Source organism: Eriocheir sinensis, unplaced genomic scaffold, assembly GCF_024679095.1.
Source record: "Eriocheir sinensis breed Jianghai 21 unplaced genomic scaffold, ASM2467909v1 Scaffold962, whole genome shotgun sequence".
NCBI lineage: Eukaryota > Metazoa > Arthropoda > Malacostraca > Decapoda > Varunidae > Eriocheir > Eriocheir sinensis.
This window is the reverse complement of record NW_026112344.1, coordinates 61,681-133,769: the sequence shown is the minus strand read 5'-3', so window position 1 is coordinate 133,769 and position 72,089 is coordinate 61,681. Positions and strand designations below refer to the sequence as shown.

Genomic DNA, 72,089 nt, shown 5'->3' with positions numbered 1-72,089 from the left:
CGGTATAGCAGAAAGTAGTGTTAGCTAAGTTGTCGTGTATGATCTTCCTTCTCTCCATGTAAAATTCCGTTGTAGTTTTTTTACTACATGGTATTCTTCCTCATCGTGCCAGCCTCGGCTGGAGGGACTGGTGGGAGGGGAGGAGCCCTCGCCTTTGCTGTCCTGTGTCTCTGACTCGTAGATTAGGGTAGATGGTAGCAACAACAAACAGCCTAGTTAGGACCAAGAGGTCTGTTGCTGTTTGCTTTTCCTTTGTGTTCATTTGTACTCCATCGTACTGTCAATCCAGTGACGGGCACGTTAATCATTTGTCTTCAAACACACACACACACACACACACACACACACACACACACACACACACGGCCCGGTAGCCTGCACGGCACGGTAGCTCAGTGGGTAGAGCGTGTGCCTCAGGATCAGAAGGACCGGGGTTCGATTCCCCGACGGGTGAAGATAAGTTGGGTTTATCTTCTTTCACGTGTAGCAACTGTTCACCTAGCAGTGAGTAGGTACGCGACGTCAGGCGAGGAGTTGTGACCTCGTTGTCGCGGTGTGTTGTGTGTGAGTAGTCTCAGCCCTACCCAAAGATCGGTACTATAAGCTCTGTACTCTTCCGTAGGGGAACGGCTGGCTGTCTCGAGAGAGACCCCCAGCAGACCAAGAGGTGAATTACACACACACACACACACGGCTGGCTGTCTCGAGAGAGACCCCCAGCAGACCAAGAGGTGAATTACACACACACACACGGCTGGCTGTCTCGAGAGAGACCCCCAGCAGACCAAGAGGTGAATTACACACACACACACGGCTGGCTGTCTCGAGAGAGACCCCCAGCAGACCAAGAGGTGAATTACACACACACACACGGCTGGCTGTCTCGAGAGAGACCCCCAGCAGACCAAGAGGTGAATTACACACACACACACACACACACACGGCTGGCTGTCTCGAGAGAGACACACACACACACACACCCACACACACACACACACACACACACACACACACACGGCTGGCTGTCTCGAGAGAGACCCGCAGCAGACCAAGAGGTGAATGACATACACATAAACACAGTCCTTTTTGGGAAGATCTTGTGTGTGTGTGTGTGTGTGTGTGTGTGTGTGTGTGTGTGTGTGTGTGTGTGTGTGTGTGTGTGTGTGTGTGTGTGTGTGTGTGTGTGTGTGTGTGTGTGTGTGTGTGTGTGTGTGTTATAATAATAATAATTTACGGTTTAATGATGACAGATACGTGCAGCCAATAGCTGAAGATACACACACAAAAAAAGTAAAGATGCATAAACTTAAAAGGAGAATAAAAGCAAAATGGTGACTAAGATAGGTTCGATGTGAATAAAAGGCAAATGAATGAAAGGGGTTGATGAAAACGACAAATGAAATGAAATGAATACAAATAATGGTACAAATATATGGTTAGAGTAGGTAGGAAGACACATACCGAACGGGCGTGAGCTACTCCCGGTGAGGATATATGGGAAGCGAGGAGGGTGCTGAAGCCCTTCAAAGACCCTTCCCATGTCCTCACTAACCGTTTCCCTTTTGTCTCATCAACACCAGAGAGCAGTTCAGCATGCTCTCTAAAGACAGTTCCTCTCTCTTTCTACACAACACTACAGCCACACAACACACACCTTTTCCCAAAATTCAATTCAAAATGGCGATGAACAACAGAACCTCAGAGTCCCCGCCTTGGGGGTGGGGGGGACCATAAATTCCCCCGGGGAGGATTCCCCTTCTCGCTGCCGACTTGAGAGGTGTCCTGATAACTCCTCGAACCTCCTCCTTATCATTTTCTGCAACATTCGCGGTCTTCGTTCTAATTTTCATTCTGTGGAACACCATCTCTCCTCCTCTAAACCTCACCTTCTCTTCCTCACCGAAACACAGGTTTCTGAGGCTACTGACAGCAACCTCTACTCTGTTCCCTCCTACTATCTCTATCCTAAATTTCAATCCAAAGCTGGATGTTGCGCTTACGTGCGCAACGACATCACTTGTTCTCTTGCCCACAACCTTGACTCTTCTGAATTTTCCACCATCTGGCTAAGACTTCATTGTCATTCTATTACTAAATACATCTGTGCTGTTTATCTCTCACCTAACTCTACTAACTATGTAAAATTCTTTGACTATTTGAACTCTAAAGTGGAGCACATCTTGACTCACTCTCCCTTCGCTGAAATCTCCATCCTAGGAGATTTGAATGTTCACCACCAGCTTTGGCTTTCATCCTCTTTCACTGACCAGCCTGGTGAACAAGCCTACAACTTTGCTCTCCTCAACAATCTAGAGCAGTTGGTTCAGCACCCTACACGTATTCCCGACCGTCTTGGAGACAGGCCCAACATTCTAGACCTCTTCCTTACCTCTAATCCTTCTGCTTAGTCTGTCAAACTGTTCTCTCCGTTGGGCTCCTCCGATCATAACCTTATTTCTGTATCCTGTCCTATCGCTCCTGTACATCCTCTGGACCCACCGAAGAGGCGATGCTTCTGGCATTTTGCTTCAGCTCGGTGGGACGACCTGAGGATGTACTTTTCCGATTTCCCGTGGAATGATTATTGCTTCCAGGATAGAGACCCCTCTGTGTGTGCCCAGCGCTTCATGGAGGTGATTGTCTCTGGAATGAGGCATACATTCCACGTTCTTTCTCTACTCCTCATGCTAAAAAGCCTTGGTTTAATCACGCTTGTTCTCGTGCTATTAAAGATAGAGAGGCAGCTTACAAAAGGTTCCTGAGCCTTTGAACACCCGCTAACTTTGACCTTTACATTTCAGCCCGGAATCGTGCCAAATCTATTCTCCGATTTACCAAAACTTATTTTATCAATAGAAAATGTCAACACCTTGCTTCTTCTAATTCTTTCCGTGACTTCTGGCATCTAGCCAAAAATATCTCCTCCAATTTCACTTCTTCCTCTTTCCCTCCTCTCCTTAACCCTGACGGCAGCACTGCCGTCTCATCTGTCTCTAAAGCTGAACTCTTCGCTCAAACTTTCTGTAAGAACTCCACCCTGGACGATTCTGGGCATATTCCTCCTACTCATCCCCCCTCTGACTTTTTTATGCCTGTTATTAAGATTCTTCAAATTATGTTTTCTATGCCCTCTCTGGCCTCAACTCTCAGAAGGCTTATGAACCTGATGGAGTGCCTCCTATTGTCCTTAAAAACTGTGTTTCCGTGCTGACACCCTGCTTGGTCAAACTCTTTCGTCTCTGCCTATCAACATCAACTTTTCCTTCCTGCTGGAAATATGCCTTTGTACAGCCTGTGCCTAAGAAGGGTGACCGTTCCGATCCCTCAAACTACCGTCCTATAGCTTTACTTGCATGTCTATCTAAAGCTTTTGAATCAATCCTTAACCAGAAGATTCAAAAGCACCTTTCCACTTCTAACCTTCTATCTGATCGCCAGTATGGGTTCCGCAAGGGGCGTTCTACTGGCGATCTTCTCGCTCTCTTAACTGACTCTTGGTCATCCTCTCTTAGCCGTTTCGGTGAAACTTTCTCTGTTGCGCTAGATATATCGAAAGCCTTCGATAGAGTCTGGCACCAGTCTTTGCCTTCTAAACTGCCCTCTTTCGGATTCTATCCCTCTCTCTGTTCCTTTATCTCCAGTTTCCTTTCCAGCTTTTCTATCTCTGCGGTGGTAGACGGTCACTGTTCTTCCCCTAAACCTATCAACAGTGGTGTTCCACAGGGCTCTGTCCTATCGCCCACTCCCTACCTGTTTTTCATCAATGATCTTCTTTCCATAACAAACTGTCCTATCCACTCATACGCCGACGACTACACTCTGCATTATTCAACTTCTTTCAATAGAAGGCCATCACAAAAGGAAGTACACGACTCCAGACTGAAGGCTGCAGAACGCTTAACCTCAGACCTTGCTATCATTTCCGATTGGGGCAGAAGGAACCTTGTGTCCTTCAATGCCTCAAAAACTCGATTTCTCCACCCATCAACTCGACACAATTTTCCAAACACCTATCCTCTATTCTTCGACAACACTCAGCTGTCACCATCTTCAACACTAAACATCCTCGGTCTCAACTGGAAACTTCATATCTCCTCTCTCGCTAAATCAGCTTCCTCGAGGTTGGGCGTTCTGTATCGTCTCCGCCAGTTCTTCTCCCCCGCGCAGTTGCTATACATATACAGGGCCTTGTCTGCCCTCGTATGGAGTATGCATCTCACGTGTGGGAGGCTCCACTCACACAGCTCTTTTGGACAGAGTGAGTCTAAGGCTCTTCGTCTCATCAGCTCTCCTCCTCCTACTGATAGTCTTCTACCTCTTAAATTCCGTCGCGATGTTGCCTCTCTTTCTATCTTCTATCGATATTTCCACGTTGACTGCTCTTCTGAACTTGCTAACTGCATGCCTCCCCCCCTCCCGCGGCCCCGCTGCACACGACTTTCTACTCATGCTCATCCCTATACTGTCCAAACCCCTTATGCAAGAGTTACCCAACATCTTCACTCTTTCATCCCTCACGCTGGTAAACTCTGGAACAATCTTCCTTCATCTGTATTTCCTCCTGCCTACGACTTGAACTCTTTCAAGAGAAGGGTATCAGGATACCTCTCCTGAAATTGACCTCTCTTTCGGCCACCTCTTTGGATTCTTTTTTAGGAGCAGCAAGTAGCGGGCTTTTTTAATCATTGTTTCCTTTTTTTGTGCCCTTGAACTGTCTCCTTTGTTGTAAAAAAAAAAAAAGATGAATGAAGTGATGAGAATTTGGCAATGTTGACTAGAAAATAGGTGAATATGAATAAAAGAAAATGAATGTGATGAGTTAATGAAATACAACAGGCGTGAAATAAATTTGAATAGAAATAACAGAAAATTAGAGTACTTCATGATAAAAACATAAAAAGTCAGGTTATTATCCTTGCTAGTTATTTAAAAAGCTAACTACTGTCGGTATGGTGCTGTTCTTGTACCGGTCAGCTCAGGTTCTGATGGGGACCAGCTTCTTGGGGCGGCGTACTGTTCGACGGGGCCTCGGGGCCTCGGGGCTTCGGGAGGGAGCAGGTGTCTGTGGTGTGGGTTGTGAAGTAGCTTGGTGCCGAACCTCTGAAGCTGAAGCGTCAGGAGGTTTGGAATGGCGAGAAGGTTCAGTTGGGTGATGGCTTCATTGTAAATTGTGTAGTTCGACCCCATGATGCTTACAATTGCCCTCTTCTGTACTTTTTCCCGTTTCTTTGTTTGTGTGTTGTTGAGGGATGACGACCAGAGTGGAGAGGCGTAGCACAGCCTTGGCAGGATGAATGTGGTGTAGACATGTGTCAGGTCGGAGGTAGGGACGCCAAATTTCTTGAGAGTGCGGAGCATGTGCAGTCTGTATGAGGTGGCGGAGATCGTAGTGTTGGTGTGAGGGTCCCAGCTGAGCTTGTCGTCGAGGAGGATGCCAAGTAGTTTAGTGGTGTGCACAGCTTCCAGGATGTGATCACCGAGCTTGAGTGTTGGGGGTGGAGTAGGTGTAATGGCCAGGTCGAAGTGCATGACTATTGTTTTCTTCCTGTTAATGGTGACGGAATAGTCTTGGGCCCAGGCCAGCAGGGTGTTGAGATCATTTTGAAGGGAGGTGTAGTATGGTGAAGTGTTGTTAATTGCTGCAGCTATTGTGGAATCGTGTGTGTGTGTGTGTGTGTGTGTGTGTGTGTGTGTGTGTGTGTGTGTGTGTAGGTCAATAATAACAGTAATGTGAAAGGAATAGATAAATATATAAATCGATGCAGAGATAGGAAGAAAGATAGATGCATAAATAGATATAGACATATAGATCGATAGATTGGCTATGAATAAGTGGATAGGTGAGTTGGAATGTTTTTTATATAGATGGATAAATAAACGACTAACAGACACGCAAATACAGACAGAAAGACAGATAGATTGACTAACAAAGACACAGACAGACAGACTGACAGACAGACACAGATGCTGAGTCAGAGAAAACAACATTTGAAATAATCTTAATCGAATTCGTAATCGTATAATGGGACGGATGGAGGGAGGAAGGAGAAGCCCGCAGTGGTCCGGTATTGGCGGAGATTTTTAACGAAAGTTTGTGTAAATTTTCTTTTTTATGGAAGCTTGCATTAAGTCGTTCGTGAAGCGAGGTAGACTGAACAAAATAACATGTTTTCTACTCTGACGGAACGAGTAAGACGAGAGTTAGGAAACCAAAGTTGTGTTTTTAGTATCTACTCGGTGCAACAAGTTAAGACAAACGCTCAAGGTGCAAACTATTATAAAAATATGAAGTGCCACGATTTGTGTAATACTTCAACGCAACAAAATTAATGAAAAGTGCAGGAAGTTTTTAGCTCATCCCGCCATATTAAGAAAAAATGAAAATGACAAGGGCTTTTTTATCATCCCGCGCAGGAAAATTATTGAATATTAAAAAAAAAAAGGCACGGTTTATTTCTGCCTTGGGGGAACCAATTAAAACAAGAAACAGATATGTCAGTTTTTGTAGCGCCAGGATGTAAAAAGAAACAGTGAGTCGTGAAAACATAAATACAAACCGATTCAAGGCACAGGAAGAAAAGATGTGGACCTCAGGTGTTGGGAGGCTCAAGTAGTAACATCACTCTACCGGGCGAAGAAAAGATGTGGACCTCAGGCGTTGGGAGGCACAAGTAGTAACATCACTCCACCGGGCGAAGAAAAGATGTGGACCTCAGGTGTTGGGAGGCACAAGTAGTAACATCACTCCAGCGGGCGAAGAAAAGATGTGGACCTCAGGCGTTGGGAGGCACAAGTAGTAACATCACTCCACCGGGCGAAGAAAAGATGTGGACCTCAGGTGTTGGGAGGCTCAAGTAGTAACATCACTCCACCGGGCGAAGAAAAGATGTGGACCTCAGGCGTTGGGAGGCTCAAGTAGTAACATCACTCCACCGGGCGAAGAAAAGATGTGGACCTCAGGTGTTGGGAGGCACAATTAGTAACATCACTCCAGCGGGCGAAGAAAAGATGTGGACCTCAGGTGTTGGGAGGCACAAGTAGTAACATCACTCCACCGGGCGAAGAAAAGATGTGGACCTCAGGCGTTGGGAGGCTCAAGTAGTAACATCACTCCACCGGGCGAAGAAAAGATGTGGACCTCAGGTGTTGGGAGGCACAAGTAGTAACATCACTCCACCGGGCGAAGAAAAGATGTGGACCTCAGGTGTTGGGAGGCTCAAGTAGTAACATCACTCCACCGGGCGAAGAAAAGATGTGGACCTCAGGCGTTGGGAGGCTCAAGTAGTAACATCACTCCACCGGGCGAAGAAAAGATGTGGACCTCAGGTGTTGGGAGGCTCAAGTAGTAACATCACTCCACCGGGCGAAGAAAAGATGTGGACCTCAGGTGTTGGGAGGCACAAGTAGTAACATCACTCCACCGGGCGAAGAAAAGATGTGGACCTCAGGTGTTGGGAGGCACAAGTAGTAACATCACTCCAGCGGGCGAGAGTAACTCAGATCGAGTCTTTACTCCTTATGTCTCCTCATACAAAAGATGGGTGATGGAGACATGGTTCGGTTCAAGGCCTGGGTATCAGGTGATGGAATGCTCAAGTGGCAACATCACCTAACCGGCCTGGAGAAAATATCATTAAACCTTTACTTTCTATCCCTCTTACTCAGAAAAAAAAGGTTATAGAGATTTGGTGCGATTCAAGCCAGATATATATAAAAAAAAACGTACATTTCAAGTGATGGAAAACTCAGGAAACATCAGTGAACCAGCCAAGGGTAACTATGATTGAACCTTTACGCTTTTCTTCCTCTTCGTCAAAAAAGTAAGGGAGAGACTTGGTTCGACTCTATCTAGGAATATAAAGGTCATGGTTCTCAGGTGATGGAAGACTCAGGAAACATCACTGAACCGGCTAACTGCAGCTAGGATTGAACCTCTACTTTCAGCTTCCTTCTTAATGGAAAAATATATGAATCGTAGAGTTACGGCTCGATTCAAGCCATAGATATATAGAGCTTCGTTCTCAGGCGACGGGAGGCTCAAGTTACATCACAACTGGTGAAGAGGATCTAACCTTAAACTCGACATTAATATCATATGAATACAATGCAGCTCACTTCTCTCGATCTTGCTTTCGCCCCCAGGCATTAGGGAACCAAGACCAGAGAACGCCTCCACATTGAACCGAAAGAGAAATTATGAAGATAAGTAGTCGATTGGTTACAAATTATGAAAAAAACGGAAGCAAGGAAACAAAACAAAAAACACAATAAAAAATCGGAAAAGGGTTGGAAACAATATGACAACAGATGAACGACATACAGGAAAAGGAGAGAAAAGGGGAATTCAAAACAGGAAGATGATGTAAAAATCGTCATTTCCGCGAGGCCTCAATACACGGACGAGCAGCAGGACAGTTCCGCCTCGCGCCGCCCCTCGGAGCAGCGGTGTGGCTAATGCAAGAAGCAGTTTCGCGCGCTGGCCCCCCGAGACCACGCCGGAGGGATGGGACGGAGTACAGAAGCAGGGCGTGGTCAGGGAGGGAGCCCGGGAGGAACGGTTAACAGAGTAAGCTGAAAGGTTACACGCTGAGACCAGCAGAGTGTCTCACAGGTGTCAAGGCTCCGGGGGGATTAAGGTCGATGGCTACTAAAGGCTCGCGGTCACCGTCAGTATTTTATCGATTTGGTGGAAAAAATTGGCTGGGCGCTGGTAATCACTAGGCTCTTCTAATAGTACTGTTTTGGGGAATTTATAATGTCTGCTACGCTGTGTTACTCGAATAAATGAAGGCTTGGTTAATACTAGATATTAAGAGTCCAATCGCTTGTTGTTTTATCGTAGGTGAAAGGAAGTGCTAATCGCTAAAATCTATCAATCCTACTTTTCGGAGTTTAGGTTTGCTACGTTCTATAAGCGCTTTGGTCGACTAGGCGATAGTTTGATTTATTATGGAAGTTAATTTAGAGTTCAACAGTCTTTTATCGGCGGTAACAAGAGAAGCCGCTAGTAAATCTAGTAATATTGCTACTTATCGGAATCTAGGCTGCTTTTTGCACTTCATAAGCACTTAGTCGAATAGGCGATGATTTAGTTCAGCCCACAAGTTAGGAGTCTCATAGTTTTTAGGCCAAACCGGAGTCCGATGCGAGTAAGCCGCACAAACATACCTAATCATTGAGGCTGCGAGGCTAGGCGTTGAGGCCACTCTGTCCCCGGAGTGGCTTGGGTCCCGGAGGACTGGTCAGGGGTGCTGACGAGCGATGGCTGGCAGAGTGGACACAGACTTTAGTTCATCAGGTCAAAGGTCACTTACTCAGTCCAACATAGCGGGTAAAGAATAAGGATGCTAAAACAATTATGGCAGAGTGAGTAGTGAGTCGCCGCGCGGGTCGGAGGTGCTGCGCCTTGCTCGCGAAAACGCTGAATCGACATGGCTGGCCCAAGATCTACAGTACCAGGTCTCCTCACTTCCGACGTATTTTCGCAGATGCTGGCGCACTGACGTCACGAGGCTGTTCGAGGGTAGGTTCAACGGGGCCGATGGGGTCAGTCGCTCTTCCAACCTCCGTGCAGTAACAGCTAGCTGGCAGTCGCTCTCAGTTTCTCACTTCTGTCGAGGGGTATCTATCCACAGTGTTTTTCATAAGCGTGTCACAGACTTACGCTACTACATTATGACAATATGGCTTACTGTGCGGTTAACGGATGTTATTCAAACCAAAGAGAAAATAATCCGAATGTGATTTGTCATCGTTTCCCTGAAAATGAGAAGCTGAGAGAGAGAGAGAGAGAGAGAGAGAGAGAGAGAGAGAGAGAGAGAGAGAGAGAGAGAGAGAGAGAGAGAGAGAGAGAGAGAGAGACACACACACACACACACACACACACACACACACACACACACACACACACACACACACACACATGTAAGCTAGTAATAAGAATGGAGTAGAGGGTATCTACTCATAGCTACTGACAAGGCACATTATAAGAATCACATATATAAAAAAAAATATGACGTAGGGAGATATACAAAATATTATAGCTGTTATGCGTACATTTGAGTTTGTGAGTACGCACACACCACAAACACAATACTACTACTAATAATAATAATGACAGCATCAACATCTGGGGGCAAATATGGGGTATTCTTGAGAGAGAGAGAGAGAGAGAGAGAGAGAGAGAGAGAGAGAGAGAGAGAGAGAGAGAGAGAGAGAGAGAGAGAGAGAGAACGGCAGCGCCATGAGAGAGAACGGGGAAAATAGAATAGTTTCCCGTCTTCCTCACTGTCTCACAGCCAGCTGACGTCACAGGCTGCGCAGTGGAGGTAAAGTGAGGAGACCTGATACTATAGATCTTGGGCTGGCCGAGCCAAGAACTCGGTGGAGTTCTGTTACGTTTGTGCGGATCCCACAGGCGATAAGTGGATAGGGTGCTGTCTGTGCCCTAAGTGGTGTCATGTGAAGTGTGCTCATCTGTCTGGAATTAAGTCGGAAAATATATATAAAGTAAATTGGATTTGCAACCCATGCCTTCATAAAGCATCTCTGGCTACCAAAATTGTGGAAAAAATGGAAGAATTCAAGCTGGAATTATCTAAGGAAATATCAGAAGTGAAACAAGAAGTTGAGTCACAAGCGGTCAGCGTGAAGGAGGAGCTGGGGGAGGTGGCGCAGGATGTGGCGGACGTTTTGCAACGGGCTGAACATGTGGAGTCAGCAGATGCAACTTGGGCTGAGGTCACCAAACGTAAGAGGAAAGTTAAGAAGAATTTACTTGTTGTCAAGGCCTCGGAACAAGATAAAAAGGCTACAGAGTTGAAAAGTGAAGTTTCTGAAGCATTACTTGGCATTCAGATTACCGATTCAAGATTTTTGATTGGAGGTAATATTATAATGAACTTTGATGATGAGGATATGAGGAATGAGGCAGCCCAAAAATTGCAATCTGTGGAGAAAGTCAGGACTAAAAGTGTGGGAAAACTGAGGCCAAAGATCGTAATGTGCACAAGGAGGAGACTGGGGATAAGATAATTGAGACACTGCTTAAAAGAAATGAGTTCCTACACTCCATTCCACAAGTTGAGGAGAAAATTGAGAAATTTTTTAGTAAGCCTGCTGCCGGTGGCACAGCACATTATATCCTGAAATGTGATCCAATGGTTAGAGAGCTAATCTACAAGCACCACGATAGATCGTGTGCCAAGCGAGGACCTTCTCAGGCGTTTTAGAGAATTATTAGGCAGGATACGTGACGCTGGTGGGTCGCCAGTAGTGTGTGGCAGTTCAGTGAGTTGCGCTATATGTTAAAGACTCACTTAAATGTTTAGTTAACAATTCAGTCAATGGTAAAAGATCTGACTGGGGATGTGTTACGAGTGGGGTCCCACAAGGCTCGGTATTAGGTCCACTTTTGTTTATTATTTATATCAATGACTTAGATACAGGAATTAGTAGTGATGTTAGTAAGTTTGCAGATGATACCAAGATCGGTAGAGTAATTGAGTCAGATCAGGACGCTAGTATTCTCCAGGGTGAACTCAACAGATTGTATGACTGGGCGGATAAATGGCAGATGGAGTTCAATGTAGGGAAGTGCAGTATTCTGAGTGTAGGTAGGAAAGACCCCTCACATAACTATTGCTTAAATAACACTCTCATAAGCAGGTCTGGGTGCGAGAGGGATTTAGGGGTCTTAGTGAGCTTTGATCTCCGTCCAAGGGCACAATGCATTCAAGCTAGAAATCGAGCTAATAGGGTACTGGGATTTATTTCAAGGAGCGTAAGCAACAGAAGCCCCGAAGTCTTCCTCAAACTATATTTAGCATTAGTTAGACCTCATCTTGACTATGCGGCTCAGTTCTGGTCACCTTACTATGGAATGGATATCAAAATGTTAGAATCGGTGCTGAGGAGGATGACTAAGATGATTCAGGGGTTGAGAAACTTGCCATACGAGGAAAGACTCAAACAGTTAAACTTGCATTCTCTAGAAAGGCGAAGGGTGCGTGGAGACATGATCGAGGTTTATAAATGGATGAAGGGCTTTAATAAGGGAGACATTCATAAGGTTTTGTTGGTAAGAGAACCGGGTAGGACACGAAGTAATGGGTTTAAACTGGATAAATTTAGATTCAACAGGGACACAGGCAAAAATTGGTTTACAAACAGGGTGGTGGATGAGTGGAATAGGCTTAGCAGTCACGTGGTGAGTGCCAATACAATTGTCACATTAAAAAATAGACTAGATAAATTCATGGACAGCGATATTCGGTGGGGGTAGATACACGGGAGCTTAGGGTCAAAGGAGCTGCCTCTACAGAATGGACATCAACTTGCTAGAATCAGTTCAGAGGAGGATGACCAAGATGATTCAGGGGCTGAGGAACCTCCCATATCAAAATAGGCTGAAACTTCTAAACTTATACATTCACTAGAGAGACGAAGAGTGCGGGGAGATCTGATAGAAGTATTCAAATGGGTCAAGGGTTACAACAAAGGCGATATAAGTAAAGTACTGAGAATTAGCCAGCAGGATAGAACTCGCAGTAATGGATTTAAATTAGAAAAGTATAGATTTAGGAGAGATATAGGCAAGCATTGGTGTAGTAATAGGGTGGTGGGGGAATGGAATAGATTCAGCAATCACATAGTTAGTGCAGGGACGATAGCTTGTTTTAAGAGTAGACTGGATAGCTACATGGAAGAGGACGGCAGGTGGCAGTGAGGTGTGGGTGCAGTAAGGTGACGGGGTACTGGATGCGTGCCATCCCAGTGGGCAAAAACTCGGATAAATCTGATCAAATTCACGTGAATATGACACGTGAATATCACGAGAAAAACTGATCTAAAACGCAAAATGGAATTCACGTGTTTTTGACACGTGAAATTCACGAGAAATTTTCACGTGAGTTTTTCATGTCGTGAACACGAGTGTTTCACGTGACCAAAACACTTGAATTACTCGTGTAATTTCCAAGGTAATTTCTGTATTAATACGATAATTTCCTTGCTAATCGGCAATGCATGTCCTGTATTATTTAAAGATATAAATTCCAAGGTAGGATTTGTATATCTGGATTTTTAAAATCTTGTATTGAATAGAAATATATACATCCACGTACTGAAGGATATTTGTATGTATTCCTTATAAGTACTACAACGCATAATATAGTATGGCACTATACTATGATGGTAGTACAAGGAATACATACATGAATATCTTGAAGTGAATGTATATCTTTCTATACAAAGCACAGGATTTTAGGAATGCAAATACACACATCCTACAATGACATTTACATCTTTAAACAATATAGGGTATGCATTGCTGATTAACAAGAAAATAATCAACACAGAAAATTAACATAAAGCACTACAGCATTGCAGTATGTATTGCAATGAGACATAATATAATACTATGTAAATTTAATATCCATCAGGAGAAAGAAAAGCCACAATACAATATAATACTATGTAAATTTAATATCCATCAGGAGAAAGAAAAGCCACAATACAATATAATACTATGTAAATTTAATATCCATCAGGAGAAAGAAAAGCCACAATACAATACTGTACATCATCATTTTCACAATTTGCTGTTATTCATGGCAGGCCTGCAGTCAAGTCACAGCAATAGTGGGTGAAAGGAGGCAGGAAGGAGGCAGTAAAGTTACCATGACTTCGACTCCAGCTGAGTTCTTGGTAGCATTATAAAGCCAGTTTCATTATCAACAACCATTTTGTGGCAGATTTCAGATTTTAGTTTTACCTCCTCAGCCCTAACTCAAGGACTGTTCTACACAGTATGCCTTGATATTACAGGTGTGGCTCTTAATTACTAATACAAATTTCTGTTCATGCTTTGAGAATACACATATCTTGTTGCTACATTTTTTTGCACACCGTACCTGGAATAAAAATGTGGGTATCAACAGTTTTCCTGAGTCTAACCAAACTGTTGGACAGATCATAGAACAGTTTTCACAGTAAGGACAGGTTTCAAATAGCGTAGTTCTACAAGAATTTATAGGCCAAAACCCTAAAAAATGTCTGAAGTTACCTGATTTTATGGTATCCCCTGACCCAGCATCACTATTTGCCCACTACCCTACATGATTTAGTTTCCACTTTACTTCATTTTTGGGGCATTACACAATTGTGTTACAATCATCTTCTGTATTTCTGTTAAACTCACATCTCTGAATTTCTTCATAACAGTCTGTGATGACACTTCACAATCTTGTATTTTTAAAAGCTACTTTGCCCCGTTGTCCATACATGTTGTACTTACACATCAACTTCTTCGACATAATGCTGCACAATACCTTTGATATCATATCCTTCACTGAAATTCCACCTATGTGGACAAATTTTTCTGTCATTTCTTTGCAAAAAGAGGGTGTTCACAATTCATTTTCAAATGCCTCTGCATCCTCCATAGAGTCCAGCTGTTGAATTGATATATCATTGTCACTTGGTGTAGAGCCAGTAAGAGTATGCAAAGAGGTCCTCATATCCAGCAACAAATGAATGACTCGCCTCTGGTATTCTGGAAAAAATAGTGAGGAAAAGAAGTTTTAACATACACTTGGCATTTTAGAACAGGCAATATTTCAATCCTCCTCAGATATTGTTATCCAAATGTGGTGAATCTGAGTGAGTGAACCATATTAATTATGGTGTGGAAACTATTTAGAGCTACACTCTTACTTATTGAATCTTCCTACTTACACATACCCTCACAAATCAACAATCCACTCTCCACCAAATATTTATATGAAGTAGTACCTATATTATACAGATTAATGCTAATAATTTATTAACTTAATATCATAACTCCTTTACAAATCACAACACAAATCCAATAATAATCTATTGATAATGATTTTTGCAGTAATTACATGGAAGCTGAACAATAATATTTAGACTTTCAGTATTGTAATACTTTCCAAAGCCCTGGCATGTTACATTGTTGCTACATCTCCATTAATTTTTATACTTTTGGACAGATTAAAAAAAAGTATTTACAGTATACATTGTGAAAATCATAGCATTGTAAATTACAATCAGGCATGATGCTGTAAGTACATGGTATAGGACACTTGTGTAATATTTGGAACCTGCAGGTAGATGATGAGTGGTGCCACTAAGTGAAAGACAGCAGGACTTTGGTACACTCACTGTAATGTCAGGTTACCGAAAATTGTTATCACAATGAATGCAACCAGAAAGGATGTAAAACTGTTAGGACAACATAACTCAGTACATTTACAATATATTCATACAAGAAGAATTGGAACACCTAACTAAAAGCACTACACTGTTCATTGTTTAAAACACTTGAGCACTACTCAGTGCACAAAAACTTTTCAACTTACTTGCCCAATCCATAGGAAATCCACTCTGACGGTTTTCTTCTTGGTTCAAGGGTTGAACATCATCAAGGTCTTCACTAGACAGATTCTGAATCCAATCGCTCCCTTGTCGGTCACTGCTGTCATGTCTGCTGCGTTGGTCACTGTTGTCATGTCTGTTGTGTCGGTCACGACTGTCATGTCTGTTGTGTCGGTCACGACTGCCATGCCTGCTGCGTCGGTCACTGTTGTCATGTCTGTTGTGTCGGTCACGACTGTCATGCCTGCTGCGTCGGTCACTGTTGTCATGTCTGTTGTGTCGGTCACGACTGTCATGTCTGCTGCGTCGGTCACGACTGTCATGCCTGCTGCGTTGGTCACTGCTGTCATGTCTGCTGCGTTGGTCACTGTTGTCATGTCTGTTGTGTCGGTCACGACTGTCATGTCTGCTGCGTCGGTCACGACTGTCATGCCTGCTGCGTTGGTCACTGTTGTCATGTCTGTTGTGTCGGTCACGACTGTCATGTCTGCTGCGTCGGTCACGACTGTCATGTCTGCTGCGTTGGTCACTGTTGTCATGTCTGTTGTGTCGGTCACGACTGTCATGTCTGTTGTGTCGATCACGACTGTCATGCCTGCTGCGTTGGTCACTGTTGTCATGTCTGTTGTGTCGGTCACGACTGTCATGTCTGTTGTGTCGGTCACGACTGTCATGTCTGATGCGTTGGTCACTGTTGTCATGTCTGTTGTGTCGGTCACGACTGTCATGTCTGCTGCGTCGGTCACTGCTGTCATGTCGGTCACGACTGTCATGTCTGTTGTGTCGGTCATGACTGTCATGCCTGCTGCGTCGGTCACTGCTGTCATGTCGGTCACGACTGTCATGTCTGTTGTGTCGGTAATGACTGTCATGCCTGCTGCGTCGGTCACTGCTGTCATGTCTGTTGTGTCGGTCATGACTGTCATGTCTGTTGTGTCGGTCACTGCTGTCAAGTCTGCTGCATCGGCCACGACTGTCATGTCTTTTGTGTTGGTCACTGCTGTCACGTCTGCTGTGTTGGTCACTGCTGTCATGTCTGCTGTGTCGGTCACTGCTGTCATGTCTGCTGTGTAATCGCTGCTGTCATGTCTGTTGTGTCAATCGCTGCTGTCATGTCTGCTTTGTTGGTCACTGCTGTCATGTCTCGTCTGTCGGTCAGATCTGTTCCTTAGGCTGTGGTTGTCATGAAGGTCCAAACTGCCGTGTAGGGTATCAGGCTGACTGCCTTCATCTTGCTGTTGGTAACTACTCTTCTTTTGCCGGTTACTTTCACATCTGTGAAATATATGTAATAGGAAATATTAGTAATTATCCTGGTCGGACATTAAACTGCATCCGGTGATGGGGCCACAGTTCAGGAGATTTGTGGTTTTGGAGAGCGTGGAGTCACTCCTTTTACGGGGGAAACAGCCTCAATATATAGATAGATAGATTCACAGCTACATTTTGTCATACTATATTCATCTCAGATTGAGATCACATCATAGATGACCTCATCCTATATAAGAAATACAGTAATATGACCCTTTACTGCACATGGACTGCATTCGTTTCTCTACATCAGGTCATGATCACATAAAGCAATTAGTTGTAGAATACAGCTACATCTTACCTGTCAGAATTATGTCTTTTCAGATTTTTTTCTTGCTGCACTTGGCAAGCCTTTGTGTTGATGGTTGTATGTGACAACCTTTTGTGGTGGGGGGGGAGCAACTGTTACTTGTAAAGATGGCCCTGAGGCAAAGTCTGTGAAAAAATAATAGCTGTTAACAAAACAAAATTTACTATGGTAATATCTAATAATTCAAATATGCTTATCTACTACAAACCTATAATAAAGCAAAATTTGGCAGGAAGAGCAAAGCAATGTGTGCTGAGATGGTTTGGTCATGTTGAAAGAATGGAGGATGACAGGTTGGTGAAGAAGATAGTAAGTTCAAACGGGAAGGGTAGGAATCTGAGAGGGCGGCCGCGAAAAGGATGGATTGATAGTGTGAAGGAGGCAGTTAAGGGAAGGGGACTGACACTAGAGCATAGCAGTAGAGTGATTGTGTGTGACAGGAGCACAGGAGGCAGCTCAAGGGCACACAAAAAAGAAAACAATAATAAAAAAAAAGCCCGCTACTCGCTGCTCCTAAAATAGAAACAAAAGAGGTGTCCAAAAGCAAGGTCAAATTCGGGAGGAGAGATGTCCTGATGCCCTCCTCTTGAAAGAGTTCAAGTCGTAGGCAGGAGGAAATACAGATGAAGGAAGATTGTTCCAGAGTTTACCAGCGTGAGGGATGAAAGAGTGAAGATGCTGGTTAACTCTTGCATAAGGGGTTTGGACAGTATAGGGATGAGCATGAGTAGAAGATAGTGTATGTATGTAGGTACATATTTTTGTCTAGAAAAACCTTATACATGCTTGCAAATGTCAGTAACTGAATACAGACTTACGTGAACAATCCAAATCCTGACTACTAATAAAGTCCTTTGGCAGAGCTTTCTTCATACGTTTCTTCCTACCACGCAAGGTCAAACCATCTTCCCCATCCAGGTCACTGCTGCTTCTGTCACTGTCTACTGCTGATGTCAGCTGGTACTGTTCACATTCCTCGTAACTGTCTGAAACCCATTTAAATGCTTGTCTATTTCAGGTTTTCACTGCAAACATGACTCAATAACTTTTTAAACTTCCAAACCCTTAAAAGTGTTACTCCTCAGGTGTATTAACCCTATTGCGAAAAATGACAGATCATATAATTTACGGAGGGAAGAAATTAAGACAACTGAAAGTGACTACAATAATCCCTCCTGTATTTGGATTAATGGGGCCAGAGACTTGTTGGATTGGATATGCAGAGTTTCCAGATAAGGGAGGATCTCTTCGATCTGCCTTAACATCTTCGTTACTGATGGCGTACTGTAGTACTTCATATAAAATTTTGGCTAAGGAACCGATGAAGTACAGTTACCAATGCTTTACAGTTGTGGTCAATACAATATGTATTACTTACCAGAAGCTATTTTTACTTTTATCAATGGAAATTTTCTCCATGATTTGGGGTCTGGGTCTTCTCGACTAGTTAAGGCATTGTGAGCATCAACTTTTGATGGTCAATATAAAATCTGGCTGCCTTCAACTATCCAGGTAGATGGTACCACACACTCCTTTTCTGCCCTCCAGCCACACCGATCTTTTCCACATCCTGGAAATATTAATTTCATGCTTATTGCAATAGAATATGTTCAGTCTCCCATATAATTGACCTCCGGCAGGAACCTATAGTACCTTATGTTTTACCCATTGTTTCTTAGAGAACTTTAGCGTCATCAAGACAAAAATCAGACATGGAGACTATGAAAAAAGGTATTATTAATGGCAGTTTATAACAATACATTACCAGTGGATTTAAACATTCTGATCATTTAAATCTCATTATCAGTTGCATTTACCAGTCGGAAATAGCTTCTTGGGATCCCCCAGTTAGGTTAAGTTAGGTCAGGTTAGGGTAATTATCCCACTGAGGTCCACCCTGTCTTTTTCACTAAAGAATTTCAGAATGCAATGGTTATTAGGGTTTTACATGTGATTCCAATGTTGATTTTTGTCGGAAATCATTAGTTTTATTGCTATTACCTCCGGAGGTGAGGGAGTGGAAACCAATGATTCTCGGCAGAAATTAATATTGCAATCACATGAAAAACATTAATAACCATTGCATCCTGAATTTCTTGAATGAGAAACTAATAAACAAACACCAAACACAACCTAACCTAACTAAACCTAACTGAACCTAGACTAACGTAACGTAACCTAACTTAACGTTTTGTATCCTTACCTGGCTCACCTCATTCGTCTGAATCATAGTCCTCATCACTGGAGATACGAGGCGGAGCTAGGACATTTGGCTCACAAGGAAGCCGTATAGCGGAACTGAATTTGAAAATGAAGCGGGAGGGAATGAAGATGCTAGACACGATGTCACTGGCTGATAGAAATAAAAAGGGGCGGTGATTGGCTGAAGGAATCTAGGAATTTCTCGCAAGAGTTCGCGCAGGCCCAGTGTCATGTGAGGAAGGGACGCAGCAGCCAAGAGACTCCTAGACAGCCGTAATGGCGCATCTTCTCACACACATAACTATAAATATTTTTAAAAATTGTATCTCGCTTATTACTAGTTTATGACGGATGATTACTTAGAAGAAATTGTTCTACTCAATGAGAGGATTATAAAGATGATAAGAAAATCAATACGCAACAGGGTGGACCTCAGTGGGATAAATACCCAGGTTAGTTTCGGTTACATTAGGTTTCGTCTCGTTTTTAAGATATTCAGGCAACTTGCACAGCTAGACTAAAGCACAGCAGTTAATTTGGGATACATCCAAGAAATTATTTCCAACTGACCAATTTTGGGTCAGGTTAGGTTAGGTTAGGTTATCCTGAGGGGGTACAAGGGGGGCGCCCATGATAGCATCCACAAATAAAAAGTTAAATATTAAAAAATCGCTGGCGGCGTTGCTATAGCGACACATATATGCGGTTCAAAATGTTCAGCATAAGGAGTCTTACCCTTTGAGGTAGGTCTCCAATGTAGAAGTGAATAAGTAGTTAAACTGGAACTGTACCCTGCTATATATAGGTACTACACGTACAGTAGTACGTACGTGATGTAACTACAGTCTTGTGCATTGTCATACTGTAAAATAAAACCCAGCTGTTTCCCTAACATCACTGCATTCAAGGCGAGTCAAATGTAGGTACACCCACAATCCCACAGCCCACATTCTTACCTTGTTTGTGGTGATTTCACTGTCCTTTGGTCCACGAGCAGGGTCTTCAATATCTCTTAATGCACAACAGAGGGAGAAGAAAACCCGGTAACGAGACAAAACATAGGGAGAAATCTGTTGTTGGCCGCTCAACACGAAGTCCCGAGTGAGGCAGTTTAGGCGGGAAAATGTTGGATTTGTTTTGTTCAGACTTAGGTAATGTTGATTATAATTTACGACTTCCTGGTGGTGATAGTGATGATAGCAGGCCTTGTAGCATGGTGATAATGACGGTGTTCGTGCTAGTGTATATATATATCCACGTGGCAATATGTATTCCAAAATCATATCATCATAATTTTTTTGACGTAATACCGTTAATGAAAATCGTGTGGGGGGGCGTGAGGGGGGGGGGGAGGAAATGAAGTGTGTATTATCAGAAAAATCCATTAACGAGATGAATGTGTGGAAGCTTAATAGTGCTGATAAAAGTGTCTTAGGTTATTATCGCTTCATAATAATACGAATAATGATAGAGTGGTGGTGGTAATAGTAGTAGTAGTAGTGGTAGTGGTAGTAATAGTAGTAGTAGTAGTGGTAGTGGTAGTAATAGTAGTAGTGATGGTGATGATATTAATAACCATAATAAAAAATACCATTTTTTTGTGAATATAAAAATGGTAGGGGATTATAGCACACACACACACACACACACACACACACACACAGACACACGCACACACACTCACACTACCCCCTCCTCCCCCCACACACAACCCCCTTCCCCCATACACTTTACCCTGCCTCCCCATACACAACCCCCTTCCCCCCACACACAACCCCCTTCCCCCCACACACAACCCCCTTCCCCCATACACTTTACCCTGCCTCCCCACACACAACCCCCTTCCCCCCACACACAACCCCCTTCCCCCATACACTTTACCCTGCCTCCCCACACACAACCCCCTTCCCCCCACACACAACCCCCTTCCCCCCACACACAACCCCCTTCCCCCATACACTTTACCCTGCCTCCCCATACACAACCCCCTTCCCCCCACACAACCCCTTCCCCACACACAACCCCTTCCCCATACACTTTACCCTGCCTCCCACACACAACCCCTTCCCCCACACACAACCCCTTCCCCATACACTTTACCCTGCCTCCCACACACAACCCCTTCCCCCACACACAACCCCTTCCCCACACACACAACCCCTTCCCCATACACTTCACCCTGCCCCCTACCCCCCACCTTCCCTCCCCTCCACAAAAAGCTAAACAAACACTAACATAATTGACTTTTCCCACACCACCAGTGACGAAATAAAAAAAGTCACCCACTTAGTACTAATGAAAACGGGAAGAAAATGGAGTGTAACTTGGAGCCGACCTGTTCTGGGTTTTCTCCTCGGCGGAAATAGGGGCAGCTGGAGTCCTTTTTTTCCTTTTTTTTTTTTTCCTTTTTTGCCCGATGCGCTTGAAGGGAGATAGAAGAAAGGGGAGGAGGAGGAGGAGAAAATGAGGAGGAGGAGGAGAAGGCGAACGAGGAGGAGGTATTGACAGCTGGCTACTCACGATAGGAGGAGAAGGAGGAGGAGGAAGAAAATGAAGAGGAGGACGTGTTGATGGCGGGGGAGGAGGAGGAGGAGGAGGAGTGTGCGGCAAAAACAAGGAAAAAAGATAAAGGAAAGTAAAAGAGGAGTAAATATCATGAAATTAATTATTATTGCGATATACTAGATATTGTCAAAATTAAATGGAGAATGTCGGCAGATAAAATTTAGAAGGCGATAAAGGTGAAAAAAATAAAAGCGAAGAAATTAAAAAAAAGCAGAGAATCCTGAGAACGAAGACAAAAAGGGGTGGAGCTCAAAAAAATATTTAGGAGGAGAGAGTAATTGTGTCGAAATAAATAAAGAGGAAGAAAAATAAAACAAGTAGACAGTGAGAGAGAGAGAGAAAAGAGGAGGAGGAGGAGGGAGAGGAGGAGGAGGTAGCATGGAAGCAAGGAAAGATAGGCTACAGGAAGTCCATTGGCTCATTACGAGATTGCCCGCTCTGGTAATCTGATCTGCTCGACAGTCACTCAAAGCGCTTCGGTACGAGTATTATCAGTTTACTCCTGACGCAAAGAAGTAAAGGTTTATGTGATTTTTAAAGGAGTTGATGGTTCCTGCACGTACGAAATCTATAGGAAGGTTGTTCCAGTAGCGTATGACTCGGTTTGAGAAAAAAAATCCTGCCAATGTATGTACTGCCTCGACTCACTTGAATAGTAGACCAATATTTCTAGTTTTTGAGTTGGTTTGTAGCTAAAAAAAATACTTAGAGAGAGTGGTCGATGTTGCTGAACCTCCTCAGTTACTTGAAGACTTTAATTATATCCCATCGTAAGCTTCTCTTTTTCAGCCTAAAGAGGTTGAGTCACCTGAGTCGTTCTTCATAAGGCAGGTCTTCAAGTGTGGAATCATTTTCGTAGCGCGTCGCCGAACTCTCGCTAGTAATTTATTGGCATCCTTGTAATTTGGAGATAACTGTACTGCATACTCAAGGTGAGGTCTTACCATTGAGTTACACAAATAAGAGGAGGAGGCGGAGGAGGCAGAGATGTTGAATTGGTGGAGGAGTAAAAGGGTGTGATGGAGTGTAAATAAGTAAAGAGACGGAGAGGAATGATGAATGGAATAATATATAGTGAATAATATGAATGACATGAACCTTTACGTATGTCCCCCACACACACACACGTCTGTATATGTATTAATGTATATATGCTTTTTCTTCCTCGGTCACTCGTCCGTAAATACGTTTTGCAATTTAAATGAAACGCCAAACTAAGTCAAGAGGATTACAATGAGTTTTTACAAGTGTTTCTTTGATTTGAGCGGAGAGAGAGAGAGAGAGAGAGAGAGAGAGAGAGAGAGAGAGAGAGAGAGAGAGAGAGAGAGAGAGAGAGAGAGAGAGAGAGAGAGAGAGAGAGAGAGAGAGTCAGTCCATGGCAATTTCCTTTCCTGCTCTTTCTTGCCCTCGTGTATATGTTGTAACCCGCAATCCCGGCACACAGGGTAGACGACACACTGTTTGTATTAGTGACACTTGACTTAAAATTCTGGTACTTTAGGAGTATTTAAAGGAGTTCGTAAATGGGGTGATGAAACGGTGTCGCCTTTCTTATATGTATTTTATTCTACCTTAATACTACTTAATATTACAGAGGGTAAAAATATTGTTTAAACCAGCGACTGGCTTACTAGACTCAATGAGTCTTCAGGTTTTCTTTCACTATTGGTTACTGACGTTAACACTGGTATAATATTGAGTAAAAACTCACACAATAAAGTATCATAGAAATATAATCCTAAGTAAAACTAAGATAATAGAACACAATAGATATGTTAGATACGCTTTTCCTCTATGGTACCACATCACTCCATACTCACAGTAGCAACGATGAATGTTCTACCCATGTTGTCTAGGGAAGGACAACTGAGTGTCCAGCAACGAACAGAGTGCTGGTTGATCTGATCTCTTGGCTGCATGAATGCTTCTTATATAGGCATGACATACATACAGACATCACGAGGGTAATACGTCAGGCGTGTGAGTCATACATCAAACTCACACCGAGCTCATACAATAATCTACCTAACCGACATGTGTAATAAGGTCGATTTTAATCCTAGTGTAGCTGTCACGCGGTGACGCAGCTTTGTTTTCATAACATTTTGTTCCGCGGTTGATCGTGTTTTGGCCGCAGTTGATTGTGTTTTGGCCGCGGTTGATTGTGTTTTTGGCTTAGAGAGATAAGCGGGTGCGTTAATGGGCAATTGCAATTGTGTATAGGTTGGTAAATGAACAGTGGGGACAATCATGTGTTGGAGTCCGTGTTGTGCTTTTAGCGGTCGATACCGCTGTTGTCATCGGAAAATATTGCCGGTGAAGATGATGATGACACGAGTGGTGTCGCGGCTCGCGGGGCACCACATACCCCCCCCGTTAAAATCACGCCACGTCCTCGTGGCACGAAGCGTTCCGCCCGGCGGACGACCATGGAGGGCCAAGACGGGGATGGCGGGATCGTGGGGGAGGAGGCCTGCGAGAGACGGGACCTGAAGAGACAGAAGAAGGCCACCCCACCGGCGACGAAGACGACGCCGAGGAGGAGCAGCCACCCCCACCAAGGGAGGAAGGGGTTGAAGGCGGGGACCGGAGAGACGGATTCCTGGAGCGCGTGAAGTGCTGGAGGGAGGTCCAGCGGGGGGGCCAGAGACGACCCGGGCGACGGCGGCGGGGAGGGGAAGGGTCCAAGGGTAGTCTTGGCCAGGAGCGATGAGACCACGTCACGTCCGATGTGGAAGGGGGCGCGATGAACCGTCAACGGGGCGTCACCGTCCATAGTAGCAGAGGCAGGGAGGCTGAAGGCGTCGGAGTGGGCACTACAGCCCATACCGAGGCTGAGGAGACCCGTCCCGTTGATGGTCTGCCTGTATTTGGAGACCGGGCTGTCCGGGCAGACCATGGTGACCACCTGGGGAGTATCGGTAGCGAAGACCCAGCCCGCAGGAGACGGGATGAAGACCGGGGGGAAGACTCTGAGGAGAGACTTAGAACACAGCGAGAGGGCGTCTGGGTGATCGAGAAAGACAGCGATCTCGCAGCGCCGGACAGAAGTCGAGTAGACAGGGGCGACAGGGGGACATACATAGAGCAGGTGGTGTTTAGTACAGCGGTCCAAGGAGTCTAAGAGCATATAGTGAGTGCGGTCTTCAGAAACCGCAAGGTAAGTGGAAAGCGTGTCGGTGTGCAGAAAATATGGCGTGCCATCAAGATGAAAAGGCAACGCGTCCATTTTAAACACATCGAACACGTCAGAGGGATCCCCTTTCATGGGGATTTGTAAGTAGAAGTGAAGGGTTCCTGAGGAAAGCGTACCTTTAGAAATAACCCTAGAGACATCTCTATACAATGCTAAATATTCATGTGCTGCAGGGAAAAGTAAGCCTGGGTAATGGAGTGACGCATTGCTGAGCACACGAAATAGTACATCATTTGGAAGGAGGAGAGGGGAAACCTGCGTTTGGGACAGCTGCTGAAGGCCAAGCTTGAGATTCAGAGTATCATGATTTAGGTCACTAAGTGCCAACTGAATGAGAAGGATAGTCTCCAAAATACGCATTTCCCCTTCAATTTGCAAGGTTTTTAGTGAGAACTGACGGATAATAGCTGAGGCCAAAGCCGAGGCGGACTCTAGACGGGAGATGGCAGAATGAATATGACGGAGGTCCCGAACTGTGGCGTTGAGGACTTCCTGATGGAGGTTAAGTTGACGTCTCTCTTCTGTGGACAGAGTGTAGAGCTGGGAGAGCTTCCCGTGTATCACATCTATTTGGGCCTGAGTGGCCGTACCGAAAAGGAGGTTTGCTACCGAGCCAAGGAAATCCACGGCCCCTCGCTTCTGGCGAGTCCGAAATGGGCTTCCATCTCTACCACTCATAGCCGACAGAAAGCTGTTAAGATCTTTCAATAACTTCTCAAACTCAATGTGAAAAGAGTCTAGAGTGCGCCTGAGTAGACCAACAGTAGGGAACGATTGATTCATATGTTCAATCGACCATGAAACTTCCGCTGTTAGATTTGCCACGTTGATGAGAGGACGTTGGATGTCGTCCGTCTTGATGACGACGGGGACGTAATGTGTATATTATAATGTACATGTGTATGTATGACTGTACGTGTGGCGACAACAGATTCATACAAGCTACTTTTGTCAGCCTGCACTGCAGTCTCGGTATCCTCCCCCCCCCGGGTTGCTACCCTGGGTCGGTTTTGGGGGGGCGCTCGGCTTCCCCCGACCCCTTCACGAACTTTCCTGCTCGCTCTTTCTTTAACTGGAGCACAGAGAAACACTCCTCTGTGGTGTGTCTACCAGCACCGTGAACAAAACAGAACTTGCCAGTGTGGTAGCCCGCGGCTCGACTTTTTGAAGCGGCCGGGGTCTTCTGAGAAGCAGATTTGCCTGACATCGGCGAGCCTCCCTTCTCCCTAGTAGCCTTGCGATCCCGCTGACGTTTTAGACAATAGTCAACCGTATGACCGTCGCGCTGACAGTATGAACAGTGGCGCTTAGGCTTTTCGGTGGTGGCCGCCACCACTAATGAGGACGCGCTAACATTAGCGGCCTTCTGGTCGACAGAGGCTACAGCGGGGACTGGCGCTCCGTCTTTCTCCTCCATCTTAGTTTTTATTTTAAGCATGAAGTCGTGCAACTTGTCAGTGGGGCCGTAGGCTAGGGATAAAGAACCTTTTCGAAACTGGCCCTTGATGACAGCCATGTATACAAAAAATTCAAAAAATTTGAGAACATTGGATAGAGACATATTCTCTCCCTCAGTCCAGCCACCAGCTTTCAGATAGACGCCCATATCAGTAGACAACCGATAGGCGTCTACTTGTCCGGCTAAAAGCTCTTTACTCTCCACAGCTGAAATCAATTTGGTCACAGCTACATTAACACCTTTGACGAGGCTGTGCCTAACATCTTCCCCAAAAGACTCCAGAAAATGTGACCGAAACTGGGCATAATCCTTGGTTTGTTGCGGTTCCATGAACGCGCTGGTGAACATAACAGCTGATGCTTCTGACCCCGGCTTTAATCTAGACCTAATGAAGGAGATTTTATCACCCGGTTCTGACACAAATGAGTTGTTCATAACATCCTCGCATTGCAGGATGAAGTCTCTCGCACTGTAATCCGGTTCATTGCCTGCGAAAGCTCTGACTGATGCCGTAGTCGGCAGAAGTTTAATAGTGTTAGTAGCCATTGTTAATTCTTGGTTAGTCAAGATATTACCTTTGTTATCATGCGGGAGAGAAGAAGGAGGAGGAGGAGGAACTCTGTCATGAGTTGACCCGCTCCTTAGGACACGGGAATTGTCATCCGCGGCGGGCGCTTCCGAATCCTGCATCAACTTCTGGAACTCCTTGGCCAAAATGTCTATCTCTTTATCAGACTGACCTGCCATTTAAAAAAAAGGCATTAGAAAAATATGGCTTCATGAGGAAAAATATGGGAAAAGAAAAAGTATCACCGCTAAGTGTGTGCTCACTCGCCTCAGATGCTTCCAAAACGCATTAAAAAGAGAGAAAAGAACAATGAGTGAATACTTAGCATGATAAAAACTTCCCCACTGTGCAAGAAAACACACTTAAAAATCGCTAACAAAAATGGTGAACAGCGGTTTACGGACCTCTCCGAAGTGTTCTATAGATGTTATCTCTAATATAACATAACATAAAATGCATGGTGACTGGTGGCCGCCTCGTTGTTAACCACGTAAAAAAAAAAGTAACGCTCAAAAAGTTTTTAACATAAATGATGTGCAGCGTGGTTACGAACTACTCCGAATTGTTATATCTCTCTCTCAAACGTAGCTTCAGTGACAGTGTGTGGGGGCAGTGAACGGTATCGGACACAGCAAGCATACGCTGACATCAGCGCGCGGCTTTTCCTGCCCCAGTGAGTCAAGTCAGCACACAGCCGCACCCGAGAGCACACCTCGCCCCGCCCCGCACCCCCACACAGCCCGCGCGCCCGGCCTTGCACCTCCACACAACCAAGTTTCCTTGGAGGTGTCCAGGCACTTGTTTCTTCCTTCGACACAACTCGTCGTAGGTGCGCACTTATCTTCGCCAGGCAACTCGGACCTTTGAGGGTGACTGGTGGGCGTATATTGTCTGCCCGCCGCCACGCCCTCCCCGCTACCAGACGGGGGACGGCAGACCCTGCCACCCCTGCAGCCCTGCCCTTGTCACCGGCGAGGGAAGGACGCGAGCGTGCTGAGTAGTGGGGTATCGAGTTGCTGTCTTCGAGGTTTTTAACACATTATAGCTGACACTCATTGATACGGTTTCAGTAATTACACCACTTGCAACATTATTTCAAGTGAATTACTATTATTATGTTCACGTGTTTAGGCGTGAGGGGCCGTATCTAATCTATGAGATTTTTCAGCTGTTGATTTTTCTGGCGTGTGGATGTTTAATATTTTTCTTGAGTAACATGGTTACGCATTTTATGTATAATCATTCATTTTCTTTTCTCCTTTCTTTTGTGTGTTTTATTGCACAGTGGAGAAGTTATGTCTTGCTAAGCCTCACTCATTATTCTTTTTCCTCTTTTATTATGCATTTTAAAAGCATAGGGGAGGAGTGAGCACATACTTAGCGGTGAATGATTATTACTTTACTTATTTTTGCAGCAATATTTTTTTTCTTTTACCATTTTACTCCCCATTTTACTAGTAACTCTTTTTAATGGCAGAGAAACCTGACCTGAGGACTATGAGGGGTGGGTAGAGATAAAGAACAGTGCCGTCAAGGATAACGGTAACTGCTCTCATGTAAGGAGTGTAGCAGTCTTCAAAGGGTGCTTGCTCCTCCTACGCTGCATGTGCAACCAAGAGGTATTTACTTACCTTACTAATCCCACAATGGCTTCTGCCCCTAATCACCCGCTAACAGTAACAGCAGTTAGGCCTTTCGCAGGGTAGCAAGGGAGGCAGATTATTCGGCCAGGGACTTCTTGTTTCAAAGTGAGATTGTCATGGACATTTCATTCGTGTCAAATCCGGGAGATTAAATATCTCTCAGCCGCTCGAAGGTCAATCCCGGGAACGGGCGCAGGGCCCTCATAAACAGGAGCGCGTTCACTGGCCGGAAGGATTATGATGCGTTTCGGTCACTTTTTCTTGAAACATTTGGGGAAGATGGGCAACACAGCCTCATAAAGGGTGTATATTTTGCTGTGGACACTGTGCAAACGAGTGGCCTTTTTAATAGGCAAGTGGACGCCTATAGGCTATCTACTGATTTGATCTCGTGTTTTAAACAGGGAAACTAGACAGATGGAGAAACCATTTCTGTAGCTAATGCTAGATTATTACTAGAGTTCCTTGTGTACATGATTGTCCTTAAAGTTCCTCTTCGAAGGAGTGCAGTATCCCTTGACTACAGCCCCACTGGCAACCTACACGGTTTTATCAGCCAACTTCTATGGCATTTAAAATAATTTTGGGTCCTTTTTGAAGCTTCGTTTCCCGTCGACACGTTCGTCGGGGAGGGGGGCCTTCGCGACCCTCTGACCTAAACCTTTTTGGGTGTCACCAGCGGTAATCAAAAATTCCTTGGTGTGTTCTTTTACCCGTGGTTTAGGCAGAAATAGTCAGATAAATAGGTGGTTGGAGATTTGAGCTTTACGATTTTTTTTTTTTTTGCACAGAATGGTGCATAGTGATCGTCTCCAAAGACTAGCACTGGCTTGAGGTTCAGCCTGACGCTGCTTTGTGTATCTTTCCACCACACGACTATAACCTGCATCCTCGCATCTACTAATTTATGTTTGGTTCCTAAGCTTTTGCCTGCATCTTTTTCATGCGAGAAGGGGAGTGCTTGAGTAATACTTTTCACTCTAACCCACTATTTTCTTTTATTGCTGAGTTGATGCAAGGCAGTCAGTCTTCTTAATTCAATTGGAGCCGTAATAACCGAGGGTGTAGACTAACATAGGGATAGGTACAATTTAACCTTGAACCTCATGTGCTTCTGCTTAAAACAGACTTTTTCTCTGCACTAACAGACTTAACTTGAGCAGATGCTGTCCCTAACTTTTATCGTAACCAGCATGTGAATATCTGTAAGCTTTGGAAGTAAGCAGACAAGTCTTACTTACCCTTACTTGACATACCACTGTTACCTGTTACGGGAATTATTTTTGGCGTCAAAGATGTCAGTCTTCCACGTTCGTTACGATCGAGGGATAGGTGGAAATTTGTCTTTGTCATTTGATGTTTATTAATGCTGGAATTACTTTAATCAATTATGCTGGAATTATATATTTCTGTGAGATTTGTTATAACAGTGACTTCACAACTTAGTGACAGGATTTTCTTTTATAGTACTGTAGACCTGTAAAACGGAGTATTAGGAGTTAGTGATGCTGACTGCGGATGCTTCTAAGGTTCTCCAGACTTGTCCTTGTTATCACATTGTAATTAATAGGAGACTCTACGGATAACATTACCTCTTTTCACACAACCTTATGTATTGTTGTAAACCCCACCCGTCTCGAAGGCGTGCCGAGGGTAACGACACTGGCAATTAATTGTCACGCAACGGATGAGTGTTTCTCTGCGACAGTTTTGTGACCAGGTGTGACTCGAAGGTTCAGTGTGTAGCAGATCTTCTTCAAGGATTGTTCCTTTTTCTTTTTACTATTCCAAATAGCTCCATTACCATGTATCCTAATGACAGTTTAGTCAATTTAATTTTACTAGGATGTATCATGCAAATAATTTTTCGAGCTATTATTTTGTTTTCTCGGAATAGTACTGAGCTTCCATGTCCACGACTCTAGCCCTGTTTACCTCGCCCTGTATGTACTTTGCCCATTTCTTGTTACTTCCATGATTATTTTTATTATCATTGGCATTTCCCGATGCTGTATCGTTAGGCGGGCTCTGACTTGTATATATATATTTTTTTTAAGCAATAACAGGACCTCGTTTAACTAGTACACATTGTGCGACTGTAACATGGGTAGGTACACTGCTTTTAAAGGTCGGGTGAGTCGCGAGGTCGCGACTTTTAGAGAACCGAGCGATGTAATGTGTATATTATAATGTACATGTGTATGTATGACTGTACGTGTGGCGACACCCGGTCGGTGTCGCACAACAGGATGTCTAACAACACGTCGTGCTTTTGGCCGTGGGAAGCTGTGATGAACTGACACTAGGATCAGCAAATGATGACTTTCATCAACAGTCATCAACCGGAAGCCCCACCCTTCCGGACGAACTACAAGCAAATAAAACAGGCGAACAACGCAGAGAAGAGAAGAGAAGACGGGTGACGGGCAGGCAAGCGGTGCTCCGCCGCCCCGCGCCCTGCAGCGGTGTGGCTGTCTCTGATTTCGTGCGTCTCGCTCACGTAAACTGTAAACCTTATGTAGTACAACTGTTAATATAGTTAAAATACATTTGGTATTTGTATTAACCTGAGAGAGAAAACTAAAGAGAACTAAAGTGAACTACAGTGAACTTATAACGGCTACCGCTCGGCCACACATCACTTAACTAAAAAGGCTATTGTGTTATCTCACCTTACTACAATCAACTTGTGAAAGCAGGCAACGGTATACCGGACCTCACGTGAGATAACAGTTCGCGCTTTAATCAAAAACACAAAAAAAACAGCTAACAAAAAGGTTAACAACATAGTACCGTCCTGTCAACAGCATCTTAAAGACTGGGGAGAAGACGAGGCCGGGACGAATGGGTTGCTCCCGGGAGGGATCAAGGGAAGACAAGGAGAGGGCAACACCCAGGATCTGTAATTATAGGGGGCATCAGTTCGTTGGTCGTTGGCGATACTCAAGAGGGCGGTCCATCACATTGGGGAGAGAAGGGGGTACCGTATTGGATCGTAATGAGCGACTGACACAGGGCTCTGAAGGAGCTGAGGGAGCCAATGAGGGGACCTCTGAAGCATCTGAGGAGACAGGAGCCGGTGAGGAGAGCTCGGAAGGAGCTGGAAAGGACAATGGCAGCGGCTCCTCGGGGGAATAAGTCATGGGGAGTGGGTCCACTTCTACTACTTGATCAGGGAGAGGGTATGCACGCCTGACATTAGGAGAGTCATGGAAGCCAAGAGAGTCCTCGTGAACGACCTGAACATTATTTGTGTGAACTGTCTTGATCTTACCACCTCTAACATGACGCAGTCGTAAGACTACAGGGCTTATTTTTTCTAGCACCCTAAAAGGTCCATTGAACAAGGGCTGGAGCTTCCTTGGTTCGCCCTTTGTACATACATGCCTTAAGTAGACCAGATCTCCTACTACCACCTGTTTGGGTTTGGATTTCCTAAACATTCTTTCTGACTCCTGCCATCCTATATCTATATTGGTCTGACATAGTTTATAGGTCCGCTGCGCGACACTAGAAGTAAATGCTTTATAGCTGTCAACATCATAACAAGGTTGGAGTTTATTCTCAAGCACTTCAAAAGGAACATTTGGGTCCAGAGAGAAAAGCAAGAAAAATGGTGAATCTTTCAGAACACGATGGTAGGCAGTGTTGTAGGCGTGTGTTGCAACCGGAAGCATTTGGTCCCAGATACCGCGATTGTCCTCGCACAAAGTTCTCAAGATATTTATTAAGGTGCCATTAGGCCTTTCTATCACACCGTTTGCAGACGGGTGATAAGGAGTTGTCCTTAGATGATCAATCTGTAACAACTGAGTCAACTCTCGTAAGAGAGTGTTGACGAACTCCTTTCCTTGATCCGTGACTAGAATCGGCGGGATGCTGTGTACACAGACTACGTTCTTGTAGAACGCAGCTGCCACTTCCTTGGCTGCCTTCGTACGAAGGGGGATTGCTACCAAGAAGCGTGACAGGACGTCTATCACTGTCAGTACATACCTATAGCCTTCGTCTGAAACAGACAAAGGTCCGACAATATCCATATGGACTCTGTCAAACGGTTGGCCAACCTCTGGATACCTCATAAGTGGAGCTGGCGGGGATACCCTCTTCTTAAACCGACAACAGACAGGACAAGATCTGACATATTGCTCCACGTCCGCCTTCATTCCCGGCCAGTACGCAAACTTGCGACAGCGTGCCAACGTAACCTTAGTGCCTCCATGCCCTGCAGGTAGCATGGAATGCGCCAAAGCTAACGCGTTAGGAATGTAGCTTGGTGGAACGATAACCAGTCTTTTCTGCTTGTTGTATTCATCGCAAACATCGCGGTAGAGAACGCCGTTCTCTACACACACTTCACTAAGAGGCAGTTTTTTGAAGTGCCTCTTAGCTGCATTTAACGTTACATTGCTCCTCTCTGCAACCTTTCTCTCATCTCTCTCATGTACGTTACCACCGGTGGTTTGTTCAAAAGCATGCTTCAATTCTCTCAGTTCAGGATCGCGATCCTGGTGCTCCATGAGTCCAGCAAGACTCCAATGGAGAAACTTATCCTGTTTGTCATGTCCCTCCGGAGAGGCGACGTGTCCTGTCCACCCGTAAGGGTGACAGACATAATTCGAGCATCCAATTCGCCTTCTATCACGTCACTCTCCTGATTCCTAATCCTTGACAAAAAATCTGCTACCATGTTGCTGGAGCCTGGGAGATAATCAATACTAAAGTCAAATTCTCCTAGAAGTGTCTGCCAGCGTGCAATCCTGCTGCTAGGCACTGTGCTTTTTAACAGCCAAGTCAGTGGTCTATGGTCCGACAGGATGTGTATCCTATAACCCAAGATAAGGGGTCGGTTAGTACTGAGGCCATAGATGACTGCTAAAGCTTCTCTCTCTACCGCTGAGTAGTTACGTTCTGCTCCATTCAGGGTTCTACTAAAATATGCTATGGGACGTAAACTACCATTTTCATCCTTTTGTTGCAACACACCACCTATTGCCTTATCTGACGCATCTGTGGTGAGATTGAAGGGCTTCCGGAAATCCGGAAAGGCTAAAACAATGTCAGTCGTTAGACTGTTCTTTAGTGTGCTAAATGCATGCAATGCCTCTTCATTCCACTCCAGATGTGTCTTATCATTCTTGGTTACTTTCCTCCTTTGAGTAAATTATTAAGTGGGGATGCTATCTTGGCAAAGTCTTTAATGAATTTCCTATAAAAGTTAACCAATCCCAGGAAACCTTGAAGTTCTTTGACTGTTTTCGGAGGAGTGAGTTGTTGCACCGCCTGTACCTTTGAGGGCTGAGGCTTCAAGCCAGAAGCACTAACAATGTGACCCAGATAATCTACTTGCTCTTTGAAAAAGGAACACTTATCTAGTCTTAAGGACAGGTGAGCCTTCTGCAGTCTGTCCAAGACGGCATGGAGGTTCTTTAGGTGATGGTCCATGTCTTTCCTTGTACTATCAAATCATCAAGGTATACATGTACAATTCTTCCTGTCAGACCTATGAGAACTTGATTCATGATCCGTTGATAGGCTGCAGGTGCTGTTTTTAATCCAAAGGGGACTGTAGTGAATTCATAGAGGCCATAAGGTGTCGTGAAGGCTGTCAAGTGTTTAGATTCCTCTGCCAATGGGACTTGGTGGTAGCCCTGGCGCAAATCAAGGGAGGTGAATACTTTACTTTCCCCTAACTGTTGCAAAATGAGGTTAATGTTAGGGAGGGGATATTTGTCATCAATCAATTCATCGTTCAAAGCGCGGAAGTCGAGACAAAGTCTGACTCCACCATCTTTTTTAGCAACAGGGACTAGAGGTGCGCTGTAGGGTGACGCACTAGGGCGTATAATACCCTGGGCCTCAAGGTCCTTGAGCTGAATCTCTATTTCTTTATGATATTTTACTGGTATTGGGTATGGCTTTTTATATATAGGCTTGTCATTTTTAGCCTTAAAGTGTGAACATAATAGGGGTAATAGTGAGTGGCTCGTTTTTAGAGCAAACACATCAGGATACTTGCGGGTTAAGCCTTCAGACAGCAATTTTCCGGTTGTGAGGGTAAATATAGCTCGTCTATCAGCTTATCGAGTACCATCTGCTTACTTGACTGGGTGACAGGCGGCTTTGTAGCTGTTTTTGTGACAGCCGCTACACATTCATTAGTCGATGATTGATAGTATTCTGAGTGACAAGAATAAATGTGTCCCATCACTTCACCTGTTGGCATCTCAATAGTTTCTTCAGTTGGGTTAGCATAGGGAATGATGAATTTACCTTTGGTTTGTTTGACGTTAGGAGTTAAGGTTACTAACCCTGGAAATAAAATGAAGAAGGGATATCATTGGACCTTGGGAGAAATAAGGCTTGCTGGGCTCTGCCAATCTCTGCCTCCAGAGTGACATACCCTGCCGTGCCTGGTAGCAAGGACGCCACGTTAATAGCGTATGCTTTCACTGGTACTTCCTCCATCTCGTCTAAAGTAGGTTTAAGGTCGGTTAGTCAATCTTCTGGGTACGGGCTCATATCGTCCGCAGCCAGGGAATGAACTTCCACTGGGTAGGCGCCAACCATTACACTAAACTGCCCAGGTGTGGCCAGCGGTGCAGCTACCACATTTTGTCTCCACATAAATTCTAGGCCCAACAAAACTGCTGTTGGTAACACTATACCTTGTGATATTACTACAAATTTTTCTATAATTTCTCCGTGCCCAAAGTCTACTACTACTTCGGCTATTCCTTTATTAGGGATTGGAGTCCGATCTACCCCTTGTATGGAGAGAGGTTCTGTAACTATCATCTTCCCGCCTACCTTCCTAAATAAATCTTCTTCTATTAGGGACGCTCCTGCTCCTGTGTCTAGCATTGCGTAAACCATCTCCTTTGGTGCATTAGCGCCTACGCACAATCTCAACGTGAGGGCGTTGGTAGGGCCGTGGACTGCCGCAGCTACTCTGGGGTCGTTTTTTTTTGTTCTTCTCGTGGTCAGGGTTGAGCCAGGAGCTACGGGGTGAGGGACCGGCCGTGTACTCCGGGCGCCAGGCAGCGCAGGCGAGACAGGCTGACGCCTGTTTCGAGTGGGCTGGTACTGAGGGTACCGAGAGCCTGTTGGTGGGTGGTAGGCACCCCTATACTGCCTTCCATATGTGCAATCGCGAGCCATGTGTCCTACATACCCACAAGCATAACATGTAGGTGGCGTGGGCGCGTTCCCATATGGGCGTGTAGGTGGCGCGGCGTGCCGTCCTCCCCTTTGGGGTATCGGGTAACGTGACTGGCCTGGAGGGCGTGGAGGACGGGCTTGAGACATGTTTGGGTCCGGATGCCTGGGTGGAACAGACGTTCAGCACTTTTATTTCTTTAGCGATATCGGCATCGGATAGCTTCGACTCTGGATAAGCTTTAATATACTCATACCCTTTCTTTAATACCTTCTGTGGGTCCCCTTTTCTTCCTCCGTTAGGATGAGTAAGAGGGCCGGAGGAAAGCCTCTGAGCCGTAAAGCGGTTATCTCAGTTAGCAAACTGGCATTGTCAGGCTTGAGAGCGATCAACTCGTCTCTCAATGTCTCCAGGCGGATGAGGAAGGTGCGGATGTTTTCTCCTGTCCGCCGTTTTGCCTCCCAATTCTTTCTGGAGGACCGAAAGGTCCTTACTGTGGGAAACACACGTAGGAAGTCTTCCTTTACTTTTTCCCAATCCTGTCCACATCTAGTGATACAACCGAGGAGATGATCGCGCTGCTCCCAGGGCATATTGTTTGGCTAACTCAATCTTTCCGGTAGTGTCCCAATTTGCCTGTGTCCGGCTTTCAATATCCTCTATCCATTTCTTTGCTAGCTTATGGCATGGGAGGTTTGGTGCTTTGCTACTTTTTTCTTCTCCACCACAAAAATATAAGAGTCCCTGCACTCTACTAAAATCATTCAAGGTATGACGGCTAAGTAGCGTGACAAGATCATCATGGGCAAGGGTGATCGATTTTCCATCTTCTTTTTTGGGGGGAGGGTTCTTGCCTTCGTCTGGCATTTTTAACTCTAAAGTCTTATTCCCGTAATTCCAAGAATAACTGTCTTCTCCCTCGCTTTCGGATGTGGACATACACCAGTACAATACCAATATAAACCAATATAAATCGCAAGTTTCACCACAAGTTTCACCACATGTTTCACCACATGTTTCACCACATGTTTCACCACATGTTTCACCACCCCACACCTGACACCAATGTTGTAACCCGCAATCCCGGCACACAGGGTAGACGACACACTGTTTGTATTAGTGACACTTGACTTAAAATTCTGGTACTTTAGGAGTATTTAAAGGAGTTCGTAAATGGGGTGATGAAACGGTGTCGCCTTTCTTATATGTATTTTATTCTACCTTAATACTACTTAATATTACAGAGGGTAAAAATATTGTTTAAACCAGCGACTGGCTTACTAGACTCAATGAGTCTTCAGGTTTTCTTTCACTATTGGTTACTGACGTTAACACTGGTATAATATTGAGTAAAAACTCACACAATAAAGTATCATAGAAATATAATCCTAAGTAAAACTAAGATAATAGAACACAATAGATATGTTAGATACGCTTTTCCTCTATGGTACCACATCACTCCATACTCACAGTAGCAACGATGAATGTTCTACCCATGTTGTCTAGGGAAGGACAACTGAGTGTCCAGCAACGAACAGAGTGCTGGTTGATCTGATCTCTTGGCTGCATGAATGCTTTTTATATAGGCATGACATACATACAGACATCACGAGGGTAATACGTCAGGCGTGTGAGTCATACATCAAACTCACACCGAGCTCATACAATAATCTACCTAACCGACATGTGTAATAAGGTCGATTTTAATCCTAGTGTAGCTGTCACGCGGTGACGCAGCTTTGTTTTCATAACATTTTGTTCCGCGGTTGATCGTGTTTTGGCCGCAGTTGATTGTGTTTTGGCCGCGGTTGATTGTGTTTTTGGCTTAGAGAGATAAGCGGGTGCGTTAATGGGCAATTGCAATTGTGTATAGGTTGGTAAATGAACAGTGGGGACAATCATGTGTTGGAGTCCGTGTTGTGCTTTTAGCGGTCGATACCGCTGTTGTCATCGGAAAATATTGCCGGTGAAGATGATGATGACACGAGTGGTGTCGCGGCTCGCGGGGCACCACATATAGTTTGATTGCCTCATCTCTCCTCTTAACACACACACACACACACACACACACACACACACACACACACACACACACACACACACACACACACACACACACATACACAAGCAGCAGCTCTTTCACGGATGAATGGGAGACACAATGAGACCTAATGTTGGTTGTTGCTCCTCCTCCTCCTCCTCCTCCTCCGACCACTGCACGTTTGATCTCAGACTCTTTCCTCCCTCCTTACATTTCTGAGCCCTTCCCTTTCCCTTCCTTTCCCCTCCTCTTTTTTCGCGTAGTGGTGTATGTCTTTCTTGGGTTTTGCCTGCGGGTTCCCTTCGATGGCCTGGTAACTGTTGGGCTAATATTAGTATACTGGAATAAGAGATGGGGATAGTGGTAGGAGTAGGCAGTAGGGTAGGCGGTGGCCGAAGTGATAGCGTACTGGACCCACATTCGCCGCGTGATGGACGACGCGGGTTCGAATCCTCACGCTACCACTCGGATTTTTCAGGCACCGCCGAGTGGCTTAAAACTACCCACATGCTGTCCTGAAGACCACCCATCAACCCGGACTCTAGAGGAAGCCGTCCAAGCGAATCAAGAACGAGTTCCGGGGGGCAGCATGAGCCAATGCAAGATGGCGCCACTATAAACACTCGCCTGCGCCAGAACTGGCTGGGCCGACCATCAGGCCCCACCTGGAAGAAGCCTTGGGCCGACCATCAGGCCCCACCTGGAAGAAGCCTTGGGCCGACCATCAGGCCCCACCGGGAAGATGCCTACCGGCGCAATAGGCAACAACGTAAAAAACAACAACAACGTAAAAAAAAATAAAAAAAATAAAAAAAAAGTAGTAGTAGTAGTGGCACCAGGTTTAGTAGATGTAGTAGTAGACAGTTTTCATTACCATACTTCTAGGAAAAATCAGGTGAAAAATATATGTAGGTGTTATTAATTCAAGGAGCTTTATTAATAGAAATACTAATAACATTTGTAACACTTATATATTTTTTACCAGATTGCAAGAGTATTTATTTTTTTCCTAGTCACACATTCATCATTAAATTTTATCTCTAATTCTACCTTTCTATACAACTACTTAGAACATGACGTATCTCCGTGTGTGTGTGTGTGTGTGTGTGATGACTGACTGCCTCTGATCGATGGCTCACCCTCGGGGCCTTGTGTTCATTTTCTCTCCACCACGCCGCAGCTTCTTTGCCTCCATGTCTCTCCCTCTCTCCCTCTCTCCCTCCTCCTCATCTCTCTCCCTCTCTCGTCCTCTCACTGCATCTCTCTCTCTCGCTCCACCCGTCCTTGCATTTCTCTCCCTTCCCTACCCACCTCTCATTCTCTCTTATTTCCTTCGTCCCGTCTTTACTGATACGAAGAGAGAGAGAGAGAGAGAGAGAGAGAGAGAGAGAGAGAGAGAGAGAGAGAGAGAGAGAGATGTTGCAAGGATGTGTCTGGTTGCATGACGATACGCAGAGTATAAATAGAGTCTGAGGGAAGAGGGAAGGAAGGAAGGAAGAGGAAAAGGGAAGGATGCAATAAGCGTGTGTCTGGTGGTGTGATGAATTGGAGGTGACTCATTTTGCGAAGAGGAGGAGGAAGAGGAAGAGGAAGAGAAGAAATGTGGAAGAGAGGGAAGGTGATATAAACAGATGGGAAGAGAGTGAAGGTTTGATAACTGGTGATAAAGTGGGAAGGAGAAATAAACGGTGGTGATGGCGATGTTGAGGACGAAGAAAAAGAGAGTGAAAGAGAGAGAAAGAGGAGAAAAAAAGAATGACAAAAGGGTGAGGTAAATCTGAGGAGGATGGAAGGAAGCTGATAAAGGAAGAAGATAGAAAAAAATAATAGGAGGGATGGGAATAAGAAACACAAGTACATACTGTTTATAAGATGAAAAAAAGAAAATAAGAAAAAGATGGCGGTGATGCTGAGGAGAGAAGGAGAAAGGGAGAGGGAAAGGGAGAGGAAGAAGAGGAAATAAGAACGATAAAAGTGAGGTAAAGACGAAGAGGAAGATGGAAGAAAACTGATAAAGAAAAAGACAAAAAAAAAACGAAGGTATTAGTAGAAAGAAAAACAGCTGATTCACAAAAATACATGTTGTTTAGAAGATGAAAAGAAGATAAAAATGAACGATAAAAGATTGAGGTAAACACGAAGAGGAAGACGGAAGGAAGCTGATAAAGAAAAAGACAAAAAAATACGAGGTATTAGTAAAAATAAAAACAGCTGATTCACAAAAATACATATTGTTGAAAAGATGAAAAGAAGCAAATGAAGTAAAAAAAACATAGCACTGAGAAGTAAGGAAGATTAAAGAAGAACAGAGGGAAATCGGATCCATAATAAAGGGAGAAGAATAAAATCACATTGAAACCTATACGGATAACAGATTGCGGCGGGAATAAGGAAATCTACTCTGGCATAAATCTTTCCCAATCCACTTTCATTTTTCTTGTGGGCGAGGCGGGAAGGCGGAATAGTAATAACAGGTTATGAAAGGTAGAGTGGCGCTGGAAGATGGATCGAGGAAAGCTGCCAGAAAATACCCATAAAAAAGGTATTGAATAGGGTGTCGAGGAGAGTGGACGTGGGATGGGTGGAAAGAGAGGCGTTGAGGTGTGAGACGCTGTGGTTTAATCCTCTCGTCGTAAAGATAAAGGAAAAAAGGAAAGGAAGGTAGTGGTACATTTCAGACGAAGAAAGGAACGGAAAAGAAAGAAGCGAGGAAGAGAGAAGGAGAAGAGAGTGGGAAAGAAGAGGATAAGATACAGAGAATTAAGACGGGATAACGAAAGGAAAAGAAAGGAGCGAGACAGAAGAGAAGATGGGGACGAGAAGGAAAGGAAAGAAAGAAGGAGAAATAGAAATAGTGAAAGGAAAAAAATCAGAATCACATATTTATGACGACGAAATGAGAAGTAAGGAGCGAGGTCATCTTCCTCCTCTCCTATTTCTTCAACGGCTTTCTACCTTTTCCTGTTTCAACTGCGTTCTATCCCTCTATTCCTTCTCCCTTTCACCTTCCATTCTTTATTCAATAGGTTGAGTGTATGTTTACTCTTCCCACACACTCTCTCCCCTCATTCCTGACCTTTTCACTTTCTCCTTTCACCTTCCTTCCTAGACAGTCCAGGTAAATCACTCTCTCTCAGTCGCTACCCTCTTTCCTATCCTTCCCTGCCTTTTCACGATCTCCTTTCACTTTCCTTTCGCGAGACTGTCCAGGTGATTCAAGAGTCTGCCTCCGTCTACTCTCTGGTGTGTTAAAGTGTGGCCAGGTGGCGCTGCAGATACTGGCCAACTCTCAAGCCTTCCATTATGGTCAAGAAACACTCCCCGGGAAACTTTCTGGTTCTCATTTATTGCCAGAAAACACACAAACACACACAAAAGATATAAACTGAATTTTCCTCCCGAACACACACACACACACACACACACACACACACACACACACACGAGGGACTTCAAGGGTAAGCTAAGAATGGTTACCTTCAGCAATTTTTCATTTATTCGTGTCGTGTGAGTGGCAGGTAGTACCCCAGGAGAGAGAGAGAGAGAGAGAGAGAGAGAGAGAGAGAGAGAGAGAGAGAGAGAGAGAGAGAGAGAGAGAGAGAGAGAGAGAGAGAGAGAGAGAGAGAGAGAGAGAGAGAGAGCATAAGAACAAAGAACGTAGAAGTCTGCAAGAAGCCGGTAGGCCTGTACAAGGCAGCTCCTTTGAACCTAAGCTCCCGTGAATCTAACCCCACCTAATATCGCTGTCCATGAATTTACATAATCTATTTTTTTAATGCGACAATTGTATTGGCACTCACCACATGACTGTTCAGCCTGTTCCACTCATCTACCACTCTTAATAAACCCATTTTTGCATATGTCCCTGTTGAATCTGAATTTATTCAGTTTAAACCCGTTACTTCGTGTCCTACCCGGTTCTCTTACCAACAGAACCTTATGAATATCCCCCTTATTAAAGCCCTTCATCCATTTATAAACCTCAATCATGTCTCCTCGCACCCTTCGCCTTTCTAGTGAGTGCAAGTTTAACTGTTTGAGTCTTTCCACGTATGGCAAGCTCCTTAACCTTGAATCATCTTAGTCATTCTCCTCTGCACCGACTCTAACATTTTGATATCCATTCTATAGTAAGGTGACCAGAACTGAACCGCATAGTCAAGATGAGGTCTAACTTATGCTAAATATAGTTTGAGGAAGACTTCGGCGCTTCTGTTGCTTACGGTCCTTGAAATAAAACCCAGTACCCTATTTGCTCGATTTCTAGCTTGAATGCATTGTGCTCTTGGACGGAGATCAGAGCTCACTAAGACCCCTAAATCCCTCTCGCACCCATACCCAGTAGTAGTAGTAGTAGTAGTAGTAGTGACGTAACCGGAGAGGGACAGGACCAAGATATAGAAATGGGAAATATGCAGAAGAGGGGAGGTGTAGCTGGGGGAACTTTATTTGCCACACGCAACAATTTGTGTTTACTGCAGGCTCAAGTCCATGAAAACTTAGGGGAGACATAGATAGATAGATAGATAGATATACTAGAATAACTAGATAGAAAGAGGGAAGAGGAGACAGGAGGAAAGAGGGTGGGAGAGGAGGAAAGGGAAACACAGGGGAAGACACACATAACATAAGAGCATAAGAGGAGGAGGTGGAATAAAAGAACTTAAGAAAAGGAGGAGGAGGAAGGAGAGGAGGAGGAGGCATCTTTTTCTCAATGATTCTCTATGATTCGCCATCAGGTGGCTGAATTCTGTGGCAGAGTCCCCCGTCGTAGGCGTAACTATTGTTTTCCCGGAGCTGGAGTTGACGACATCACAGCTGCCGTGGACGAGGTCTCCGCTGAGGCTTCTAATGACTCACTTTTGTTCTCCATACAGGTACGAACGATGTCACCACGACCCGGTCTCCTGAATTTTCCTTCACGCCCGATTTTCTCCTCTCTCCTCCATTTTCCTTGTTTTTCACTCCTTTGCTCCCTCTTTATTTACCATTACCTTAATTATCTCATTTTTTTCTTGTCTAGCATCGTTCTCTTTCCTTTCCTCCTCTTCGTGCTCCTCCTCCTCCTCCTTTATTTAGTATTACTCTTATTTATATTATTAGTTTCTTATTTCTTTCTTATTTTAAATCGTTCTCTTCCACCCCCCACCCCCCACCTCCTCGTCCTCCTCCTTCTCCTCCTATCTCAAAAAGAGTTGCTTCAGTCAGTTGAAAAGAGCTTACACCGGGTTTCCATAGGGACGCAAAGTGTAAGTGTTTATACTACAATGTACACCATAGTAAGATAGATAGATAAGAAAAGACAAGAAAATATGGAACACTTTCTTAGGGATCCCATCGCAAGCAGCTGGGTGTTGAGGGGACATTTTGGTGGTGGTGGCTGTCGGTTTGGTGGAGAGTGGCAGCCTGTTCCCTCACACTGGTTACAGCTTCTCCTGCTACTGTCCCTCCCCCGCTGTCTTGTGCTCCTTGCTTAATTCTTCCCGGACGGCGCGGGCCACCTTCTTCATTATTCTTTTCAGTTGTTTCTTCGCCACTTTTCCATTCCTTCTTGTGTTGGCGTCCTTGTCCATCACGGGTATGATCGAGACTGTCTGTTCACGGACTATTCTCTTGTATGGTGATGATAAACTTCAATTCAGTTTTGTCCGTTTCTTCATCTCCAGTAGCTTGATTTTCCTGATTTTCTGTAGCATCTTCGTAAGAAACAACCTTCCGTTGATTGACAACTTTTTCTTCTGTTACGGAAGGAGTAATCTTTTCAATAACTGTCTCATTTCTCACAGCGGGAACCTTTTCCTCTGTTACAACAGGGACTTCTTCTTTCTCTTTAGAAACAGTGACAATCTCTTCTGTAACCGAAGGGGCAGCCTGTTCAGTAACCTTCTTTTTTATCACAACAGGAACTTTTCCTTCTGTCGCCGTAGGGGCAGCCTGTTCAATAGCCCTTTCTTGTGGGGCAACCCTTTCAATAACCCTTTCTTGTGGAACATTCTGTTCAGTAACCCTTTCTTGTGGGGCATTCTGTTCAATAACCCTTTCTTGCGGGGCATTCTGTTCAATAACCCTTTCTTGTGGGGCATTCTGTTCAATAACCCTTTCTTGTGGGGCATTCTGTTCAATAATCCTTTCTTGTGGGACAACCCTTTCAATAAGCCTTTCTTGTGGGACAGACTGTTCAATAACCCTTTCTTGTGGGGCATTCTGTTCAATAATCCTTTCTTGTGGGGCATTCTGTTCAATAACCCTTTCTTGTGGGGCAGACTGTTCAATAACCCTTTCTTGTGGGACAGCCCTTTCAATAACCCTTTCTTGTGGGACAGACTGTTCAATAACCCTTTCTTGTGGGACATTCTGCTCAATAACCCTTTCTTGTGTCACAACAGGAACTTTTTCTTCTGTCGTCGAAGGGGCAACGTTTTCAACAACCTCCTGTTGAGGGACTACCGGGACTTTTCCTTCTGTCACCGAGGGGATAATCTTTTCAATAACCTTCTTCTCCTCTGCTACGAGAGGAAGTTCTGCTTGCTCCTTAGAGACACTTACGATCTCCTGTGTCACCGAAGGGGCAGCCTGCTCAACAACCTTCTCCTTTGTCACAACGGGGAGTTTTTCTTCCGTCACCGAGGGCACAACCTTTTCAATAACTTTCTCTTCTTTAACAACGTGGACTTTTCCTTCCGTCGCCGTAGGGGGAATCTTTTCAGCAACGGTCTGATTTGTCACAACGGGGACCTTTTCTGCTACCACCGAAAGGGTAACGGGTTTAACAACTCGAGTCACAACGGAGTCTTTTCCTTCTCCCACCGAGGGCACATCCTTTCTAACAACCTTCGCCGGCGTCACAGCAGGGACTGTCTTTTCAACGACTTTACCGTCTTGAGTGATAGGCGTAGTATTTGCTTCTTCAGCCTTTGCTTTTTCTTCCTTCATCTTGTTTTTCACGTCATCAACTTGGTGTTTCAAGTCTTCAATTGTTTCATTAAGATGTTTTTCGTTACGAACCTCTTTGATGTCGCTATTACACACATTCTTTTGGACTTCTTTTTGAATTACAGTTTCTTTCTCGACATCTTTTCCATCACTCTTCTCTGTAATATTCTTCTTCTCCACAGATGTCACTTTCGTGCTTTCCTGTGAAGGTAGAAGTTCTTCTTTCTCTTTCACAACAACTTCATTCGTTATATTGCTGGGCAGAATCTCCTTTCTTTGTTCTGTTCGTTCTGCCTCATGAAGTCCATCACTCTTCTCTGTAACATTCCTCTCCTCCACAGATGTCACTTTCGTACTTTCCTGTGAAGGTAGAAGTTCTTCTTTCTCTTTCACAACAACTTCATTCGTTATATTGCTGGGCAGAATCTCCTTTCTTTGCTCTGTTCGTTCTGCCTCATGAAGTCCATCATCCGCCTCTGTAACATTCCTCTCCTCTACAGATGTCACTTTCGTACTTTCCTGTGAAGGTAGAAGTTCTTCCTTCTCTTTCACAACAACTTCGTTCGTTATATTGCTGGGCAGAATCTCTTTTCCTTCCTCTGTTCGTTTTGATTCGGTTTTGTTTTTAGCTTTGTCGTCCGCCCCTACTTTTGGAACGATAAGATTTGCGTCTTTATCGTCCTGCGGCTTTTCTTCAGTTGTATTGGTAAGAGGCTGTACTATTAATTCCTTCTTAATAACAACTTCCTCCTTTATTTCATTACCCTCTTCGTCCATCACCTTTCTAACGTCCACCGTTTGTACTATGCTCCCGTTGTCTGGAGTCTGTCCCGTCACTGTTTCACTCTCTGTCACAGATTTTTCACCCCGTTGTTTACCGTCCTCATCTACATCAATCGTGGTTTCCGAAGTCTTTGATACAGTTCCGTTGGGTCTTACGTCAATTTCTGTCGTCTTCTCAGCAACTGTCTTTTTTCCGGTTTCTTGCCCCGTTTCATCGGTATTATTAAAGACTTTCCTTTCTGTGGTCTTAATGGTGTCGTTAGAGGCTATTTCTGAGCTGGTCTTCATTAGTTCAGTCATATTCGGTGTTTCTTGAGGTTGTCCCTTGTAAAGAACTCGATATTCCTCGATAGCGGCTCTCACCGCTGCCGCACACGAGGAGTCCACATCCGGGAGCACCTTCAGCCCCGGTACCCCAGAGCCCTCCACCTGAGGCCCGGCCACCAGCACTAAGAAGACCGTCCCAACAATGAAGAGGTTCATGTTTGCTGAATGAAAGTTTATGAAATTAAGAAGAGTTACGGTTTTGTCACAGAAAACCAATCTGGGATTGAAAACAGAATGGCCTCCGGAACACAGACCGGGCATGGAAAATGATCCTCTCGGGTCTTCCTCCGTTATAGGAACACACACGACGGCGAGAAATTGGGATGTAAAGTCTGGTGTGTGTGTGTGTGTGTGTGTGTGTGTGTGTGTGTGTGTGTGTGTGTGTGTGTGTGTGTGTGTGTGTGTGTCTGAAACATCGGAGGAAGACTGAGACTAGAGGCTGGGTAGAATACCTGTAGAAAGGAAGGAAAGAGGGGATATGTCCTCAAAGTGTAAGGGAGGGTGACAACTCTTGGATGTGTGCTTTCAGAGCAGCACACATCAGTTTTATACTTAACTCAAAACTCTTAGCGATTGTTAAGTCTTGAGGCCAGCAAACAACACTTCTATGCTTTTGTTAATGTGGATTGCCATTGTAAGGCCCTTCGATATTCCGGCAGCTCACATCACTCCTTTCTTACTCCTCCCAGTATTTGCCAAGTTACCTAGACAACATACAAGCTCCTATACTCCTGTTAGTGCTCTTTTTCGGTCATGGTTAGGTCTAAGACAGCTCACTTCACTCCTACCTCTTAGTTGTAATCTTCTCTGTCATTGCCAAGGCAGGTCACTTCACTTCTACTTGTTAATACTCTTCCACAGTCATTGTCAGTTTACCGGGGCAGCTCACAACAGTTCTATACACCTGTCAACACCCATCCTCAATCACTTCTAAGTCTAAGGCAGCTCGCGTCACTCCTGTATGTCTTGTTATTACTCTTCCCCAGTCATTGTCAAGTCACCAAGGCAGCATACAGTCCAATATATACTCTTGTCAGCGTCCAATTTCAACCAATGTCAAGTCTAAAGCAGCTCACCACTCCTTTTTTTTTTTTTTTTACAACAAAGGAGACAGCTCAAGGGCACAAAAAAAGGAAACAATAATAAAAAAAATACCCTGATACTCTTATCTCCTGTTATTACTCTTCCCTAGTTATTGCCAAGTCATCTGATCAGCATACATCACAACTCTACTGGCATCACGCTACAAGGAAGCTCACATCACTCTTTCCCTCTTGTGACTACTCTTCCCCAGCCCGCCAGAAAAGAAGACCATTAGAAAACAAGCCCACTAAAAAAAAAGTCTGCTATTAAAAAAACATCTGAAAAAAATATTTAAATGATTTTCATATAAAGTTTTGAGCGGTACTGGCAGCTCGGGCGATTCCATTTTGATATGCGGGATGATACTGTCTTACCGCGCCGCAATGAAACATAAGCCCGCTGAAATAACAACCGCGGAACAGTAAAAAAAATATAAAGAGTTACCTTCCTGGTCGGTAACGTCTATGGGTCAGGGCATTTTTTTGTGTGTATCGTTTGTACTAACCTTTTTTCCAACTGGTTTCCCTTTAAAATCATCACCAATTAACGCTTTCAACAATGGCTCACTTCCTCTTTTGTAATGTACATGAAACAGATCATTTTAAGTGGTCCGGATATAATACGTTTGAGTCAGACCATTGTGTACTTTCCTTTTTCAACGAGTATCCCTTTAAAAACATGATCAATTACTCGCTTTCAACAATTGTTTACTTCCTCTTCTGTAATATATAAGCAGCCGACAATTGTAAGCTCACCGGATATATTACCTTTTTTAATTTCTATATGTATGTCTTTATACCCATGAGCAAATACCGCTTTCAACAATGGCTCACTTCCTTTCCTGTAATAGATATGTGTGTGTGTGTGTGTGTGTGTGTGTGTGTGTGTGTGTGTGTGTGTGTGTGTGGAGGTCGTGTGGGGCTTGTCTCTGCAGTATGAAATGTCACGCTCGTCCTGTATATTTCTCAATCATCAGTTTTGTAAAATCAACCTGATGATCCAAAGTGTTCTGAAGCCAATTCCACTTAACAAGATTTCAGGATTCCATTGTGCGATTTTCAGTTTGTTTGTCATCGCCTGCTTTCTTCTTTCCTTCCTTTTTTTTTTTTACGGCACAGAGAGCAACGCAAGGGTAACAAAACGATGTAAAAAAAGCCCGCTACCTTTACCTTTAATTTGTTTAGTTTCCCTCCTATTCCTATTATTTTCCCCTTTTTCCTTTTTATTTCTCCCCTTTTCCGTTTTCTTAGTATAAAAATGACATTATTAGACTAAATTTTCATATGATTGTGTTTCTTTTATTTCTTTTCAGTCTGTTTAATCTGTCTTTTCTTTCTCTCCCATTTTTTTCCTTCTCTGTTTTATAAGTTTCCTTGTGTTTATTGTCACTTTTTTTTTCATTCAGTGCTTTCAAATCTCTTTCTCTTTGTAGTTTCTTCCTATTCTTATTCTTTCCAACTCTCTTTTTTCACTCATGACCTTCTATGCTAATATCTGACTCTCCCTCCCTTCCTCTGCATTACCTCCCAATCCTTCCCTTCCTGTCCTTTCCTTTCCCTTCCTCTGCTCCATCGCCCGCTCTTCCCTTGCCTTTCATTCCTTCCCTTCCTTTCCTTTCCTTTCCTCGGCTACCTCGCCCGCCCCTCCCTTGCCTTTCATTTCTTCCCTTCCCTCCTCTTCCCTTTCTTCCTTTCCTTGGCTCCCTCGCCCGCCCCTCCCCTGCCTTTCATTCCTTCCCTTCCCTTCCCTTCTTTTCCCTTCCCTTGGCTCACTCGCCCGCTCTTCCCTGCCCTTCATTCCTTCCCTTCTCTCCCGGTAATTGTATCAGGAAAATTATGCCGTCCCATAATTTATACCCCTGTTCAGTGCGGCCTCTCTCTCCCTCTCCCTTTCTCCTTCCCCCATCTATCTTTCACCTGCATTGCTGAATCAAGATGGGAGGCAACCTATTCCCGTTTTCCTTATCAGTCGACTTTTTAAACCATCACTGCTATTTGCTTCCTTCGCCTTAGGGCCAAATTGCTAAACAGTTCGTCGCCCGAGTTCTCATATTTGACAAGGCTTTCGTAGGAGTTGTGGGCATTTCCAGGGGTAGTTTTGTGACCCTGGTGGTAGTGTGACCCTTCCTCTGTGCCGTGAACCTAAGAAACACATATTTGACAAGGCTTTCGTAGGAGTTTGGGGCATTTCCAGGAGTAGTTTTATGACCCTGGTATTAGTTTGACTCTTCTTCTGTGCCGTGAACCTAAGAAACACATAACTGAGAAGGCTTTCGTAGGCGTTGTGGGCATTTCCAGGGGTAGTTTTGTGACCCTGGTGGTAGTGCGGCCCTTCTTCTGTACCATGAACCTAAAGAAACACTCATTAGAACCCGATTGAGCCCCTCCTTGACCTTTAGAAATAGGTGGTGAGAACCGAAAAGGTCTTATAATACCGACCTTAGTCCAGACCTTCGTCCACGCTGTTTTGTTGGTGTAGCGAGCAGGGAGGAAAAAAAAGGCAAACCAACGGAAATAAAGAGAAAATATGAGAGAGGAAGAACGAGAGGGAGGGAAAGAGAAAATATTAGGAAAATGAAGCAAAGGGAAGCAGCTCAAGGGAATAAAACACATAAAAAAAACCGCTAGACGCTGCTCCGAACGAAAGCAAAAATGAACGAGAGGCCAGCATTGAATATACCGTTATTTTTTGTTGATGTAGCGGCCTTTTTTTCGTTGACGTTAGCGGGACTTTTTGTTGATGTTCTTGTTTTTTATGCCCTTGAGATGATGCCTCCGTTGCTGTAAAAAAATAAATAAAATAGAGATGGAAATGCTCCTTGGTTGAACGCCTTGTTCCGGTTGGTGGGTGATCGTAGCTTGGTGGTTTTAATTTATAGCTGGTGTATGTATGTGGGTGTGTTGGTAAAGGCTTGCATTTGGGTAGCTTTAAATAAGTTATCGTGTAGCTTCGTAGTTCATCTTTTTCCTTGGTCGGTTTTGGTTGTAATGCGTTTGACGGGAAATTGTATGTCTTTGTGATGTTGGGAAAGCTTGGTGGAATGGTGTGCTGTTGTGTGTGTGTGTGTGTGTGTGTGTGTGTGTGTGTGTGTGTGTGTGTGTGTGTGTGTGTGTGTGTGTGTGTGTGTGTGTGTGTGTGTGTGTGTGTGTGTGTGTGTGTGTGTGTGTTGTGATGCGATGTATTGTGGTGTTGGTAAAGTGCCATTGGTGGTGATGATGGTGATGGTGGTATGAGTGGTGTGGTGGTGTGGTGTTGAGAATTAGTGTGAGAGGTTGTGGTGAAAAAATGGGAGTGTCAAGGTGTCTGTGTGTGTGTGTGTGTGTGTGTGTGTGTGTGTGTGTGTGTGTGTGTGTGTGTGTGTGTGTGTGTGTGTTGAGAGTATTTCCTTCTCTCATGTCACACTCTCTTAAATCTCCTTCCGCATTTCTCTCCCTCTTCGTTTTCTCCATTTTCCTCTTTCTCATTTTTTTTTGTTGTCTCTCTTTACTCGTTTCATTCTCTTTCGTGTTCTCTTCGCCCCTGTTTTCTTTTTCATCAGTCATATCTCTCTTCACTTCTCTTTATTAACACTTCCCATTTTTTGTTGGTCTTTATTTCTCGCATTCTCCCTCTTCCTTTTTTTTCTTCTGTCTGAATTTTGTGTTTTCTCGTTCTCTGTTGCATGCTGTGTTATTCTCCATCTTCCTCCTCTTTCTCCTCCTGCTCCTCCTCCTCCTCCTTCTTTTCCAACTTTCTTCCTCTTTTTTAGTAGTTAGCTTTTCCATTATCTCATTTTCTCCCATTCTTCCACTTCTTTATCCTCTCTTTCTCTTTTTTTTGTTATGTTGTTTTCTTCGTTTTTCCCCACCTCTCATCCTTCCTTTCTCATCTTTTCTTTCTTTGCCATTTGTTGTGCCTTATTTTCTCTTTCCTCTTTCTCTCCACATTTTATTTTTTACTCGGTTTTCTTTCTTTTCTCTCTCATCTTTCCTCCTAATTTTTCTCCGCCGTTTGCTTTCCTGTTTTTCTCCCTCTGCCTCATTTTTCTTAATATTTTATCTTTCCCTCCCTCTCGTTCTTCCTCTCTCATCTTTTCTCTCCGCTCCTTTTCTTCTTCAATCTTATTTTTTCTCTCCCGTTTCTCTCTCTCTCTCAAATCACTTAAAAAAAATAAAAGTCCTGGACCTGATAAAGTATATCCATTATCCAACTCTGCAGAAAGAAACAAAGAGCGAAATACTCTCCTCCCTCACAACCGTATTCAATATGTCCTTGCGACAAGGCATTGTCCCTTCAGATTGGAAAAAGGCTAACGTGACACCGATTTTTAAGAAAGGAGACAAAAAAGTACCAGGTAATTACAGGCCCATTAGTCTAACTTCGGTTGTAGGTAAGCTACTTGAGGGCATAATTAGAGACAAAATTGTGAGTTACCTTGAAAGCCACTCATTAATTGGAGACTCAAAACATGGCTTCCGAAACAAAAGATCCTGCCTATCAAATCTATTAACCTTTTATAACGACCTCTTCACTGTTTATGACGTAACCAAATCACTGGAAGTAGTCTATCTTGATTTCCAGAAAGCGTTTGATAAAGTCCCGCATCATAAATTACTTTACAAATTAAAGCAAATAGGTATTGACGGTCAGGTAAACCAATGGATCGCGAATTGGTTGAGCAAAAGACAACAAAGAGTAGTGATTGACGGATTTAACTCAGAGTGGGCGCCGGTCACTAGTGGCGTCCCTCAGGGCTCGGTTCTTGGCCCAGTGCTCTTCATTATTTACATCAACGACGTGGATGTTGGACTCAATAACTGCATTAGTAAATTTGCAGACGACACAAAGACTGGTAACTCGGTTCTCACTGACGAAGACAGGCAAAGCCTCCAAGAGGATTTGCACAAAATTTCAGCTTGGTCGGATAGATGGGAGATGCCCTTTAACGTAGACAAGTGCCAGGTCCTTCAAGTTGGAACGAGGAATAAGAAGTTTGATTACGAAATGCGCGGCGTTAAACTCAAAAGCGTTCAATGCGTCAAGGACTTGGGGGTCAAAATCGCGTCAAACCTCAAATTCTCACAGCAATGCATCGATGCAGCTAATAAAGCGAACAGAATGTTGGGCTTCATTAAAAGAAACTTTTTATTTAAGAATAAAGATGTAATACTCCCGCTCTACAACAGTTTAGTCAGACCCCACTTGGAATATGCGGTACAGTTTTGGTCTCCCCACCATGCAAAGGATATTGCTAAATTAGAAGGTGTTCAGCGTCGGGCAACGAAAATGATCCCTTCCTTGCGCAACAAATCCTACGAAGAAAGGCTTTCTACCCTTAACATGTTCTCTCTTGAGAAACGTCGCCTCCGAGGAAAACTGATCGAATGTTTTAAAATACTTAATGGTTTCACGAATGTAGACAGATCAACATTGTTTATGATCGATGACACTTTGCGCACGAGGAACAATGGCGTAAAACTCAGATGTAGACAAGTAAATTCAGACTGCACCAAATTTTTCTTCACCAACGTTGTAGTGCGAGAATGGAATAAGCTTCCACCGTCAGTGGTCCAGTGTAACACGATTGACTCCTTCAAAAATAAGCTCGACCGTCACTTCCTTCAACTTAATATCAACTAGAGTAGAAATGCAACGTTTTGGAGTCTTCTGATTAATGTAAAATCACTTAGGTTTAAGGACAGACCACCAAGTCTGGACCATGGGGTCTGTGTGGTCTGATTTTCTATGTAAATCTCCTCTCTCCTCTCTCTCTCTCTCTCTCTCTCTCTCTCTCTCTCTCTCTCTCTCTCTCTCTCTCTCTCTCTCTCTCTCTCTCTCTCTCTCTCTCTCTCTCTCTCTCTCTCTCTCTCTCTCTCTCTCTCTCCCATCGTTTCTTTTAATATATTCCGCCGTTTGTTCCTTCTCTCTCTTACTTTTTTTACCCTCCCTTCACGTCCTCTCTCTTCTCTATCTTTCCTCCTCTTTCTTTACGTTGGTTTGTCATTATTTATTTTCTTACCCTGTCTTCCTTTTATTTTCTTTACTTTCCACTTTCGTCATTTCTTTACCATCCTTCTTCCTTTTCGTTTTTAATTTCTCTACCTTATATCTCAGCTCTTTCCCTCTTTATCTTCTCTTTTTCCTTTCCTTTCATCCTTCCTCTCCCATAATTCTTCCTTTTTTTCTTTTCGTGTTTAGTTTCTCTACCTTATATCTCTGCTCTTTTCCCCTCTATCTTCTGTTTTTCATTTCCTCTCATCCTTCCTCTCCCACCTTTCTTCTTTTTTCTTTATCCTTTTACTTTGCTCTCTGTTTCTTTCACCTCTTCATCTTATTTTTCTTCTTCTCTCGGTTTGGTGTATTTGTTTGTTTTCCCTCCACCTGTCCACCGGCGCCTTGTCTTCAGTCTTTCGGGGATAGTCTTGTTGTCTTATTTATGACCCTGTGTCCACTCTTTCTCTCTGGTGTTTTTCCGCCTGCGACTCTTTCTATCTGCTATGTCCGTGTGTCCCATCTCTCTCTCTCTCTCTCTCTCTCTCTCTCTCTCTCTCTCTCTCTCTCTCTCTCTCTCTCTCTCTCTCTCTCTCTCTCTCTCTCTCTCTCTCTCTCTCTCTCTCTCTCTCTCTCTCTCTCTCTCTCTCTCTGTGATACTCATCCTCCAATCTGCAGCCTCTTTTTCCTTCCTCTTATCTCTCGTCTCTCCTTCCTCTTGCTCTCCAACTGATTGCCTTCTCACCCTCTCCCTTCCTCCTCCTTCTCCTCCTCCTCCTCCTCCTCCTCCTCCTCCTCCTCCTCCTCCTCCTCCTCCTCCTTCTATTCATTCCTTTACATGCATTCCTCCTTTGTTTACCTATCTATCTACTCCTCCTTTCCTCCCTTCCTGCCATCTTGTTTTCTCTCTATTTCTCCATCATCACTTCTGCTCCCCACCTCCTGCTTTTTCCATCTCTTTTTCTACTTATTGCTCTACTTTTCCTTCTACCTCACAACTCCTCTCTCTCTCTCTCTCTCTCTCTCTCTCTCTCTCTCTCTCTCTCTCTCTCTCTCTCTCTCTCTCTCTCTCTCTCTCTCTCTCTCTCTCTCTCTCTCTCTCTCTCTCTCTCTCTCTCTCTCTCTCTCTCTCTCTCTCTCTCTCTCTCTCTTACCAGCTCCTCCTCCGCATCCTCTTCCTCCTCCTCCTCCAGACCGCACGGAACAGGACACACTCTTTGTTTTGCACGCTGGCACGAACAACGTTCAAACAACGCGCACGGAGGAAATTTTAGCCGACTACCGTCGAGTAATCCGCCGCTACAAGGAGAAGTCACGCCACATCATTGTCTCCGGGATTCTTCCGAGAATCAACGCCTTCACAGGCTTCCACAGAAAGGCGTCAAACATCAACAACAGACTGAAGCGCCTCTGTCAGGACGAGGAAGTTTCGTTCGCAAATGTGTGGGATCATTTCTTTGACAACCCCGACCTTTTCCGTCCTGACGGTCTTCACCTCAATGCGATTGGCTCAGCACGGCTTGGTAGGCTGCTAAACGAAGAAGTACTTTTGTACTCAAAAAAACTCCGAGCGCGGGAGGGACACCAAAGTATCGTAAACAATCAACCAGTAGAGCCCGCCCATCATACACCAACGCCCCCAACAGAAAACACACGCAGACACCGGACTACTGTGCCTCGAAGCACTGAAGTCAAGAAGGACATTTCTGTCCTATACACCAACGCGCGGAGCTTAATACCCAAACGGGATGAGTTACTTGCCTACGTTGACGCAGAAAGTCCGGACGTGATTGCCATCACCGAAACGTGGGCCACCTCTGACCACCTAATGACCGAATTATCAATTCCAGGATACGAGAGCTTCTACAAAAACAGACTTCACAAGAAAGGAGGAGGTGTTATTCGTTACGTCAAGAACAAATACCCTGCCGTGGAAGTAACCAAAGGAGACTCAGAGAAATATGACACTGTATATGTTGAACTGGGCCCGTATTCTACATACCGTCATAACTTCTTCTGACGGTCATAGCGGAACAAAATGGCGCATTTCAGACATAACTCCGTCAGAAACTCTTATGGTCGACCATAAACTCTTATGGACGACCATAAAATTGCGCGGGACGCTGAGGTCGGGTTCACCCTGTCATAACTCTGCTTATGACCGTCAGAAGCGCGTCAACATGGCAGCCCCACGTCAACACGCTCCCCAGCCTTTTCGAAGAAGAGACGTACTGAACGAGCTCAGCGATGCTGAGCTTATCAGGAGATACAGACTTGACAAGGAAGGTATTTTGTACGTCACTGATCTTGTGAGGGAAGCCTTGTCAAGTGACACCAAGAGGAGAAACCCACTCACCCCGGAGATGAAGGTGATCATCACACTGCGGTATCTTGCCACGGGAAAAATGCAAATGTGTAGCAGCGACGACCTCGGCCCATCACAGCCCAGCATCAGCAGAGCCATCACCCAGACCATTGACGCCCTTGCAAACGTCAATATCCTCAAGCAGTTCATCAGCTTCCCCACCACCCAAGACGTTACTGAGGCGAACAAGGCAGACTTCCTCACCATTGCAAATTTTCCTGGGTTATTGGTGTCGTTGATGGGACACACGTAAGGATTGTGGCACCAAAGGAGGAGGAAGACGTGTTTGTCAACCGCAAGGGATATCACAGTATTAATGTGCAGGTCATATTCGATGCCAACTATCGAATACTGGATATCCTAGCGAAGTGGCCTGGCTCAGTGCATGATGCACGTATTTTGAATGGCTGTGGAGTGGCAGAATTGTTCCAGAGAGGGCATGTGCCACCAGGTAGTCACTTGTTGGGAGACAGTGGCTATCCCAGCAAGCCATGGCTCCTGACACCTTACCTGCGACCTCTGCCTGGACCTCAGTCACGCTATAATAGGTGAGTAGATTGTCTTTATTTTTCTTTGGGGTATCAGTATAGTTTCTTACAATAAACATGTTGAACGTGAGATCCGCTAAAAAATTTGTAGAGTTGACATGCCACGCACTACCAGGTGTAATTAGCAAACTGAGCCAATCACAACATTTACCTATTATATAGAGAGTTCGGGTAATAGGTTAGGCTAAGTTTCGACTGATCGAAAAAAACTTAATTACCTATTTAGGTTCATTTTAGAATAATAATAAAAAACGAAAATAGCAAATAAATCAGGAAAAAACTCAACCTAACCTAGATTAACTGGCAACAAAAAATACACATATTATATCAGCTTAAATAATAATTAATGACGTTAATAATAAGTACATCAGATTTAAAGAAAATAATACACCTTTGCACCTTCAAATTTAAAGAAAAAGATCTTTAAATGAAAAAAAATTGTCAGAATTTTAAAGAGTTGATTTTCCTAGTAAAAAGGTTGACCTTCAAATTTAAAAAGTTGACTTTTAAATTAAAACACTTGACTTTCAAATTGCAAAAGTTGACTCAAATTAAAAAAAAATAGATTTCAATTTAAAAAATGTAATTAACCCGGTAACAGCGACGGGCCAAATTTGTGGCTTTACCGTGTACCAGCGACAGGCCAAATTTGTGCCATGATATAAACCCCTCAAAACAGATGATACATAATCTGATCACAAATGCTTTGATATATATTATGAAATGGTTTGTGTGAGGGCTGATTTTTTCTCATTTTTCTCGCCTGGAGGGACCATTAACTCGTGGGCTTCGGCTATGGGAAAGCCGAGAAGTGCCCGAGAAATGACAAAATTACTCTGCATTTTGAGACTAAAAAAAGAGCATGGAATGTACATCAAAGTACTCCTCTCATAACCACAGCCACGACTCGTCAAAGCCCTAAAAAGGATCTGTCGACGTTCTCGGGTTAAGAAACATGATCCCCGCTGCTACCGGGTTAAACTGAAAAAAAATTGTCAAGGACAGTCAAATTTAGTCAAGCAAAGTCAAATTTAGTCAAGCTAGGTATGGCAAGTAGTGAATTTACCCATAGTTAATGGAACATAAGTACTTAATATTGACTGCCATTATCATTTGTATTTTCTTTTAGGGCCCACAAACGGACACGGAGTGTTGTGGAACGGGGAATAGGACAGCTCAAGCGCCGCTTTCATGTCCTACACAGCGAGGTCCGAGTAACTCCCCCGGTGAAGGTGTGCAAGCTGATACATGTATGCGGCATGCTCCACAACATCTGCAAGGACAGGAATATTCCCATTCCTCTCGATGCGGCTCAACCTAACGCTGAAGAAGTGGATCTTGCCATGGCACAACCTGAAGGTGTGCAAGTTGTGCCGCCACTTCCAGCTGGTCAGCGGAATGAAGGTCGCCTGTATCGAGATGAATTCTGCAACTTGCATTTCCAGTAAGTTGGATATTTTATATATATATGTTTTTCGAATTGAATCTGGGAAACACTCATTTCTTAAGAATCTGCATTATTCTGTATCATTATTATTATGAAACTACCTACTAGTTAATTTGTTTTTCGTTCTAGCAATGAAGACTGAAACCCGTTCCTCAGCACGACTGGACAAGTACATGCCAAGGTACTGTTCCACTTGCATTAATAAAGTAATCAATCTATCAATCAATTATAACCCATATTCCTTTTGTAAACATTTGCAAATTAACAGTCCCCTCTTTGTTGTCAATACTCTAAAAACACTCATAGTACTCCTTCAATCTTCTTATACCTTCCACACTTACAATTACATTCCTATTCACACCCTTTACATTCATAGTTCATACACACCTTTTCATTCTTTTCTCAAGCTCCCTTCACTTCCTTCAAGAACATCTCCCTATTATTCTGAAAGTCATTTCTCACCTTCCCTCCTAGCTCTTCACACATTGCCTTTTTATTCTCCATTAGTGTTCTTTTTGCATTTTTTTTACATATTCATTTTAATCTCTTTTTCCAGTGCATTTGTACACTGTATCATTCCTGCATAAGCATAATTAAATTAGTACAACTAAGGTTTCACAATCATAGAACTATGTGCATCCTTTTCTACTTTTATTAGGTATATTATTTGTTTTTCCTTTCCTTTTCAATTTGTAACTTGAGTAAAATTTGTTTAAGACGCATGGCTTCCGCTTTTTCTTTGGCAGCTGCCTCCCGTGCCCTTTCAGCTGCCTCCTGCGCCCTTGCAGCTGCCTCCTGCGCCCTTGCAGCTCCTGTGAAGGCCCGAGCACAAGCCGCCACCTCCTCTGCAGCTGCCTTCATGGCCCGTGCAGCCTCCTCCCCAGCCTGTGCAGCTGCTGCTGTAGCTCTTGAAGCTACAGCCTCCTCCTCAGCAGCTGCCACCTTTGCTTGAGCAGCTGCTGCATCATCCTCAGCTGGCACCTTCCCCCAGGCACCCCCCTCAGTTTGTGGCTGCAGGGTGGGCTCAGGCACAATTATTACTGGTGCCTCAGCACCTCCCTGACCTACAATGAGCTGGCTCGCTGGCTCTGCTGCGTCTTCACTGCAAGTAATGTATAAAGTCATGAAATGGGTGTACAAATGAGCAGTTATAAACTAATGCAGATCTGCCATAGGGTATCTTTTTCCTTTCATATACTAGGGAGTAAATATGGCATAGTGTTATGGAAATGGAAGGCATACTCATACTAAATTAACGACAATCAATAAGGTCTAGAAGAGTTGCATATCTTTGAGGGGATTGATATTAAGAGGAGGATTCAATGAGTTCTCGGCCTAACAAAGGAGGAGTGGAGACAGGAGCCCGCCAATGCTGTAACATGTTGGTATAGGTTCCAACAAGTAATGCATGGGCTGGCATCCTTTCAGCATTTTCCATTGAGTTACAAGGTGACTTTTCATAAGTGATTCACCCACCATTCTTCAGGGACGGAATTTCAAAATTGAAGACGAGATTGGAGAAGTGCATCACACTCAAAGGCGGTTACGTTAAAACAAAAAAAAGTAAGTGGAGTGAACCTTTGCTCTATTTTTCCTCATTCTGAGGTAGGCCAAGAACTCATTGAATACACCTTAATTGAGAAGTACTATGAACCAAGGTAGGATTGCATCAATTGACAGAAGTTGCTGTAGCTTTGACGTTACCTGCAGGTATAGTTAACTTGAACTAAAGCCTTTAATTAAACAATCTATTCCAACAGTAAAGATATATCTCTCATATGTTCTTTCCAAGTGATGAGTTATGTTTCTAGTGTTTTGTAACATACTGGTTGAAGCAAATGACAAGCTTTTATTACTTTTGCTAAGCAGAACTGACTATATTTAAAAATGAGAGGAATAGAACTAAAGAGTGTACTTCACAAATTAAACAAATAGATACATACATGTCGACAGTCCTTTGATGTCCAAGGTCATCAATCTCCTCAAATCCCGTGATGACCTTGCTGTCTTGCCCCAAAACGTCCCCGACAAGCTCATCAATGGGGTCAAGGGGAGGGGGTGGAGGGCCGCCACCTGGGAAAAAATAAAAATTCATGTATTTTTTGCTTTTTTCCCCTTCTACTAAAGCACTACATTAGTGTCTTCTCAGAATGTAATGCTAAAGTGGATTATGACAGGTACTTTACTGAGATGTTATAAAACTTGTTTTTGTCTCCTGCCTGTAACTTGACCTCTCTCAATGAGTGTATCAAGACACCTCTCCACCCGGAATTGACCTCTCTTTTGGCTAATCTATAGTATCTTCTGTTGTGAGAGCGGCAATTAGTGGGCTTTTTTTCTACACTTTTTGTTGCCCTTGAGCCAACTCTTTGTTGTAAAACATAATTATATATAAAAAAAAAATAGCTGCTGCACTCCCACCACTATTCAAGGTGTGTGTGTGTCAGAAAGGAGCATTTCTTCCTCTTTCATACTTTATCTTACAGGCATCTCTGATGAAAGAAAGTACGAGTAATAAGGGTAAGAATGGACTCTACATAATATTCATTACAAACTTAAACTGGTTTACCCATATATATAAACTAAACGAAAATTTATGGCAAATAGCATCCTGTTTCTTTCAATACAAAACTATTTCAATGTGATTGATTTCCATCAAGCAGTTGTCTGTTGATGGCAACAAGTATGGGTATTGCAACATACTTCTATAAATATCCATGTTTGTATATATATATATATATATATATATATATATATATATATATATATATATATATATATATATATATATATATATATATATATATATATATATATATATATATATATATATATATATATACACACACACACACAAGACTCATTTTAGTACCGTGCCAGTAATTCATTACCTACCAAATGAAACATCACTAGCTCTTCATATATCTTTTCTACAAACGTTCAACAATCATGGAAACGCTTTCAAAATCCAATTCAAGGACTATTTATTGTTGAAAATAGGGGATAATATTCACGAAAGAGTAGCCCCCTATGGCGGCGGCCGCGGCGACAGTGCAGCTGGTGTTGTGAGAAATACCTCCTTGCAGAAATAAGACATATAGCAGCTGATGTTGTGAGAAATACCTCCTCGCAGAAATAAGACATATATATGTGGGGGGTGTCCATGGGGTGGTGCAGCCCCCCCTGGTTAGAAGGGGGCGTCGAGGGGGGTGATGCCCCCCCCGTTAGCAGGTCGTTAGCAGGTCGTAAAGCTCGGTTGGAGAAGTTTAAATATGCTCTCCCACCCTAAACCCTCTGCGAGATATTTTGCAGCTGCACCGTCGCCGCGGCCACCGCTAAAGGATGCTACTCTTTCGTCAATATTATCCCCTATTTTCAATAATAAATAGTCCTTGAATTGGATTTTGAAAGCATTTCCATGATTGTTGAACATTTGAAGAAAAGATTTATGAAGAGCTAGTGATGTTTCATAAGGTAGGTAATGAACATATGAACGTTGGAGTCTGCAAGAGGCCGGTAGGCCTAAACAAGGCAGCTCCTTTGACCCTAAGCTCCCGTGTATCTAACCCCACCTAGTATCGCTGTCCATGAATTTATGTAATCTATTTTTGAATGTGACAATTGTATTGGCCCTCACCACATGACTGCTAAGCCTATTCCACTCATCCACAACCTTGTTGGTAAACCAATTTTTGCCTATGTCCCTGTTGAGTCTGAATTTATCCAGTTTAAACCCGTTACTTTGTGTCCTACCCATACATACTGGCATGGTACTAAAATGAATCTTTACCATATATATATATATATATATATATATATATATATATATATATATATATATATATATATATATATATATATATATATATATATATATATATATATATGATATTCAAAGTGCTCAGAATGAGACAAAAAATGTGTAATGGGTGTTTATCAGTTAAAGCTAATATATGAAAACTTACTTACCAGTTCCATTCCGATGATCTCGAAAGTTCTTCAGCTTCATCCTTGACTTAGAAGTGATGGTGAACCATCGCTTCTTTACCTCAACGGCCGTCCTCTCATGGTGGAACTGTCCATTCAGGTCGGCCGTAATCTTCGTCCAGACATCGTGTTTCTTTTGGTTGGAAACACCAACCGTCTTGAAGTTCCTCTTCAAAACGTGGACTTCGTCCCTGTATAACATAGCCAGCTGGAGAGACTCGTCGTCTCCCCAGTTAGCCTTCCTTTGACGTTTAGGTTGAGGATCCATGCCGTGAGTAAACACTGCCGAACAGCTGAGAGGGCGGTACATTTGTTTACACACTTTTCAACGGGAATACGTTTCAGCGCATTTTCTCATAACGAATTTCTATTTTACCGTTTCTAACTTCCCCAAAAGTCGTAATATGAGGTCAAAATAATGTAAATCAAAGAAAATGATGTCAATAATATATTATATTCCATAAATTTTAAGTTAACAAATTGTGAGCCGTGCGTTCTAGCGGCTCACGGTGTTGTTGATTTACTGCGCTATGGCCGACGACAAGAAGAAGAAGAAGAAGACTTCTGACGGTCATTCTACTGACGGTCATAAATTCTGTTAGCTATGACGGTTAGTTATGGTCGACCATAAGCACTATGTAGAATACGGGCCCTGGAGACTAGCAAGCACAACAAAATAACGATTGGAACCGTTTACAGACCTCCAAAGCAACAAGAAGCGGCCGACGAAGCGCTGTACGAAGAAATCCACACCGTAACGCAAAACAAACAGTCAGTCATTATCGGGGACTTTAACTGTGCCAACATTGACTGGACCACGATGATTGGAGATCGGGAGGGTAACAGATTGCTCGAAATGTTAGAAGACACTTTTCTTACTCAGATTGTTACCCAACCGACGAGGGAAAATAACATATTAGACCTAGTACTCGTGAGTGATTCAGATCTCACACGTGAATGTCAAGTCGGCGAAAAGCTGGATGGTTGCGACCATCACCTAATCCGACTAAAGATCAGAACAGACCATGAACTCACCGAAAACACGTCCAAGATTCCTGACTACAAAAGAGCCAATTTTAATTTCGCTCGTGAGCTGCTAACCCAGACAACTTGGGAACCCATGACCTACACTCCTGTGGACGGAGCGTGGAATGGCTTCAAGAACAAACTCCTGGAGATAGAGAGAACAACTGTTCCCATGAAGACAAGGAGAACAAATAATGCCACAAGCCCACCATGGATGACTACCCAGGTTCGACGGGCGATTAATTTAAAGAAGAGAAAATACAACTCGCTCAAAGAAAACGGCACTGACGAGGCACGCGAACAATACCATCAAAGCCTCAGAGCTTGCAGAACACTCATTCGCCAGCGTAAACGCGACTATGAAAAGCAAATTCCACGCGAAGCCAAGTCCAACCCGAAAAAGTTCTTCACGTATATAAGAACCAAAAAGGAGACAAAAAGCAATATCGGTCCCTTAAAAGATGAAAGTGACGTACTAAACACAGGACAGTAGACAAATGGTCGAAATCCTAAACAGAAACTTCGCGTCTGTGTTCACGGTCGAGAATACCCAGTCCGTACCCGAGAGCCCTTCCCCACCGATGGGAATCACTCCCCTAGAAATTGGCACAATCGAAGAACGGGATGTGAAGAAGTACCTAGACAGACTCGAGACAAACAAGTCCACCGGACCCGACGACTTGTCACCTAGGCTGCTCAAGGAACTCAAGCAGCAAATCCTCAAGCCACTCACCACCATCTACAATCATAAAAACATAAGAACATAAGAACGCAGGAGTCTGCAAGAGGCCGGTAGGCCTGTACGAGACAGCTCCTTTGACCCTAAGCTCCCGTGTATCTAACCCCACCTAATATCGCTGTCCATGAATTTATCTAGTCTATTTTTGAATGTGACAATTGTATTGGCACTCACCACATGACTGCTAAGCCTATTCCACTCATCCACCACCCTGTTAGTAAACCAATTTTTGCCTATGTCCCTGTTGAATCTGAATTTATCCAGTTTAAACCCGTTACTTCGTGTCCTACCCGGTTCTCTTACCAACAAAACCTTATGAATGTCTCCCTTATTAAAGCCCTTCATCCATTTATAAACCTCGATCATGTCTCCACGCACCCTTCGCCTTTCTAGAGAATGCAAGTTTAACTGTTTGAGTCTTTCCTCGTATGGCAAGTTTCTCAACCCCTGAATCATCTTAGTCATCCTCCTCTGCACCGATTCTATCATTTTGATATCCATTCTATAGTAAGGTGACCAGAACTGAACCGCATAGTCAAGATGAGGTCTAACTAATGCTAAATATAGTTTGAGGAAGACTTCGGGGCTTCTGTTGCTTACGCTCCTTGAAATAAATCCCAGTACCCTATTAGCTCGATTTCTAGCTTGAATGCATTATGCCCTTGGACGGAGATCAGAGCTCACTAAGACCCCTAAATCCCTCTCGCACCCAGACCTACTTATGAGAGTGTCATTTAAGCAATAGTTATGTGAGGGGTTGTTCCTACCTACACTCAGAATACTGCACTTCCCTACATTGAACTCCATCTGCCATTTATCCGCCCAGTCATATAATCTGTTGAGTTCACCTTGGAGAATACTAGCGTCCTGATCCGACTCTACCGATCTTGGTATCATCTGCAAATTTACTAACATCACTACTAATTCCTGTGTCTAAGTCATTGATATAAATAATAAACAAAAGTGGACCTAATACCGAACCTTGTGGGACCCCACTCGTAACACATCCCCAGTCAGATCTTTTACCATTGATTTGCACTCTTTGCTTCCTATTGCTAAGCCACGCCTTGACCCAGTTCAAAACTTTACCCTCTACTCCGTGAGCCTGTAATTTAAGCAACAGTCGTTGGTGAGGAACTTTGTCAAACGCTTTACTAAAATCAAGATAGATTACATCATAATTTTCATCTCTGTCAACCGCCTCAAATACTTTATTGTAGAAGGACAAGAGATTGTTGAGGCATGACCTACATTTTGTGAACCCATGCTGCGAGTCGTGAATTAAGCTATGTTTCTCTAAATGCTCCCGAATGTTCCTGGCTATTATGGACTCCAGCATCTTCCCTATAACCGATGTTAAGCTAATTGGGCGATAGTTTGAAGCAACTGACCTGTCCCCCTTTTTAAAAATCGGCGTCACATTAGCTACTTTCCATAGGCTCGGCACATAGCCAGTATTTACCGACATCTTAAAGATGTCGGTTAGTGGGTCACTGATTATATCACCTAACTCCTTTAATACCCTCGGAAATATCCCGTCAGGACCTGGCGACTTGTTCTTCTTAAGCTTATCTATCTCATCCTGAACTACTTGCCTGGTAATGATTATATCCCTCAATTTATCGCCATCCCCGCCCTCGTACACCTGAACTCTTTCCGGTATAGTCGTTCGATCCTCCTGTGTGAATACTGAAAGGAAGTAGTCGTTCAACAATGTGCTCATATTTTCGCAATTTTCTACTAGCTCCCCTGTGTTTGTTTTCAGCGGTCCAATTTTCTCCCGTGTTTTTGTTCTATACATCTGAAAGAAGCCCTTAGGATTACTTTTCGCCTCATTTGCTACTTTGATCTCATAGTTCTTTTTTGCTATCCTGGTGTTTTTCTTAACTAATCTAGATAGTTCGACGTACCGGCCCCTGAGATGTGTTTCCCCATTCTTTATTTTCTGATAAATTCCCTTCTTTAACCCAATCTCGTGTTTTAGTCCACGAGTCATCCACTTAGGATCATTGTTTTCTTTTCTAAGTGTTCGCTGTGGTTTATGCTGTTCTTGCCCCTCTACTATTACTCCAACTAAATTATTGTAAGACATTTCTCTCTCTCTCTCTCTCTCTCTCTCTCTCTCTCTCTCTCTCTCTCTCTCTCTCTCTTGCTCTCGCTCTCTCATGAATATGTTTTTCCTTCTGAATATTTCCTTTCTCTTTTGTCACCTGAAAAAATATTTCTCCTATGTGGAAAGTCGCAGAGAGAGAGAGAGAGAGAGAGAGAGAGAGAGAGAGAGAGAGAGAGGTAAACACTGACAGACACAGACATACGCACACACGCACATACATACACACACAGACATGAAAGAAATGGAGTTTGTCTAATAAAAGGAAAGTAAGGAAGTAAAGTTTTATAATTACATCTTCGTGTGTCTTATTTTCTCCTTGTCTTTTGCATGTGTTTCTCTGCCCTGTCATTCTGCCTCTCTGAACTTACTTTCTGTGTGTGTGTGTGTGTGTGTGTGTGTGTGTGTGTGTGTGTGTGTGTGTGTGTGTGTGTGTGTGTGTGTGTGTGTGTGTGTGTGTGTGTGTGTGTGTGTGTGTGTGTGTGTGTGTGTGTGTGTGTGTGTGTGTGTGTGTGTGTGTGTGTGTGTGTGTGTGTGTGTGTGTATTAATACCTGCATATCCCTTTATCCATTTATTTGTCATGTGAACGGAGCTAATCCTTCACTGCTCTCTCTCTCTTCCTTTGTCTTTGTTACCTTTTAAAGCCCAGGTGATAATACTCAAGTTTATTTTTCTTGTTATTGGTTATTATCTTTGCCCTTGACGTCCCCATTCATCTCCTGTTGCTCCTCTTTTTCTCGTCTTTCTTTATCTTCATGCATTCCGTCCTTATTGAACTTTTCCTCTCTCATATCTTTCTTTCGTTTTCTCTTTTCATTTTGTCCTAGCACCTTTTTTTATGAGTGTTTTTTTATTACTTCATCTCGCTTTTCTTAGTTCCCCTTTCGTTCCTTCCTCTCTTCCTTCCTTTATTCCATTCATAGACACATTTTTTTTGTTGTCTGTCACTCCCTCTTCTGATACAGTGTGGCTCTTCGATTCTCTTCCTCTTTTATCTTTCAAACTCTGTGCTCTAGTTTTTGTTTCTTTTTATCTCTCAATCTTCCCCCTCCGTTCTTTCGAGTTTTGTATCTTTTTTATTGTATCTTTTTTTATTTTGTATCTTTTTATTTCGAGTTTTGTATCTTTATTTTGTACATATTTATTTTGATTTTTTTATCTTTTTTTTATTTATTTTATTTTGTTTCTTTTTATTTCGAGTTTTGTACCTTTTTTATTTTATATATTTTTTGTTTTGTATCTTTTTATTTCGAGTTTTGTATCTTTTTATTTCCCAATCTTCCCCGTCCGTTCTTTCCAGTTTTATTTTTTCTTCATATAACACACACACACACACACACACACACACACACACACACACACACACACACACACACACTTTGTCCTCATTATCTAACTTGTTTTCATTTGCAATCAGTTTTCAGTCCTGCCTACGTCTAAGTCTGTAAACTAATTCCAAAACGAAATAAATGAAACCACAATAACATCTTTTGCCCGTAAATGGCGTTCAACTGGTGACATTTTCTTTCCTTGTCTACAGAAAGAATAAATCCAATGAAATCAACGGAAGGAATGACGACCTGGTACCCGAGCATCACCACCTGGGACCAAACACCTCACACCTCAGGCACAGGTAAGAAAGAGGAAATTAAATCACCATAAAGAATATACATTTGATAATTAGAAACTGTCCCTTTACTTCACTCTCACTCTCTCACCTCTCTGATAGATTAATGCTAGGTAGGTTCCCAGATGTGGCCCGAGGTTACCGGATATGTACGGTCTCTCTTCGACCTTTCAAAGACTATCACATTCATTTCCTCCCGCGCAGACAGAGGAAGGGTAAGGTCAGAGGGGCAGACAGGCCATCGGGTTACCTGTGACGTGAATTAGAAGTGAAAGGACGAAAGGTGAGCCTCGCTGTGGATTAAATGATGATGTGGGTGGAGGTGGAGGTGTGGAGTGCTTGGTTTCCCTTGTGATGTGTTTGTTAAGGAATGTGCTAGTGTGGGTTTGACTCGCTGGGTTCTGGCACGATTGGCGCAAATGGTTCCCTTACTTCAGAGGCTCAAAGGTCTTGTTTTTGATTATATACTGAGTCGTCTGCAAGTAATGACACTGACTTTACGTAACCTTTAGGGGGGAATTATTATAGTACTGTGAATGCCAGTTGTAATAGTAGGTAATATTAATAATAGTAATAATAATAATAATAATAATAATAATAATAATAATAATAATAATAATAATAATAATAGCCGGTGATGATGAAAATTTGAATTAGAACAAGAACAAGAGTAACAAAAATAATGTCTACAAAAGTAATAGATAGTGTTTGAAACTCATGACTTATATAACCCTCTGTCACGTGTCAATAAAACAAACAAACTTTAAAACATTTATACACACACAAAAAAAAGTGTAGACAAAACAACAACAACAACAACAACAACAACAACAACAACAACAACAACAACAATAACAACAGCAACAACAACATTCCAGCAACTACTTCAAAAGGTCCTTAAATGTTTGCCTTCCAGCGTCCCTTGTGAGTACTGTGTGACCTTAATTTTCCCTTCCCTCTCGTACTTGTCCCCTCGTTCCATGTCGTATTAATCCCCTTCCTCCCTCGCCCCGTCAGAAGGCAGTGGAAGGGAGGGAAGGAAGGCTAGAAGGGCTGTAGTTTTTTTTCCACCATACTACCTTCTTCTCGTTTTAATGTCATGGTGTGCACTTGATCCCTCCCCTCTGCTGAAAACGTTTACTATATGTCTCTTTTTTTATTTACTTGTTTTTCATATAAGGCAACTAATTCATGTGTGTTTGTGCGTGGGTGTTTGTGTGTGGGGCTAGTATTTTTTTTTTTTTGTGTGTGTATGCGTGTGTGAGCCTGTTTGTCTCTGTCTGTATGTTTTGTTTTATGTGTGTGTGTGTGTGGTCGGGTATACATGTGTGTGTGTGTGTGTGTTTATTTTTGTGTGTACATGCGTGCGTGATCCTGTTTGCCTCTCTTTTTGTCTGTCTGTCTGTCTATTTGCGAGCAGGAAATTCTATACGAGGAAGAAAAAACATATAATTATACACCAAACCACTTGAGTCCCCCCTTTCATTACACCACATCAACGGTACCACAAGAAAGAAAACTGTACAGGACGATAGAGAACGGGAGGAAATTGACGCAGTAGAGGGGAGAAAGAATATAATTGATAGACAGAGTACACCTTCCATTACCCTATACCAATAATGATTCAAGTAAATATGTAGACGATGAAAAGTTAGGTGCAATAAAAAGGGAGTTAAAGTAGAGTAATCATAACACCTGTCCTGTCTCTCACAAACACACATACACACACACACATTATGCTACACCAATTATGTAGAAAAGCAGAATGCAGAAGAGGAAAAAGTTAGGTGTAATAAAAAGGAAAATAGAGGGAAGAAGAGTACCCATAAACACCTGCACCCCCTCTCCCCTCCCCCCCCACACACACACATACATACACATACACACAGACACTTACGGTTAATGGCATACTTAACGGACGTAGGTGTGTGCGTGCGTGTGTCACTTAGTCGCTCTCTACTCACCTGGAAGAGAAGGGAGAGAATCATTAGTGAAGAGTTGCATTACCTTAATTGGCCTTACCTGTATATATATATCGAGAGAGAGAGAGAGAGAGCAAAATTACACATATATATTCATCTTTCATCATTTCTATATCCTGTGTGACTCCAGTATTCTTTATTAACCAACATCAGATTGTGAAATGGATGACTAAAATATTTCCACAACACACACACACACACACACACACACGCAGATGTCAGCCTTCATCAGAAAGTCTCACCTGGCCGCCGGAAATAGCTTGATTACAGGTGTGGCCCGCAGATGCCCTTCCCTCCCACCTGTCTTCCCCACTTCCACTTCCCCTTTCTTTTCTTTTCTCTTTTTTTCCCCCTCTGCTTTATATTTTTTCCCCATTTTTCCCTCTTCATTTCAAACGTATATGTACTTCATACACACACACACACACACACACACACACATGATGGACAGCCGAAGGAAAACGTCAGAGCGTTCAATCATGTATCAGTCACGTCCATGAGAGAGAGAGAGAGAGAGAGAGAGAGAGAGAGAGAGAGAGAGAGAGAGAGAGAGAGAGAGAGATGGTATGCTCTCAAATTCTGGCATACATCTCACTTTGTTTTCTTCTTGTTTTGTCCCGGTGGCATAGACCAGTCATCAATAATCTGTGCCGTGTTGTTGTTGTTGTTGGTGGTGGTGGTGGTGGCGGTGGTGGTGATGGTGGTTGTGAAGCGTCGTGTTTGCCAGTCACTAGTTGTTGTTTTCTTCATTTTTCTTCATTTTTCTTCTTTTCTTCTCTTCTTTCTTCTATTTTTCTTTGTTTCCTCACCAAGTTCATTCCCTAGTGTATATGTGTGTTCTTCATTTTTCTTCTTTTCTTCTCTTCTTTTTGTCTATTTTTTTTTTGTTTCCTCACCAAGTTCATCCCCTAGTTGCTATTGTTCCTTTGTATTCTATTTTGCTCTCTCCTCCTTTTATTAGCTTTATCTTCTCCGCCCCTCCATTCAGCGCCTCGACTTCTGTTTTCCTTCCTCTCTCTCTTCTTGTCTATCTTCCTCTCCTCTTTCTGGCATATAGCTTTTGTTTTCCTTACACCTGATTCCCTCTTTCTACCCCTTGTTTTATTTTCCTCTCTTCCTTTCTTCGTTGACTTGCGTTATCAACTCCTCCCCTCCTTTCTGCACCTCAACTTCTGTTTTCTTTCCTCTTTCTCTTTTAGTCCTCCCTTCTTTCCTCTAACTCTTCTCGTTCTTCTTTTCCTTCATCTTTCTCTTATGGTACTTTTTCCTCTCGTCTTTTTGGGTCTTTCTTCACCTCCTCCTCATCTTTTCGGTTTTGTTTTCTGTATGTCCTGGTTCACTTTGTCTGTCCTTTGTTTCGTCTTTATCTCTTCCCTTCGTTTCCTTGCTTTGTCTACTGCAACCTTTCTTCCTACATCTTGATTTTGTTTTCTTTCCTCTTTCTCTACTGTTCCCCTTTTCTCTCCTCTCTCCCTTCTTATTATCCTTCATTTCTCTCTTCTTGCTCTCCTTTCTCTCATTTCTCTTATGGGTTTTGTTTTCCTTCATCTGTATTTTCTAGCCCTTCTTTCTCTCCTCTTCCCGTTCTATTTTCGGTTTTCTTTTTCTCGTTTTCTGATTCGTACTTCCTATCTTTTTGTTTTAGCTTCCTCTCTTCCTCTCTTCGTTATCTTATTTCGTCTACTTCCTCCCTTTTTCCTACACTCTCTTCTGTCCTCCTTTATCTCCTCTTTCCCTTCACTGTTTCCTTTTCCTTTATCATTCTATTCCTATCCTTCTTCACCTTCTCTCTCTCTCTCTCTCTCTCTCTTCGCTGTTTGTTTTCCTCATACCTTGATTCTCTTCCATCCCTTGTTTTATCTTTCTCTCCTCGCGTCCTGAGTCGGGTCAGTCCCTCAAACAAGATGATTTGGTTAGCTTCAGAGTCACAGATTGGAAAAAGTAAGGTACAGACTGTTCCCTCTCCTCCTCCCTCTCTCTTCCTCCTTCTCCTCCTTCTCCTCCACCTCTGTCTCCTCTTCCTCTCCCTCATCTTCTGTGCTTCATTTCCCCTCGCGATTTTTTTTCTCTGTGATGCTCCCGGTTCTCTGTTTTCTTTCCCCTTTTCGAGTTCTTTTCTTAATTCTTTCGTGGTTTATTTTTTTTATTTTTTTTTCCTCCTTTTACCGATTTATCTCCATTTGTTTCTCCCCTCCCCAATTGTGTTCTTTTTTTCTTTGTTTTCTTTCCCTTCATCCTATTTTATATTTTTTATCTTTTCTCATTTTCCAGATGTCTCGTATTATTCGCCTCTTCAGTCTCTTTGTACCTTGACGCTGCTCCCCAGTCTTCTTTTTTTCATCTTTTCTTCCCAGCCTTCTTGTTTTCCTCAATTCTTCAGTCACTTCACCCTCTAACTCACTTTTCATTTTTCATGTTTTCTCACTTCTACAATGCTTTTTTTTTCTTTTTCATCAAGTCTACATCCATTTTTTATCCTTTAGCTCCGTATTTTTCGATCTTATCTTATCTCAGCTTCTTAGTTTTAATTTTTTCTCAATTCTCAATCATTCAAGTCATATTTTCTCAGTTTTATCAATTCTTCACTTCTTTTTTACCCTCTAGCTTCCTATTCCTCCTCTTCATCTTTTCTCATCTTCCTAATTTTTCTCTTTTCTCAGTTCTTTATTATTTTGCTAATCGTTTCTCAGCTTTCTTTTTCATATCTTCCCTTCCCTCGACACCCTATTCCTCCCTATTTCATCTTCCCTCTTCTTTCTAATTTTTGTCTTTTCTCATTTCTCATTTATTTTAGTCATCTTTTCTCAGCTTTCCTATTCAGTTTTCCCTATTCTACTTCCTCATCACTTCTCAACCCTCTAGTTTTCATCTTTCCTCAATTCTCAAGCTCTTCGCCCCCTCTTCCTTCTTTACTTCATCCCCACACAACCTCCTCCTAGTCCGCTCTTCCTCCCCGCAAAGCCTCAAGTCCTTTCATACCCCTTGCCAGCTTTCCGTCCTTTCCTTCGTCCCCATGCTGCCCTCCGGCCTCATCCCCGCACCTGCTTCCCGGCCAGCCAAAAGGGAGGTCTGGGGACGCGTGCGGCGAATAGCAAAACACGCTTGGCTGCCGCGAAGAAGCGTTCCCTTGATGGATGACCCTGGGAAAGTAGAGAACAGACGACGCAAAGCCCTTTATCAAGTCACCTCCTCGAGACTGTGTGGAAGGGAGAGGAAGAGGGATAGGTAGAGAACGGGGGATGGAAAGGGAGAGGAAGAATGTGAGAGGGGAAGAGGGAGAGGAAGAGGGAGATAAAGGCGAGGGAATG

The 72,089-nt window shown here is 43.5% G+C and overlaps 2 protein-coding genes across 3 annotated transcripts; both read right to left on the bottom strand.

Moving 5' to 3' along the window:
- Window positions 1-13,415: 13,415 nt before the first annotated feature.
- LOC126995028 (serine-rich adhesin for platelets-like) lies at window positions 13,416-68,763 on the bottom strand. Of its 2 annotated transcripts, none has more exons than XM_050854336.1 (5): window positions 68,697-68,763; window positions 17,839-18,006; window positions 17,012-17,145; window positions 15,384-16,674; window positions 13,416-14,554 (listed from the first exon to the last, which is right to left on the bottom strand). In XM_050854336.1, the coding sequence occupies exon 4, from the start codon at window positions 16,458-16,460 to the stop codon at window positions 15,429-15,431; it is 1,032 nt and encodes a 343-aa protein (XP_050710293.1). In that variant the 5' UTR covers window positions 16,461-16,674; window positions 17,012-17,145; window positions 17,839-18,006; window positions 68,697-68,763; the 3' UTR covers window positions 13,416-14,554; window positions 15,384-15,428. The 2 variants fall into 2 exon arrangements, with proteins under 2 accessions (XP_050710293.1, XP_050710292.1); XM_050854335.1 differs by lacking the exon at window positions 68,697-68,763 and adding an exon at window positions 18,399-18,547.
- Window positions 57,059-61,949, bottom strand: LOC126995027 (uncharacterized). Its single transcript, XM_050854333.1, has 4 exons — window positions 61,279-61,949; window positions 59,253-59,382; window positions 58,029-58,411; window positions 57,059-57,135 (listed from the first exon to the last, which is right to left on the bottom strand). The coding sequence occupies exons 1-4, from the start codon at window positions 61,604-61,606 to the stop codon at window positions 57,059-57,061; spliced, it is 918 nt and encodes a 305-aa protein (XP_050710290.1). The 5' UTR covers window positions 61,607-61,949.
- Window positions 68,764-72,089: the final 3,326 nt, after the last annotated feature.

Excerpts from the sequence above, each read along its gene's own strand:
- LOC126995028 (XM_050854336.1), bottom strand. The coding sequence starts at position 16,460 with ATGACAGCAGTGACCGACACAGCAGACATGACAGCAGTGACCAACACA.
- LOC126995027 (XM_050854333.1), bottom strand. The coding sequence starts at position 61,606 with ATGTACCGCCCTCTCAGCTGTTCGGCAGTGTTTACTCACGGCATGGAT. Across the intron at positions 59,383-61,278 it reads AGATCATCGGAATGGAACTG|GTGGCGGCCCTCCACCCCCT; the intron begins GTAAGTAAGTTT and ends ATTTTTTCCCAG. Across the intron at positions 58,412-59,252 it reads CATCAAAGGACTGTCGACAT|TGAAGACGCAGCAGAGCCAG; the intron begins GTATGTATCTAT and ends CATTACTTGCAG.